The 53,867-nt window shown below is 38.8% G+C and overlaps 2 long non-coding RNA genes across 3 annotated transcripts; both read right to left on the bottom strand.

Annotated features, from left to right (window-relative positions):
• Window positions 1-26,443: 26,443 nt before the first annotated feature.
• On the bottom strand, window positions 26,444-37,497 carry LOC138752325 (uncharacterized). The gene is made up of 3 exons (XR_011350523.1): window positions 37,419-37,497; window positions 31,726-31,826; window positions 26,444-26,874 (listed from the first exon to the last, which is right to left on the bottom strand). It is a non-coding gene; the product is annotated as an uncharacterized lncRNA (long non-coding RNA).
• An 8,344-nt stretch (window positions 37,498-45,841) lies between these two features.
• Window positions 45,842-52,948, bottom strand: LOC138752324 (uncharacterized). Of its 2 annotated transcripts, none has more exons than XR_011350521.1 (3): window positions 52,745-52,948; window positions 52,309-52,419; window positions 45,842-46,132 (listed from the first exon to the last, which is right to left on the bottom strand). It is a non-coding gene; the product is annotated as an uncharacterized lncRNA (long non-coding RNA). The 2 variants fall into 2 exon arrangements; XR_011350522.1 differs by having other exon boundaries at window positions 52,319-52,419.
• Window positions 52,949-53,867: the final 919 nt, after the last annotated feature.

Raw genomic sequence — 53,867 nt, 5'->3', positions numbered from 1 at the left:
AAAAACCAACCAATAATTGAGTTTGTTGTTGAGGATTCTGATGGTGGAGGAGTAGCAGATGCTCCTGAACCTGGTGGTACGAGTCTTGTGGCGCCTATACATCTTTCCTCATGGTGGCAGCGAGAACAGAGTGTGTGCTGTTTTAGTGTGGATCCTTGATGATTCCTGCATTCCCTGTGGATGTTCTCTATGATGGGAAGGGGTTTGCCGGTGATGTCCTGGGCTGTGCCCACCATCTTTTGCTGAGCTTTAGGCTCGAGGGTATCAGTGTCCCCATTCCAGACCATGATGCAGTTGGTCAGAACACTTTCCACCACACATCTGTGGAAATTTGCCAGGGTTTCCGATGTCATACCAAAATTCTGGAAACTACTGATGTTGATGTTCTTTCTTTATGATGCCATTAGTGTGTTGGCTCCAGGAAATATCCTCCAATATAGTGACTCCCAAGAACTTAAATTTGCTCACCCTCTCCGCTACTGATTCCCCCAATGATCTCTGGATTGTATACCTCTGGTTTTCCCTGCCTGAAGTCAACAATCAGCTCCTTGCTTTTGTTGGGACATTGAGTGCAAGATCATTGTTGATGCATCGTTTGGCTAAGTTTTCAATCGCCATGGGATTGTCAGCAAATTTGTAGATGATGTTGTTGTACTGAGCCACACAGTCATAGATGTAAAGCAAATAGAGCAGGGGGGTAAGAATACAGCTGTGTGGTGGTCTTGTACTAATCGAGATGGTGGAGACAGTCTTACCAATCCTTACTTATTATGGTCTGGAGGTGAGGAAATCCGTGATCCAATTACACAGTGGGGTGTTTAGTCCCAGGTTTTGGAGTTTGCTGATCAATCTTGAGGGGATGATGGTGTTAAATGCCGAACTGAGTTGATAAAGAGCATCTTTGCTGTCCAGGTGTTCCAGGTCTTTGTGTAGAGCCAGTGAGATGGCATCCACCATTTGCTATGTGTCTTGGGTAAACTTGTACCTTTCACTTTGTTCGTTTTAGATTGGTCACAGTGTTTGAGCTACCGAAAGAAAATAGAGACACACATCGAGAGCAGTTCAGTCTACACAAATGTTTATTACAAATATAAAGCAGGTTTCAAACTACAATATGCAAGCCTGCCTAATCATACTTAACAACGCCTGGACTGGTCCCAACTGCCGAAGCGAGGCAATGACGGCACACTTGTAGTAGGCTGCCGGGGCGCCGGTAGCAGCTCCTTCACCTCCCCCGACCGGGACGTTGCTCGGACTCTAGCTGTTCTTCCTTCTTGACAAGGGATGTTCCCATCCCTCGGAGAGTCTAAACTTCAGCAGCAGGACCACAGACTTTTATACCCCAAAAACAATTAATCATGCACCCACTCCCTCTAACATTTGTCAGTCAAAATCAAAGCTGAGCATACTATTCTACAATTTAAAAGATTAATTATTATGGAGCAGGATGCTATGATATCCTGGTTTATCTCGTAGATACAAAGACTTATTGAAACTTCTAAGGCTTTAGCAATACCGTGCCATCCTGCATTTAGGGAAGAACAATTAATCATGCACCCACTCCCTCTAACATTTGTCAGTCAAAATCAAAGCTGAGCATACTATTCTACAATTTAAAAGATTGATTATTATGGAACCAGGATGCTATGATTTCCTGGTTTATCTTGTAGATACAAGGACTCATTAAAACTTCTTGAGCAAGACAGGTTGTGACCAATACGTCAATTTCAGAGTGTCGTATTTGACAACTGCTTTCCCTGGGCCTCACGGTGGAATTCCATTTCAAAGTGTATCTTCAGATAAATCCCCATGGCTGAGTTTAATTACATCTGCTAATTCTGAAAGTAAGGTGACCTGAGTGTGGCCCCAGTGTTGTCAGTTTCACATAAGCAAGGAAGCATCTGAGCACATGGTTTTAACCCTTCATTACACTATGATAGGCAATACTCAAACTAGGACAAGGATTTGGCAAGAGGTTAACACCACCATCTCGCAATACTCCTCCATGAATTTAGTGTGGGAATATTGTGAAGCTTCGGTGTAGTTATTTTGTACACTGATGACAACTACAATGTTTTGCAACACAATCCAAATAGATACATCAAGCAAAAATAACACCATATTTAAATCTGATGCCTCAAGAATGAGTTTTGTGCTGGGGGAATTGAGATAGAGTTCATTTAATAAGAGACCAGAAGTATAATATTTGATATTATTGAATCTCCATTTTAAATTACAGTCATGTAATACTCTACATCATTGTTCTTCCCATTCCACAAAAAAACTAACTGATTAAACCTATTGTAGCTTTTGTCAGCTTCCTCTTGTCCGTATTTCTACCACATGTCAAAATAGAAGAAATACTTGTATGAATATAATCAACTTTAATCCATATTCAAAATACTTTAACGTTGGATGGATAATGGTAGTGTGAATTCAGTAATATTAGTTTACATTTGAATTAATATTATACCTTTTCTTTCCTCAAAGTTGATCTAATTTTTTTAAAAAAAAGAAAATAATTTTACTGTGTTCCTTGTTTTTAAATAGGTAAGGATGACCCTCCTGTAATACACACCATGTTTTTTTTTAATATTTAGTTTTTAAACATACATGCATTCAAATATATTTCAGAATTCAAATGTTAAGTATCAGATGCATGATGATAATACCCCAACACTCCCCCCCACCCCCTACAAACCCAAGAAAATATGAAGATAGAAAAGAAAATACAAAATAAAGTAATAGAATAGAAAGATAAAAGAGAGAGAAAGAAAATTAACAATAAAAAGAGAAAGAAAAAAAATGGACTGTTGAAAATGTTGGAATCCATCTAATCTAAAATTCATATTCATTTTATCATTAATAGGATTCCGTGCAGGTCTTAGAGGTTAAGAAGAACAATTAGAAATCTAAAAAAAATTAAAATTCAATCCTTTTTTTGTAGATATGGGTGCCAAATTTGTAAAACTATATTTTTTCCTTAAATTATACATAATTTTCTCGAGGGGAACACAACTTTACATTTCTACATTCCATTGTTCCAAACATAAGTATAAATCAGATTTCCAAGCAACTGCAATACACTTTCTGGCCATTGATTTTAAACAAATCCTATCCGGTATTTAGTTAGTTTCAATTTAGGTCTCATCCCTACAATATTACCTAATAAGAACAATTTGGATTTAGTGGAAATTGGACTCCTGTAATTTGTTCTAAAAAAATTCCCTAATTCCAGCCATGGTTATCCAACTGCACGAAAACCAACAAGGTCGGGTCAGATACAGCAATGAGCTCTCTGAACCCTTCTCCATTAATGGCGTGAAGGCTGCGTTCTCGCACCAACCCTCTTCAATCTTCTTCAACATGATGCTGAAACAAGCCATGAAAGACCTCAACAATGAAGACACTGTTTACATCCGGTACCGCACGGATGGCAGTCTCTTCAATCTGAGGCTCCTGCAAGCTCACACCAAGACACAAGAGCAACTTGTCCGTGAACTACTCTTTGCAGACGATGCTGCTTTAGTTGCCCATTCAGAGCCAGCTCTTCTGCGCTTGACGTCCTGTTTTGCGGAAACTGCCAAAATATTTGGTCTGGAAGTCAGCCTGAAAAAAACTGAGGTCCTCCATCAGCCAGCTCCCCACCATTACGACCAGCCCTGCCCCATCTCCATTGGGCACACAAAACTCAAAACGGTCAACCAGTTTACCAGTTGCACCATTTCATCGGATGCAAGGATCGACAACAAGATAGATAACAGACTCGCCAAGGCAAATAGCGCCTTTGGAAGACTACACAAAAGAATCTCGAAAAACAACCAATTGAAAAACCTCACAAAGATTAGCGTATACAGAGCCGTTGTCATACCCACACTCCTGTTCGGCTCCGAATCATGGGTCCTCTATCGGCATCACCTACAGCTCCTAGAACGCTTCCACCAGCATTGTCTCTGCTCCATCCTCAACATTCATTGGAGCGACTTCATCTCCAACCTCGAAGTACTCGAGATGGCAGAGGTCGACAGCATAGAGTCCACGCTGCTGAAGATCCAACTGCGCTGGGTAGGTCACGTCTCCAGAATGGAGGACCATCGCCTTCCCAAGATCGTGTTATATGGCGAGCTCTCCACTGGCCACCGTGACAGAGGTGCACCAAAGAAGAGGTACAAGGACTGCCTAAAGAAATCTCTTGGTGCCTGCCACATTGACCACCGCCAGTGGGCTGATCTCGCCTCAAACCGTGCATCTTGGCAACTCACAGTTCAGTGGGCAGCAACCTCCTTTGAAGAAGACTGCAGAGCCCACCTCACTGATAAAAGACAAAGGAGGAAAAACCCAACACCCAACCCCAACTAACCAATTTTCCCTTGCAACTGCAGCAACTGTGTCTGCCTGTCCCGCATCGGACTTGTCAGCCACAAACGAGCCTGCAGCTGACGTGGACATTACCCCCCCATAAATCTTCGTCCGCGAAGCCAAGCCAAAGATGTTGAATTTTAAAAATAGCTCCCACCTCTTCACCACATCTAAAACACTGATCTGATAAATCTGATTTCAATTTATTTAATTTCTGTGGCATGAGGTATAGCTGGGGTATAAAATTGTATTGTACCTGTCTCTATCTTACACTTATCGTATTAGTCATGCAGTCTCGACATGAAACAGCCAAATTCTTCTCATCTCTTGTTACGTTTAAGTCTTGTCTCCCATCTTTGTCGAGACTTAGGGATCCCCACTTGAAGTAAATGATAAATTGACGAAATAAGTTTCTTTGCATTTCCCTTTCTTATTAAAGTCTCTATATCATTACACTTTAGCAAATATAATGTTGGACTCAACTTATCACTTAAATACACTCTGATTTTAAAATAGCAAAGTATCATTATTAAGAATACCATATTTATTCTTGTTCAAATGACATCAATTGCCCTTGTTCATAACTGTCTTCAATGTATCTTATCCCTTTACGAGACCAAATCTCAAAAATTTGATTATCGAATGAGTCTGTAATGAGTCAAAGGGGTTTTAAGAGATAAATTATGTATTAGTATTATGCCAAATTTTAATCAAATGTTTCAATAGAGGAGTTTCTCTTTCAGCAGGTAATAATTTTGCATCCCATTCATATATAAAGCTTCTGCTTTTCTCTTTCCTATTTTATCTAATTGTATTTTTACCCAAGCAGATTTTCCCCCTCTTCAAAAAAAGAAATTTTATTTGAGCTGCTCCTTTAATAATTTTTTAATTAGAGGGAGCTGTCAACCTTTCAATTCATATTTCTGTGTTAATTTTTCTATAGAGACTCTGGACATTTTAATGTTCTAATATTTATTTAATACCCAAAATAATTTTTGAGGTATTAATATAGGCAATGATTGAAAAAGATGTTGCATTCTGGGAAATATGTTCTTTTTTTTTACACAATGAATACACACCGTATTTAATAGGAGTATTAAACTGCTAACCCCTGCACTTTAGATGAGATAATCAGTTGCATTTCACTGGGATTAAAATATACATGTGTATATTTTAAAGAGTGTGACTAGTATAAGGAAAGCATATCATGGAAATTTCAAGTCCTACTTTATCTCTGTTTTGATTTTGATTCTCCTAACCCAGATAGTTATATATTTTTGGTTTTTTTGTGAAATAGAGTAAAAGATATTAAAAGAATCTCTCAAGCTGCAGTTTTCCAAAATGATGCAACAGTTACTCTGACAGTTTCCAAATCGTTAGAGAGAGATCTACCACTATTGTTTGCATAATGCAGAAAATTTATTAAACAACTGCAAAAAAAAATGTATTTGGATATTAATACAAGAAAGATCTGGTAATCCGAAACATCGAATCATCTGACACCAGATTATTCAAAATTGAGTCTGAATGAAGAATTCAGGGAGGTGATTGATGAGAGCAGTTATTATTAGAAGAAAAATAGTTGGTATTAGCTATTTTAGTTGACTTAAAAGGCAGATAAATCCCTAGGGCCTGTATCAGAGGCTCCTCTGGGTGCAACAAACTAGATTATTGAGGCCGTGATGGATTTATGTCTGTTGACAAGAAGCAAGAACAATGAAAGTAGCTCCTTAATTCAGGAAGTGCAGCAAGGCTAAGCCAGGTAACTACACACTTGTGTGAGTAACATAAGTGGAGGGAAAGTTATTGGACATTCAGGATTAATCTGCACTTTGAACGCCAGACATCAACAAAAAATTATTGGGATAAAGATCCTGTCCAATTTCACTGACTTTTTCCCCAGAGGTACAAAAATAAATTGATAACAGTAGAGTGGTTAGTGGACTGAAATTAGGCTTTTTACAAGGCCCCACAAAGGACACTCTTTCAAAAGGTTATAATCCTCCAGATCCAGGGCAAGTTGGTAGCATTGTCTTGGTCATGGGAGACAGTGACGATATAGGGTTGATTTTATCATTGGTAGCCTGTGACTTCTCGTGAACCCCTGGAATTGAAGCTGGGATCTTAATTGTTATATACATTAATGAATTGGACATGAATATAGGAGGTTTAATCAGTAATTTTGCAGATGACAAAAAAATCAGTGGTGTTGATTATGAGGCAGGTAGTCTTAGCATACAGCAAGATACTGATTAGTGGGTGAGGTGAGCGGAACTATAGTAAATGGCATTTAGTCTTGATAACTAGGCAGTGCTGTACATTGAAACCACTAAAGGTAGGACATAATCTTACCCATTCCATATCCTTTCATACCCCTCCCATCCATGTACCTGTGTTTAAAACCCTGACTTAAACTGGCGCAATTAGGTACCAAAGAAAGGGCTTGTACAAAGAAAGTCTTTAGTTGTTGGAATATGAATGAAACACAATGCACATCAGTCTTGAATATTCACAACCTCAAAGCATTTTATTCATCAATCATTATACTTCTCTTTTAACTAGCAAAGTTGTTGGAATTTTCATGTTAATAAAAGAACCCAATTAAGTTCCTCCCCCCCCCCCGGCCCCCAGAGAGTCTGATCCTCCTATTCAATTGTCAGAGCAATGAAACAAAAGCACAGAGGAAAGCGTTTTGGCCCATTGAACCCATCAGCTTTTTTTTTATCAAGAAACTCATCACGCTGTTCCACTCTCTTGTATCCATGTATGTTCTTCTGTTTCAGACACTTTCCAAGTTCACACTAAAATGGAGAAATGGCCTTGGCCTCCAGCATTCCTTGAAACACTTATTCAAAGTTCATTAACTTCCCCATGCCCACAGATTTCTTCTACCTCCTCTCAGTAACATTGACAAATTTATTTGAAATCCCACATCATCTTCCTAATCAGAGGAAGTAATCTTTCACAAAGAATAGCTTAATGGTTTAACAAATCAAGACACTGAATCAGTCTTAAAACATGAAAACAGACCATTTGGCCCAATGTCTACATTGGGTAGTCCCATTTGTCTGTGTTGGCCCATATCCCTCTAAACTTCTCCCATCCAGGTATATATTCAATTGTTCCTGTCTCCACCACTTCCTCAGGCAACTTATTCCATATACCCATCACCATCTGGTGAAAAAGGTGCAAGAAAAACTAAAAGGTTAGTGAGGCAGCTAATGAAAAAGCTATATGGAATGTTGGCCTTAACTGCTGGAAGAATGGAACTTAAATGCAAGCAGATACAGTTGCAACTGTACAGGGGGCTGGCGAGGCTGTACTTGGAGAATTGTGTGCAGTTCTGGCCTCCTCATTGCCAGTTTTACAGGCAGTGCAGAGGAGATTCACCAGGTTAATTCTGGAAATGAAAGGGTAAGTTTACAAGGAGAGATCAATAGCCTTAGACTATATATGGCAGTTCAGAAGGATGAGGGGGTGATCTTGCAGAGGCATATGAAACATAATATTCGAGATGGCCAATAATAACTTGGACATCAGCCAAGGCAAACCACTAGTGATGGGCAAATTTTCCCGCCAAGAATCCTTTCACTGCCTAAAAAGCAACCACAGTTCCGATAATTGTTATTTCAGAAGATTTAGATGTCATCTATGTAATAAAGAGGGGCATATCAGAGCCAAGTGTCTGAGAAACAAAGGTAAAAAGGATTAAAAAAGAAAGGACCAAAGTACAAAAAGGACCGAAGTAAGAACGGTGGAGGAGAAAGATAAAAGCCCCAGCACTGAAGAAAACAACTCGGAGGAAGACAAGACCATGGAAGTCATGTATGTTTGCAGATTAAAGAATTTTTAAAAATTGAATTCTATGTCAAGGTGAAAATCAACAATGAACCTCTTCGGATGGAGTTGGACACAGGGCAGCAGTTTTGATGATGCCACTTCACCACTAAAGAGGCTAACATGGTGTTAAAATGGTCACGGGGAGAAAGTTACAGTGTTTGAAAAATACAATGTAAAATATAAAGAACAAACACCAAAAAGATTACCCCTCTACATCATTGACACTAAGAGGCCAGCGTTGTTTGGAAGAAACTGGCCATCACACATTCAACTAGATTGGATGGAAATTGGACCGTAATGAACATGCCAAGCCAAAACTGGAGTCAGTTCTCAATAAGTACCAGACAGCATTTGAAAAAGGCCTGGGAAAAATCCAAGGAGTCCAGGTGAAATTACACCCAAGTTCTTTAAGCCCAGAATGGTACAGTTTTCAATACAAGGAAAAATTGAATTGGAACTTAACAGATTGGAAAACTAGGGAATACTGGAAAGAATTCAATACAGTGATTGGGCAGCTCCCATCGTGCCAGTGTGAAAAGCCAATGGAGAAATCTGAATTTGTGATGATTACAAAGTCACCGTAAACCAGGTTTTGCAGATACCTGAACATCCTATGCCCAAAGCGGAAAAAGAGGGGTAAGAAATTCACAAAGCTGCATTTATCACAAGCATACCAACAAATAAAATTGGATGAAGACTCAAAGAAATATGTGGCAATCAATACTCACTTGGGGTCATATGTAATATCAGCAGCCCTAGCAATATTTCAAGTAGACATGGACAAATTATTACATGGCATTAATGTAGGATGTTACCTTGATGACATTAATAATTAAAGGTTGAGGTGATTCTGAGCACCAATCCATCCTCGAAAAAGTCCTAACCCAATTGCAAGAAGCAAACATTTGTCTGTGCCAGGAGAAGTGTGTACATCCTGAAACATATTTAGGTTTTACAATTAACAGTGAAGGAGTCCAAATGGACACCATTGGTACCGAAGCTGTCTGCAGAGCACCCTACCTAATAAACCGAGCCGAATTCAAGCCATCACCTTTATTTATTGTTCGCATGGTGAAGATGAAATAGCATTTTTCCAGTCCCCAGAACATATTTACATAAATACAAGTTAGAAGTTAAACATATTAAAATATTAAGATGTATACAGTGACAGTCCATGTTACCCTATCCACAAATGCTCTTAGAGTTCAGGAATCTGATGGCTTGGGGGGGAAAAGCTGTTGCCCAATCTGGGCGTAAGGGCCCAAGTGCTGCAGTACCTCCTACCTGATGGCAGAAGGGAGATCATTTTACATGAGGGGTCTGTAGAGCCCTTCACAATGCCTTTCGCCTGCATTGAGTGTTACTCATTGCAATCGTTCCTGGATTTGGTAAACCATTTTCAGAAGCACATTCCAAATATGTCAATGCTGTGCAGCTCGCTAAACCAATCGTGTAGAAAAGACCAGAAATGGTGCTGGAATGAAGAGACTAGTAAAGTGGTGAATCACTTGAAAATGTGACAATGTTCTCATCCACTATGACCCAGAAAAAGAAGTGACCCTTGTCGTGGATGCTTCGCCAGTTGGATTAAGAGTGGTGTTGTCACAGGTAACGGAGAAATGGGAACAACCAGTCTTTGATGGCTTGTGAACGTAATTAGGCACAACTGGAAAAGGGGCTTGCCATAATATTTGGTGTCAAACAATTCCACCAATACTTATATGGTAGGAAGTGTAACTTAGTAACAGACAACAAACCAATGAGACGATCAAAAAGGGAAAAACGTCCTCCAGAATGACTGAAGGACTATGTGCAGTGTCTTGGTGGTTTATCATTTCTTACTTACTTTATAATGTAATTATAATTCTCGCCATTAGTAGAGGAGCATCACATAGTTACCAAACATAAGTGCTGCCCATATGTTATTTTCACAGAGCATTTATTTTGTGGGGGGAGGGGGGAGTGTTATGTATATACGCCTGCATGCATATGACATCGTCATGCCGGGTGTCATATATACTGTGTGCTGTGGGGAACCATATTAGATTTATATTAAAAAGTGAATGAAGCATCTCGGCTCCATGTGCAGTATATTTCTAAACCTAGAGTACATAACACTGAGGTGCGCCAGTGCTCAGCTTGACAGTGCACAGCATTCTGCTACCTGCCTGGACAGACGCTGATCTTTCAGTTAGGAAGTCCAGAATCCAGTTACAGAGAGGGATGTTGAGTCCCAGCAAGGACAGCTTCTCCTCCAACCTCAAAGGCATGATCGTATTAAATGCTGAGCTGAAATCATTGAACAGCAGCTTGGTGTACGAGGTGTTGTTCTCCAGGTGGGTCAGGGCAGAGTGTAGGGGCAAGGCTATAGCCTCATCAGTGGAACGGTTTCTCCTACAGGTGAATTGAAAAGGGTCCAGCATTTCTGGGTGGTGCATTTTGATATGCTCCATCACCAGATGCTCAAAGAATTTCATGGGACAATGGGCTGCTGCAGTGAGGTGTAGAAGATGTCTGTAAGAACCTCCATCAGTTGGTCTGCTCAGGTATCTTGTCTGATCCCACTGTCTAGTGTGGGTTCATTTTGGATAGGATTCTCCTCACTTTGGTCATGACTCTGCAGGGGGTCTGGTTCATCAGGAGGACACTGAACTTTCTTCAGCATCAGCCTGTTCTTCTCATCGAACTGTGCGTAGAACATGTTCAGTCTGTGCAGAAGGGAGGCATTGTTGTCTTTAACTCATCAAGTTCACTTGTGATCTGTAATGGCCTTGATCCCACATGCACCTTGTGTTGCCAGTATCACACATCTGTGCACACCCATGCTCTGCCTTCTGGATTGCACGTATAAAAGTAAGGAGATATTATTACAGCTATTTAAAACTTTGGTCAGGCTGCACGTGGAAGTCTGTGCAATTCTGATCAGCCCTTTACAGGAAGGAAGTGAAAGTTTTGGAAAAGGAATAGAAGAGGTTTACCAGGATGTTGCCTGGTTTAGATGATGAGTTATGAGGATTGTTTTCTCTGGAGCACAAGAAACTGAAGGTGACCCAATATAAATTTATAAAATCATGAGAAGCTTTAAAGGATAGAGAGTCAGAATCTTTTCTCCAAGACAAAAGCCTCACACTAAAGCATAAGCATTTAATGTGAAAGTGAAGAAATTTAAGGATGGAGTGAGGCAAATATTTTACACAGAATAGGCACCAGGAGTAATGTTAAAGACATAGATGTATGAACATGAAAGGATATCAACCAGGTACACGCAACCGATTTTAAGTTTGGACATCATGTTTGCACACATGTGTGGACCAGAGGACCTGTCCTGTTCTGTACAGGTCTATGGACCATATGGAATGAACCTTGAGGATGATGTCCTGGCAGAATCTTGAGAAAGGTGGTTAAGGCAGGAGATAGGTATTTAAAAATTAGGTGGCACAGTTGGCGTAGCAGTTAGCACAACACCTTTACAGCACCAGCGATTGGAACTGGGGTTTGAATCCCACACTGACTCTAAGGAGTTTGTACATTCTCCCTGTGTCTGTTCTCCCTGGGGGGTTTCTAGTTTCCTCAAAAAACATTCTGGGGTGTAGGTCAATTGGTGTAATTGGGTGGCATGGGTTCATGGCTGAAATGGCCTGTTACCATGCTCTATGTCTAAATTTAAAATAGGTATGTCTGGCGATGATATTGGAGAAATTAGAGGATTGACTGTTGAATATGGACCCTTGTGGGTGATAGATAAGGAAGTCTGTTCTGGGAGGCATGAATGGGGTTGAGAGCTGGTGCAGGTTTTTGAGAGCCAGGCAAATGAGGGGAGTTCAGATCCATGTTTGGAACTTATGAGGCTGGGAATAGTCAAAAGCATCAGCCAATAGTATCTGCTGTGACTTACACCCCATCTTCCTTTATCTACCAACTCAGAGAATTCTCAAAGGGCAACAGATGAACAGATGATTTACTTCAAAGGTAAATCAACCTCTGCTGATTTGCTGAGAATCTTCATCATTTTTCTTTTTGTTGTTCATTCTTCGAGTAATTCGACTGCTCAGATGGCTGCAGGTAACAAACATAGTCATCACTAACTGGTACCTCCCATCCATTCCAGACATCTATGAGAGGTGCTATCTCAGGAAGGCAGCCAACATCATAAAGGACCTGCATCACCCTGATAACTAACTCTTCTTGCTTTTATCGTCAAGTAAAAGGTACAGAGGCCTGAAGACCAACATCTCCAAGTACAAGAACAGTTTAGTTCTAACAGCTATCAGCTCCTGTTGCACTCACCATGGACTGCTCCAACACCATAAAAAAGCCTGTCTACACTATTTTTTCCTTGTACTATGGCAATTGCAAACATTTATTATATTTTATATTTGTTGTCTTTTTAATCACCTAAGCATAAATAAGATAATCAAAATCCATTTTCACCATGTCAAGAGGAAATAGGTTTAAGATGAGATGAACGAATTTTAAAGGAGATCTGAGGGATAAATTTTGTTTTTTTGAATCGAGAGAGGTTGACATATGGAACTTGCTGCCAGAGGAATCAGATACAATTATTGCATTTAAGAGGCACTTAGACGGACACTTAAATGGGTAAGACAAGGAAGGATACAGTCTAAATGTGGGTAGATGGGGAGTGGTTTAGATGGGGGGGAAAAAGTCATCATGGACTTGAATTAATGACCCCAATGCTGTGCTGTGGTCGATGACAGTAATGCAACTCACAATGTGCATTTGGAAAGATGACCACTGGAGGGCACTCATTGTACAGAGCATGACTTGAATCTTAAATAGACAGGCATTCCCTGCATTTTTATCAGTTGAAGAAGAATCTTTCTGTGTCATTGCTGGTAACATTGTCACTCTAATATGGAAAATCCTGGCAAGGGCACTTGCTGCCACGAGCCACGATTTGCAATCTCAAACTGTTTGATGGTGCTAGCAAATAACAAAAGAATAACACAGTTCAAGCAAATTTATTTTTGTTGGTGGCCAATCTATTTTTTACATCGAACAATGAAAAACAAATTATTAAATAACAGACATTTAGTACAGGAATGTTTTAAAATAAACTTTAAAGCAAAAAGCTACTTTTTTGCAGTTATTTTCCAAATATTTGTATATTGTGTTATAATATTTGGTATAATCAAGTTCAGGATCTGTTTAGCTTCAAAATAAGCCAGGAAGGTTGTGTGGACAAGGTAATCACTTTAAAGACAAGTCTGAGCACCATCTTCCTCTTGAAATATAAGGTGCACCGGCTGACAGTTAGTCTGCTGTACACCAGGCAGAAGGCCATATTACATTCTCTGCTATTTACATGACAATACAGGAATCTTGAACAATGATACTGCAGAAGATAGAAAAGTGGGGGGGGGGGGGTGGGGGGAGGGAGTGGCAAGATGGCGTAGAGGGCAGATGCGCAATCCTACTGATCCTGTTTTTTAAGCACCCGTCTTTAAACTTTATCTAAGTGAATAAAACTTGTGTTTTTATTTTTGGGAACATTACTGGTTCACAATGGTGACTAATGTTAAAAAAAATAAAGCTCAATTACAGAAGAAAGTGCCTTTTAAAAGTGCTGAAGAATTGAGGCTTACCTGTCCAGTTGAAGCCACAGGAACCTCCAAAGCACTGAGAACTCCTGCCAGGCTGAGTATTACACCGGCGCTGACTTTGTCTCCACAAGATGGCGTCAGCATGTTGACGAGCTCGGCTGGTGTTGATTTGCGCGCACGCGATGTCGGACGCGTGAGCGAGCCGGCTGAGAGAGGGGCCCTTGAGTCCGGGCTACCGTCGGGTGAACTGGGAATGTGCAGAATGGAGTTGGAAACTGCCTCTGCGCGGTCCCTGGCCTTGCCGGGCATGCGCGGTTCCTCCAGGGTCCATGAACTATTGGACCGTGTGTGGGCTGTCGGGTGTACAAACCCGCAGCCGCACCGGGAAGGGCCCGACAACGTTGGAAGAAGAAGAGGACTTACCTTTAATGAGCAGTTCACAGGAACAATTGGAGGTGGAGTCTAGAGAAGGTAGGCCTCAAGATGTGGAACTGGAATCTGGAATGGAGTCTGTACAGTTTTAGAAGGGATTGCTTATATGAACAATATATCTAAACAAATGACTCAAGGATTTTTGGAAGTGACAATTAAAATATCTAATATGTCTGAAGATAAGTCTACACTTAAGAGGGATGTCAATAAATGTATTAAAATTGGTGGATACAGTGCAAGAAAATTTTTTAAAAATTGAAACAGCCTTTTCTGAATGTAAGGTTCAAGTTGTACGTAATAAGGAAAAAAATAGAGAAAGTGGAAGATTTGTTTGTGGATTGGGGAATCCAGAAGAGTTACTGAAAAATATTGACTCATTGGAAAATCAAAGTCGGACAAATAATGTGAAAATTGTGGGTCTTCCAGAAGACATCCAATAAAATATTTTAAGAGTTGGATTCCCAAGGTGTTGGGTAAAGAGTTTTTCTCGGGAGGTCTAGTATTGGAGAGGGCACATAGAGCGTTATGAAAGAAACCGTTACAGGGACAACCACCACGAGCGGTCTTAGTTCGGTACCTGAACTATCAAGATAGAGAAAATGATACTACGGTTGGTGGTAGAGAAGGCCCGACAAAGTCAATCTCCAATGATGAGTCAAAATAATAGAGTATTTTAATGCAGATTTGAGTCAAGAAATTATTAGGCGATGACGGGAGTTTAATTCGGCTGAAGAAGTATTGTGGCGGAAGGGTTATAAATTTGCTTTTCGATATTCTGCTGTGTTAAGGGTCTTTAATGGTAACTTTCAATCTCAATTTTTTGAGAATGATCACGATGCATTAGTTTTTGCTAATTCATTACCGGATTTATAAGGACATGGAAGAGTTTCTCCATCATCACTCAAAAAGAGGGCAAATGGAAATGGAAATGGGCAGAATGGGAAAAATGGAAAAAATGGAAAGAAAGAGGTTTTAACACAAAGTCTTATTGAGATTGAAGATCTGGAACAATCATTGGGAATGAAGTCATTGGGTTGAATATATTTACAGTACTGAATTATATTAATGTGAATGATGTATTTCTGGCTGCGGGGGTGGATAGCATTGAAATCTTTGATTGTCATCTGCCACTAGTGGGGTTTACCACACCCAGTTTTCTAGGGTGTTACTACCTTTGGGTAGTGTTTCTTTTTTTTTGGGGGGGGGGAATTAAAATATTTTCTATATATATTTTCTTTTAAAAAATATTTAGGGGAGGGAGAGTGGTTTTCGTTCATTAGAAAGGGGGGGGGCGATATTTTGTAGTAAGTGACTAGATTGTTAGTTTGTAAGGATGTCTAGTTTAAAATTTGCAACTTTTAATCTTCAGGGTTTGAATAATCCGATTAAGCGAAAGCAAGTTTTGGCTTATATCAAGAAAATGAAAATTGATATTGCTTTTTCACAAGAAACACGTTGACTGAAAAAGAACATTTGAAATTAAAGAGAAATTGGGTTGGGCATGTATTTTTTTCTTCATTTAATTCTAAGGGGTGTAACAATTCTAATTCATAAGATTTTGTCATTTGAGTTGCATACTATGGAAGGGAATGCTGGAAGGGTTTTAAAGGTGAATTGTAAATTTTTTACTGAATTTTGGACTTTGCTTAATATTTATGCACCTAATGTGGATGGAGTGTTTTATTTCCGATGTTTTTTTGTTATTAAATCAAGCTAATGAAAATATTTTAGTTGGGGGAAATTTTAATTGTGTCTTGGATCCTTTGTTGGACAGATCCCCAAAAAAGTGTAAAGAAATCAAGGATGGCAATACAAATTGGGGCCTTGATGAAGGATTTAAATTTAGTGGATATTTGGAGAAGGGTTAATCTTACAGAGAAGAATTTTTCTTTTTATTTGTCTTGACATGATTCATTTTCTAGAATAGATTTTTTTTTTAGTATCGGCACATTTACAAGGAAGGGTATTACAGGTGGAATATAAAAGCAGGGTTATATCAGATCATTCTTTATTATTTTTTTCTTATACAAGTTCAGAAGTGGTACATTCATGTTATAGATGGAGATTTAATACAATGTTGTTGAAAAAAACAGAGTTTGTTATTTTTGTTAAACAACAGATTACTTTTTTCTTGTCTGAAAATATTAATTCAGTAAAAAATCATTTTGTGTTATGGGATGTGTTAAAAGCTTATTTAAGAGGACAGATTAATAGTTATACCACTAAAGTTAAGAAACAGTATATGGTTGAAAGCTTAGAATTAGAAAAGCAAATTGATGAATTGGAGAAGGAGTTTCAGAAGGAAGTGACAGAAGATTAAAAAAAAGTGGCTTTGACTAAATTGAAATTGCATTATATAATATCAATGAGATGGGTGAGAGGGCACATAAAGTACTTGCATGGCAGTTAAAGAAGGAATAGATTTCACGGGTTATTAATGCTGAAAAAATTATTCATCAGTCACCTATAAACCTCAGGAAATTAATGACCAATTCTATTCATTTTATAAAAAATTATTTACTTCTGAGGGGAAACAGGATAGTGGTTCTATTGATTATTTTTTTTATCTAAGTTAATGTTATCAGCATTAGAAGAGGAGGATGTTATGGATCTGGAAGCTCCATTTACAGAATTAGAGATTAAGGCGGCTATGTTGGAGATGCCCAATGGGAAGTCACCAGGTGATGATGGGTTTTCAGTGGAATTTTATAAAATTATTTATGAAGATTTATCCTCGGTGTTTGGGGAGGTATTACAATGTGACTGAACAGTATGAGTTACCAGAATCTTGTTCTAGTGCTTTAATTACTGTAATTCCAAAGAAAGATAGAGACCCCTGAAAGTGTCTTCGTATTGACCTAATTCTTTATTGAATGTTGATTATAAAGTAATAGCAAAAATGCTAGCAAATTGACTTGCTAAGTATTTACCTAAATTGATACATGTTGATCAAACAAGTTTTATTAAAAATAGAAATGCTTCAGATAATATTCTTCGATTGATTAGTTTGGTCAATGCACAACGACAGCAGCCCAACCACCCAATTGGTGGTTGCGCTTGATGCAGAAAAAGCCTTTGATAGGGTCAAATGGGATTTTTTATTTAAAGTACTGGAGAAGTTTAAATTTGGCCCTTTTTTTATTGGTTGGGTTAAAGCTTTATATATGAACCCGACTGCTAGGGTGATGACAAATGGTCAAGTTTCATCATTGTTTAAATTGACACGTTCAACTTGACAAGGTTGTCCATTGTCACCAGCCCTGTTTGCATTAGCTATTGAACTGTTAGCTCAAACAATAAGGCAGAATGAACAGATAAGAGGGATGAGAGTTATGGATGAAGAGTATAAGATTAATTTGTTTGCAGATGATGTTTTGATATATTTAACAAACCCAGAACAATCATTGCCACTTTTACGGGAATGTTTATTACATTATGGAACATTCTCTGGATATAAAATTAATTGGGATAAAAGTTAAATTTTACCTGTTGGAGAAGGAGATTATTCAGAGTATAAAAATATTATAAAATTGAAATAGTCTGATAAAATTAGATATTTAGGAATAATTATAAATACTGAGTATCAATCTTTATACAAGTTAAATTATGTTCCATTATTAAAAAAAGGTGAAAGCAGATCTAATTAAGTGGAAAGACCTTCTGTTAACTTTAATTGGTCGAGTTAATTGTATTAAGATGAATATTTTTCCTTGTTATTTAATATTTATTTCAATCAATACCATGTTCTCTTTCAAAGAGTTTCTTTCAGGATTTAAATAAAGTTATGAGAGAATTTTTATGAAAAGGTAAACTACCAGGGGTAGCATTAAATAAACTGACTTGCAAGTATGTGTTAGGTGGGCTTCAATTACCTCATTTTCAGAATTATTATGAAGCAGCCCAATTGAAATTTGTTAGTACATTGATGGATTTGGACCAGCCTGCAAGCTGGGCTAAAGTTGAGATGGCCTGTATTCTTGAAGTTGAGGTGTATCAATTTATATTTCAATGGAATGTAAATTTGTTGAGGGAATACAATATGCTGATATTAAAACATTTATTAAAATTATGGATTAAAAAAATAAGATTTTAGGATCAAAAGGTATATTGTCAATTTTAACTCCATTATATAATAATCAGCTTATTTCTTTTTCAATGTTTAATAGTTATTTAAAGAGTTGGGATTTTAAGAGTATAAAAACATTACAGGATTGTTTTGTAGAAGGTCAGTTTCTTTCTTTTACTCAATTGAAGGAGTGTTTTGATATTCTTTATTTGTTTATTATCAACCAATCTTTGGTGAAAAATATGTATGGTAGAGAGATGATTTCATCTGTATTGACAGAATTCAAGTCTTTGATTTCTTCTATACCAAAAAAAGGGTTATATTTCTGTTATGTATCAAGTATTACAATATGGATAAGTTGGAATGGGAGAAATCTAAGCTTAAATGGGAAAATGATTTAGCTTTTGCCTTTCCTGAAGACTATTGGTCAGATAGGTGTCATGATAATGTTACTAAATTGACGAATGTACGGTATGGAATGGTTAATTATAATTTTTTACATTAATTGTATTTAACACCAGAGAAATTGAAAAAATATTGTTTTAGTAATTCGTATTCTTTTTTTATATGTGGTGTATGTACTGGAACTTTTTTTACATGCTGTCTGGTCTTGTACGTATTTACAACCATTCTGGGTGGAAATTAAGTAAATTTTGGAAAAATTATATAATTTTAAGTTACCATTAGATCCATCTATTTTTTGAATGGATTATATGATTCCTTTAAGGGGATAAATTTCAAATTGCATTTATATATTTAGCATTGTCTGTAGCTCAAAAATGTGTAGCAAGTACATGGAAAGATAATATAGTGATTAATATAATGCGATGGCTGAATGAATTGAAAGCTTGTATTGTTATGGAAAAATTACGTATAATTTACATTACAATTATTCTTTTTTTGTTAAAAAGTGGTTACCATATTTGGAATATATGCATTTAGATATATTTTGATTTATTATATACTTTTAGTTTCTGTTTATATATTTTTAGCTCTCCTTAAGAGAGTTGGCTGATGGGGTGGGAAGGGGGTGATATTTAAATTTATTTTTTTTTTAGTTGTCTTGTTTTTTAAATTTTATTATTTTTTTTAATATATACTCATAAAATTTTCTTTATGGAATGTACTTTGTATTACTATTAATTATTCTTCAAATAAATAAAGTTTTTTAAAAAAAGATAGAAAAGTGAGGGAGAAGATCTGCTGATAGTGTGGGAGGAGTCTGGCATTGCCCCATTTGGCCAAATGGGTGAGTCCAACAATGTGACAGCACTGCTTAAATTAGAGGCAATCTATACAGAGTATCCTATTGGTACAAAGATATGACATCAAATTCCAAAACAAAGCAATGTCAAGAGAATTAGTAATTCAAGTACCTTTTCTCCCTTCAGCCTTCATGTGTACCTTGTGAATATTTTATCACCAAAATTGGAGATTACTCCAAGGAGTTCAAATCCAATATCCTTCTAGAAGCTGCCAACACATTAAAGGACATGCATCGCCCCGGCCACATGGTTGTCCCTCCCATTACCATCAGGCAGAAGATACAGAAGCTTGAAATATGAAGCTCCAGATTCAAAGACTTTCTTTCCTGCTGAATGGAGCTCTCATCAGTAATCAGTGACGTCAAACTAAGTGCAAGGTACAGTATAGTGTTTCTAGGACAATGCAATTTCTGCACATTGTCCTTGTAACACTATACCTTGCACTTAGTTTTATTAATCTTCTCTTCTTTGGCTTGGCTTCGCGGACGAAGATTTATGGAGGGGGTAAAAAGTCCACGTCAGCTGCAGGCTCGTTTGTGGCTGACAAGTCCGATGCGGGACTGGCAGACACGGTTGCAGCGGCTGCAGGGGAAAATTGGTTGGTTGGGGTTGGGTGTTGGGTTTTTCCTCCTTTGCCTTTTGTCAGTGAGGTGGGCTCTGCGGTCTTCTTCAAAGGAGGTTGCTGCACGCCAAACTGTGAGGCGCCAAGATACACGGTTTGAGGCGTTATCAGCCCACTGGCGGTGGTCAATGTGGCAGGCACCAAGAGATTTCTTTAGGCAGTCCTTGTACCTTTTCTTTGGTGCACCTCTGTCACGGTGGCCAGTGGAGAGCTCGCCATATAACACGATCTTGGGAAGGCGATGGTCCTCCATTCTGGAGACGTGACCCACCCAGCGCAGCTGGATCTTCAGCAGCGTGGACTCGATGCTGTCGACCTCTGCCATCTCGAGTACTTCGACGTTAGGGATGAAAGCGCTCCAATGGATGTTGAGGATGGAGCGGAGACAACGCTAGTGGAAGCGTTCTAGGAGCCGTAGGTGATGCCGGTAGAGGACCCATGATTCAGAGCCGAACAGGAGTGTAGGTATGACAACGGCTCTGTATACGCTTATCTTTGTGAGGTTTTTCAGTTGGTTGTTTTTCCAGACTCTTTTGTGTAGTCTTCCAAAGGCGCTATTTGCCTTGGCGAGTCTGTTGTCTATCTCATTGTTGATCCTTGCATCCGATGAAATGGTGCAGCCTTTTATTATTACACTACCTGCCATTCTCAAGTATGGATTGACTTGCCTGGATAATATGCACAACAAAGCTTTTCACTGCATTTTATACACATTAACAATTCAATCCAATATTTATTAAGGGAATAAATACCAGATGCTCCTCTACTTGCGACGGCTCATGATTTTTCGAAGTTACAATAGTACAATAGTGATACATGTTCTAACGAAAATACCTGTATGTAGTCACTTAAGTGCTGTAGTTTCACAATTTGCCGCCTGGTGGTGTTGGTGTGACCTGCATTATTGGTTGTCATGCAACAGTGATTGGATACTTTTGCTGACACTGCATGTCATGGTTAAAAATTATTTTTTTAGCGTGGAATAAAAGGTATTCATCATTTAATTACAAAAAAGGCTTCGTTTTAGATAAATTTTCCCAGCTGTAGACTATGGTAAGTGGTCTGAGCACGTTTAAGTTGGGCTAGCCTAAGATGAACAGTATTCTTTCAGTATTCAATAAATTACATGTGATAGTCATCACTTTATTTTAAAATAGGCTTTGTGTTAGATGATTTTGTGCTGAACAGCTGAAGTCAGGCTAGAGTATGATGTTTGGTAGGTGTGGCATTTTTTTTTCGACTTACCATTTTTTCCCACTTACAATGGGTTTATTGGAACGTGACCCCATCATAAGTCGATGGGCACCTGTAATTTGAAGATCAAATGAACAGCAGATGTTAGTGGCATTGTGAAGAAAGCATGTCAGTGCCTCTACTTCCTCAGGAGCTTGTGGAGATTAGGTAGGACATCAGAAACCCTGGCAAGTTTCTACAGATGTGTGGTGGAAAATGTGCTGACTGGCTGCATCATGGTCTGGTGTGGAGACCCTGAGTGGAAAACCCTGCAAAAGGACACAACCCAGGACATAGCAGGCAAAACATTCCCACTATCGAGAACATCTACAGGGAACGCTGCCATTGGAGAGCAGCAGCAATCAGCAAGAATCCACCCCACCCAGCACATGTTCTGTTCTCCTTGTTACCATTAGGAAAGAGGTATAGGTGCCACAAGGCTCGCACCACCAGGTTCAAGAACCATCAGACTACTCAACAACAAATTCAATCAGGGACTCATTTAAGGGCTTTTATTGTTGGACTTTATTTGTTTACATGTGTACATTAAGTACAGTTTTTTTTTGCTCTACCAATAAGTGATAATTCTGCCTCACCCACAGGAATAAGAATCTCATGGTTGTATGTGATGTCATGTATGTGCTCTGACAATAAATCTGAAATTTTAAATAAATCTAATATTAAAATCTGAAATAAAAACAAAAAAAATGCTGAAAGACTCAGAAATATGATTGCACGATGGAAACCTAAACCTTGCATATTTCCACCCTGGAACCCTTCACCAGAACTGAAAAAAGCAAGTCTTGGTGGCAAGAATATGGAGGAGGGTCAAGGGGGAAATGTCTTATTGAAATTAGTCTATTAAACATTATATATATATATATATATATGCGGGCAGCAGCCTCCTTTGAAGAAGACCGCAGAGCCCACCTCACTGACAAAAGGCAAAGGAGGAAAAACCCAACACCCAACCCCAACCAACCAATTTTCCCTTGCAACCGCTGCAATCGTGTCTGCCTGTCCCGCATCGGACTGGTCAGCCACAAACGAGCCTGCAGCTGACGTGGACTTTTTACCCCCTCCATAAATCTTCGTCCCCGAAGCCAAGCCAAAGAAGATATATATATATGCATATACAATTTTTAAAAATTTAACTATTCTACTCATTAGGAACATTTCATTCAAGAGAAACCATCAAAAAGTAAGATGAAGAAAGATAGTAGACTGAGTTTCTCAGATGCATCATTCAAAAGTAGCACATTATAGAAGTTTGTGCATTGATGAAGGGATGTCACGCTAAAATGTGAATTCTTTTTCTCTCTCTCCACAGATGCTGTATCCAAATTGAGTGCTGTGTTTCCCCACTTCAGAATAATAACTTCACTTGAAAAACTGTCTCATTGGCTTGAAAAACTCTTTAGGATATGCCCACAATATAAAGATTATAAGGTTTTTTTTTCTTCACCAATAAAACTACTATGGGCAAGAAAGCAATTCTTTCCTCTCTTGAATATTTTTTATTTGTTCTGAAGTTCTAGGTACTGCACACTTGCAAGGTCAATACCTCTTAAAACATTTCAGAATTTTGGCCTATTAATCAGGAAACAGCTTTATATTCAAATTTGAATGCAGCAGAATTTATAACACAGAAACATGGAGAGTCCTGAAATAATGCTGCTCCCGCATCCTTCTGACAGCTAGAGGTCATAGGAAGGAAGCGTTATTGAAAGGTCATTGGAGAGTTACTGCACTGCAGCACGCACAAGGCCTCGCCTTCTACAAAACCCTTGTGCTGAGGCACATTATGCCAGATCATTGAATATTTTTCTGTCTTACACATAAAGATAATCATCACATCAGAGACATATAATGTACAATTTGCAGCGAGACCTACACCATAAACTTTCTGTTCAGATTACCTACCTATATACAAGCAGAATCAGTTCATTCAGTTATTAGTATGAAATGAACACATCGACAAGAAAATCTAATTGTCCTCCAGGGGGCATTTGAAGTCTACATGAGCATTTTGCAATTAAGTATTAATGTTACCAGTGCTCTGTCAATAAGCAGATCAGGTACCTTCTGAGTATTTAATGATTAGAAACATACAATGAACAATAATGAAATATTACATTCCATAAATTAGTTATAACTTGGATGATCATTTGACAAAACTTATGCTTATAGATAATCCAAAACATAAAGAAAGTTTGATGGACGTGGCAATTTAGGCTCCATATGAAAGGTTCTTTCTAAATTAAATTGTTAATCTTTTCCTGAATTATATATTTAGAGTGCTTTATGAAGATCATATTTTAGCAGATGTATAAAATGTAATCAGAAAAGCTATGTAGAAATTCAGTATATACTAATTATTTAAAAGTCACTTCAAACAGATGTATTTTATTCTCAGGACTTAAACATCTTAAAATGGAAGTGACCCACCATCAAAAATAGAACAGCAGTTTTAACGACCTCTGAACTGGGTCCTTCAAGCTCTCACTACTATTCAAAAACCACGCAACAAACTTTCACAAGAGAACAACAAGAAGCTGGAGAGACTCAGCGGGTCAGACAGCACCAATGATTAGAAATAGTCAGTCAATGTTTTAGGTCCTTTCTTCCATTTCATCTTCCTTTACTCCCCTCAAATCCATTAATTTCTTTAGAACCTAAAAATGCATCAATCTGTGTCTTGAATATGTTAAGTGATTGAGCACTCAGAGTTCTCCTGACCAGAGAATGAATGACACAGGTTTGCAACACTTGAATGAAGAAACTTTTCATCTCAGCCTATATAGACAATCTCATCTTGTACTCTTGGTACTTGAGTTCTCTGCATAAGATATGACAACTTTCTCCAGTATTTTATACAATTCCATGAGATCACCACTCATTCTTACAAACCTTTTAAAAAATATATGGGTCAAGCTTCTCAATTGCTTGTCACAGGACAATCCCCACTCTCCTAGAAATCCAAACCCTTCCCTAACTCCCCCTCTTCGGTCAGAAAACACGACCTCACTATCCATACCCTTTGTAGAATTCTTACCTTTGAAACCCCAGTCTTCCCAAAGGAAAGCAACTAATTCCTTGCTGTTTTACATGTTTGCTTTCAGTGAACAAGGATATGCAAAACCTACAGAAAATGAACATTCTTTAAAAGATATCCTGCTTTTTTCTATAGCTGTAGCCAAAGTAGATAACCACATTATTTTCCATTTGCCAAGTTTCACCCACCCATTTAACCTATCTAACAAAGCCGTCCTGTGATCTTCCTATAGACACACCACCATGATTGAAAGGAGGCTTGGTTTTGAAACTGATTTTAGAGGCGGGTTGCTAATTAGGGGGAAAACAGATGGAGTTTTTAAATCAGAAGGTTTTTTTTCTCCTTTTATTCTCCTGTGCTGTATATTAATCGTTGCCAAAGAAGATTGAAGAGCCAATCTATTCAAATGTTCCTACTAATCCTACTGCTGAGTGGGCAAGCTGGTGCAATGAAGCAGACAACTGCAGCCCAGGCTGGGTTACAAACCAACTCGGAGAAAGCAGCTAGTCTCCACCTACAGGTTTCTTTCACAGTGTGAATAATGTAAAGAACTCACCTTAAGATAAACAACAGGTATGGAGCACTCCTCTTACTTCCTAACATAGTTACCTTACATTACAAGATATTATGAAGCATTAACTGAATTGTACTGTCAGATATAAACTTATCAAATAATGGGGTGATAGGTGAGGGATTAGAAAGTAATGAATTTTAAGGAAGAATCTGCAAAATGTTGAATTTGCTTCAAGACTTTGTTCCTCATCTTTCAATAACCGCATCCATTTATATCATTGGGATTCATTGGCAATTTACTGAAGTGTAATAATGATGAATACTTCTCAGAATCAAGCAGTCAAACAACAAACACTTGCTCAGCGGGTGGAGGCAGCAGGGCTACCAGCCCCCATCTTGACATCTTTCAACAGGAGCACAATTGAGAGTGTCCTTCGTGGTCTGGTAGCTGCAAAGCATCAGACCAAAGCCAATATAGAGGATCACCAAAATATCTTTGACCCACTACCACCAAGGAGGTCAATCAAAATCAGGACTGGGGAATAGTTTTTCCCCCCTCGCAGGCAGTAAGATTGATGAACAATAAAATCGAGTAGATCATCCAAAAATATTTATCTATATTGATTTAAATTATATCTACGTATATGCGATTATTATGCATAGGGTATTGTGTGTGTGTGTGTGTGTGTGTGTGTGTATCTGCACCATGGTCCTTAGAAATGCTGTTTTGTCGGGTTGCATGTAATAAACTTGAACTTTTGGTAGTATTTTCAAGGTCTATGAAGTGGACCTTAAGTAAATGATTTTAGCAGTCCAATGTAGTGTTTCATCCTCAGTTCATCATTTCCATGAAATGTTCCTGTTTTTGGCACAGGAGGGCAAAATAGTGTGGTGAGAAAGGAGAAAGGCAAAACAGAGAAATGGATAGGAAGAATGTTGGGCAGAGTAGAGGAAAGAGGGGCCGAGCAGGTGACAGAAAATGAAAGGAGATTATGGTGGTAACAAGAATAAATGGAGATGGAGATAGAAGGACTGACAAATAAAAAGAGGAAAGAGATGACAAAATTAGGAGTACAGAAGGAAAGGAGACAGAGAGAAATGGCACTAAAGATGCTGAGGGAAGAGAGAAAGAATGGAGAAAAACTAATTTAGGAGAAAGAAAGAGGATAGAAAGAATAACAGATGCATGAAGAAAGGAAGTAGCATCTAGAAAAGGAGGGGAAGGACAAGCACTTGAGAACAATCGAGAGAAGGCGTAGAGAAAGGGGGGTAAAGGAAAGCAGAAACCAGAAAAAGATACAAGGGACAGAAGAGAGATACAAACAAGAATTTGAAAGAGTAAGGCTGACAAAAAAAAGAAAGAAAAATAGGATGGAAGGAGAATGAAATGCAGAAAAAAAACTTAGGAAGGAAGGTGACTTTTATATTTATCAATAACAATATCTTTCATTAAAGATCTATTCAAAATTAAAATTAAACTTTTTAGCTTCACAAACCATTCAATCTCACTATTATTCTAATTCAAGATTTGTTGCTAAAGTTCAAAATTTCTAAAATTTATCTTGGAATCTTTTGTGCTGAGGAATTCCCACTTTCACTTTCTACACAACAGGGACATCATTAAAGTCCTTATTCTGAGCACATTCATATGGTCTCACAGCAACACCAGCAAAACTTCAATTTATTTGGCCTCTGATGCTCCATAGAGCCTTCTTAGCTATTCTTCTCACGAACCTTAATGGGTGGAAGCTCCATGGTAACCGTCACATGTGGCTTCTGTCCCACTTTGCCTAGTCTCCATTTAGCAAAGTGACAAGGAAATCAATGCTCCCTTGAAATCCCTGCAATTGCTGGTAACTTGTGAAAAACAAAAAGTCATTATGTTGAGCCCGGAGCTGTGTAACTGAACATTGTGGGAACCATGCCTGAAAAATACAAAGGACAGCAGTAAACATTCATGAAGAAGCCTTCCAACAACAATTTAGAATATTTTTGTATGTACATATTAAATTATTTCAACTGACTTTTAGAGATGCATATTCTACAACTTTTCAAAATAATTAAGAAAAAGCAAGCAAAAAGCCTCTGCAAATGCGTATTTTTTTCTTTGTGGACTAAGCATTAACCTTTAAGATTTGTATTACTGAAAGGACTGTGCATTTTAATTTAAATCCTACTCGATTGCCTTTCCCTAAACAAAGTTCTGTTGACTCCAAACTAATTCTAAATCCTTATTTAGATTGTTGCCAAAAGCTTGTTTGGTGCTTACTAAAACAGCAGGTGACTAAAAATTTGAAATCTAATCAATTTTTTCGTCTTTGGGCCAAAAAAAGGGCACAAGGTGCATCTCATCTCCAGGCCTGCTTAATCCTGGGGCTGATGTGGGTGGGAGTCAGGGTGGGGAGGGGATAAGGAGGAATGACAAAGAACCTCTCATGGTTTATTTCTCCTTCCAGAGTATTTTTGAAATAACCTTTGTACAAATCCTATTGATGTTTACAACCAAGTGACTTGATTTTAATACTCATTGTTTAAAGTGCCATTTCTGCAGTCAGACAGTCATCAGGCTACTAACATAACATTAAAGCTTTAAAAGAGAGTCTACAGTCAGTTTAACTACTGTGTTAGCAAGGTAATGATGCAGAGAGCCTTAGATAGCAGCATTTAATTTTGAGCAAAAACTGAATTATATGTTTATACTCTGAAGCCAAGGAGACTTTTCCAGTTAGCTTTTGCCAGTCTAAGTTTCCCTCCAAGTTGGAAAAGTAAGGATGTTGACTAAGAAATCTGCTGAGAGTTGGTTGATGGGAAAGAACCAAAACAGAATTTTTCTAACTCTCATGTAGCCTAAATATTGTATTACTTTTTCTGATGGCAGTTCTGTTTCTTTAGTCTGAAATCATCCACAATGCTTCAAGATGGATATAGATTATAGTCTGTTTGGATCATTTTGTAGTCGACATTTTGTCTTTGGAAAAGGCAAGGCAATCTGCTTGCTGGAATGCATTCCCTGTGACAGAGGGCACAGTGTCATTCGAATGCTGGCATGATATCATCGTTCCATAGCTTATCTCTTGTTCCTGTTGGAGAAACCTGTGCTATGTATCACCATAGCAACACGATTTTTTCCATGATTTTATTGCTTTACAATTTTAATGATTAAAGTTGATCTGTATTTTTCATATGTTATTAAATTTATGAATGATATAGTTATACGAACAAGATCCAACAGTTAATAGAGGATTTATCTTGTATTAACGTTTGCATTGCTGTTTACATTTTTACCAACAGAGAATTCCATGTTTCAAATACACGAAGTCCACAAGTGTTCACGTAGATTAATCATGATGTTATATTTTGCTTGACTTCAGTATAGAAATATAGTAATCCAATCGAGTATAATTGTTTAGGCTGAACTGCTCAATAAACTCACATTTTCCGAGGAAAATCTTAACTCAAAATCAAGCATCATTCAATACATCTGCTCTCTTTATATAGATACCTATAATTACATTTTATCCTTTTTGGGCACTGTTGCAAGCACAAGGAGAAAGTGTCATCCATGTTAATAAATTGAAAAGCTTTTCACAAAATGCTATGAAAACTCAACTGACTCGCTAATTTCCTTCAGAGAAGGAAACCAAACCTTAACTTACAAATGACTCCACTCCCACACTACGTGGTTGACCTTGAATGCCCTCTGAAGTTGCTTACAATGCCATAGTCACAAAAAAAAGGCTGACCTTTGAGTCATTACGAATTAATTATACTGTAAATGCAGCCTTGCTCATGCAGAATACATATTTTTAAATTCCATAAAAGAGTTTGTATCAGCTGAAGGTCCCTCAAATTAAATTTATCTTTACATCACAAAGTATGTGTCACTTCCACTGAAATCCATGAGGAGTCCATTAAAAATAAACATGTTAGAATTTGTGCCTATACGATATTAAATTGCAAGTGCAAAAAGGCTTCTTGGCAATTAGCAGATTTTGCTATTGCTAAATTAGACTGGTGCTTTCACGAAACATGAAATTGCAAATCAGACAAGAACAGATTGGCAACCATTATCCTCAGGTTTGATTTTCATTTGCATCGACTACTGATCCATCATAACTTGAATTTAACCCACCTCCCCTCCTCACCCCTTCAATATCCAGATGGGAACTTGAATAGCAAGGAAGGGAATTCAACTTTGCCTCCATGCTTATAATGGCAAACTGTTCTGAAATTTTTGCCTTCAATTTCTTTGTAAAATATTTTTAACAATATTTCTTTTTCAAGTTTTAAGTTTATCGGCAATGACAAAAAGTTCACGTGTTTCTAAAATGAGATAAGATTCAAACAGTACAATATCTTGTACAATGCTCTATAAATCATAAAAGATCACTGGATTTAAGAATCAGAGGTCACTGTTCATTTTTTCCTCCCTTGTCATTTGATTGTAGTTATTTTACCATTTATGAATCGAGTAGCTAGAAGATAAGTTAAGCATTTCTCATTGAAATTTTGCAATGAAAATATGATCAAGTTAGTACTGTACAAGTTAGTATTGCCAAGCTTTGTCAGCCCTTTACATAGAACACCACAATGCAGTAGAGGCCCTTTGGCCCTTGATGTTGTACCAACCCATATATTCCTCAATTAAAAAGTACTAAACCCTCCCTATCCCATATTTCTTCCATCCATGTGCCTATCTAGGAGTTTCATAAATTCCCCTAATGTTTCAGACTCCACCATCATCCCTGATAAGGCATTCCAGACACCCACAACTCTCTGTGTATATAAAAAAAAACTTACCCCTGATGTCTCCCCTAAACTTCCCTCCCTTTACTTTGTACAGATGTCCTCTGGTGTTTGCTATTCCAGCTCTGGGGAAAAAAAAGGTGCTGGCTGACTACACTATCTATGCCTCCCTTAATCTTGTAGACCTCTATTAAGTCTCCTCTCATCCTTCTACAAAGAGAAAATTCCTGGCTCTGGTAACCATATAACCATATAACCACTTACAGCACAGAACAGGCCAGTTCGGCCCTACTAGTCAATGCCGTAGCAAATTCCCCACCCTCCTAGTCCCACTGACCAGCACCCGGTCCATACCCCTCTAGTCCCCTCCTATCCATGTAATGATCCAGTCTTTCCTTAAATGTAACCAATGATCCCGCCTCGACCACCTTGCCTTATAAAATTTATTTTCCAATCCAAGCAACATCCTGGTAAATATCCTCTGCCCCCTGGTCCATAGATTCCACATCCTTCCTATAATGGAGTGACCAGAACTAAACATGATACTCCAAGTATGGACTCACCAGAGATTTGTAGAGTTGCAACATGACCTCTTGACTTGAACTTAATTCCCCTTTTAATGAAGCCCATCATCCAATAGGCCTTCTTAACCAACCTATCAACCTGTGTGACGATCTTGAGAGATGTATGGATTTGGCCCCAAAGGTCCCTCTGTTTATCCACACTCTTTAGTTACTGATATTAACCCTGTACTCAGTCTTCTGATTTGTCCTTCCAAAATTTATTACCTCACATTTATCCAGATTAAACTTTATCTGCCACTTTTCCACCCTACTCTGCATCCCATCTATATCCTTTTGTAACCTACAATAGCCTTCAGCACCATCCACAACTCCTCCAACCTTTGCATCATCCACAAACTTACTGACCCATCCTTCCACCTCTTCATCCAGGTCATTTATAAAGATCACAAAGAGCAGGGGTCCCAGAACAGATCCTTGCAGAACTCCACTAGTCACTGACCTCCAGGTTAATTACTTTCCTTCCACCACTGTTCTCTGCTTTCTACAAGCAAGCCAATTTTTTTTTTATTCACACAGCCAAGGTTCCATGGATCTCATGCCTCATGGCTTTCCGAACAAGTTTCTCATGGGAACCTTGTCAAATGCCTTAGCAAAATCCATCTACTGCCCTACCCTTATCAATTTCTTTTGTTACCTCCTCAAAAACCTCAATTAGGTTCATGAGGCATGACCTACCCTTCCCAAAGCCATGCTGACTAACCTTGAGTAGACTGTACTTCTCCAAATGTTCATAAATCTTATCCTTAAGAATCTTCTGTTTGCACTCCACTAACACAAGGCGCACCCATCTATAATTCCCAGAATTCTCCCCATTACCTTTTTTTAAGCAAGGGGACTACATTTCTCATTCTCCAATCCTCTGGCATCTCCCCGTGGCCAAAGAGGACTCAAAGATCCTGGCCACTGCCCCAGTTATGTCTTCCCTCACTTTCCACAGCAACCTAGGGTATATCGTGTCCACTCTGGGTACTTATCAATCTTAGTTAAACCATTGAACAGTGCACTGTGAAACCAGAGGAGGTTCAATGTTTTCAGCAGACTATCACAATTGTAAACTAAAATTTCAAACCATGAAAGGCGAATGGGATGGAGGCTCCTATCAGCTAGTTCCCAAGCACAAAAATCATTGGTTTCTTCACAACTGTTGACATTAACGTCCTTTGAACCTGGGGGGGGGTTCATCTTTTCAAGCCCTTGTATGAATTCAGTGGTGTAAGTGGTTCTCTACCATTATACATCATCTACAAAATGTGCGACGATTATTTGCTTAGGATTTCTGACATCATTCTCAACCCCATAATCTCTATAAACGAGGGCACCATTTTCAAGGCATAGGGCTCACTACCATCTACTGGATCCCCTCCAAATGACCAAATATCTCTCTATTCCTTCATTGCAGAAAAACCTGCAAGCCACTACACTAGAGCAGTGTGGAGTACCGCTCACCAGAAAGCCCTCCAGTAGATCAGGCAAATGGCAGATCAGCCCCTTCTCGGGTATTTAGGCTTGGGCAATAAGTGCTGGTCTTCTCAGAGATTCCAAAAATCCTGAAAAATGAATAAAAAACATAAAATTAGAGAAACAATCTACTTCTATACCATTGCTCATGCTAATATTTCATTTTTAAATTCAGTGCTTTGCTGCAACCTGGATTTCCATCGTACAACAAGAACTTCTCACTCAGCATTACAGCTGCTTCTATAACATCAGTCATATCCAAGGACTGCTGCCAGAAATGTTGTTAATGAATGCTGCATGGTCATTTCCTGCAGTTTGTACTGCAATCACTGATTGCAGTACAAACTCATCCTTCAACAACTGATCTGCCCACAAAGCTGCTGCTTAAATATTCATCGACTTAGAAATATGAATGAAAACCATGGGACATTTTGCTAGTAGGTACATCTACATAAAAATACAAAGTATGACAAGTCAAACAAGCAGAAATCCCTCAGAATCAGAATTTATTGCCATGAACATGTCAGAAAATTCATCGTTTTGTGACTGCACTACAGGTATGAAATACATTTAAAAAAATAAGTGCGTAAGAAGGGGGGGGAGTGGTTTATTGTCCATTCAGAAATCTGGTGGCTGGCGGGGGTGGGGGTGGGGGGGGGGAAGAAGCTGGTTTTGTTCGTCTCCTGTACCTCCTTCCTGATGGTAGCAGTGAGAAAAAGGCATGGCCTGGGTGGTGAGGGCCCTTGAGGATACAGGCTGCTTTCTTGAGACACCACCTCTTGCAAATGTCCTTAATGGTGAAGACAGATACGCATGGATGGCATTGGCCAAGTTTACAGCTCTCTGTAGTCTTTTCCAGCACCTCCGTACCAGATAGTGATGCAACCACTCAGAATGCTCTCCACAGTGCACCTGTAGAAATTTGCAAGAGACCTTGGTGACTTTAGCTGACATTTTCATCAAAAAGGGCAAAAAACAAATTGTAATTTCACGTCGCATTCAGATTTGTGTCTTTCCTGTGCAGAGGTGGAGCAGATTGTACTCAAATTAAAAGAGAGTGGTGAAACTATACTTACAGTCCTACTGTGCAATAATATTGAAAGTGTGAAAATGTTAGCAAGTTGAAGAACCCCAGTCTTATGATGAAATGATGGGGATGAGGGAGGGAAGGTGAAGAACCAGCAATCATGCAGTGATACCTATGAAAACCAATACCTTCACTAATATTTCTGCAGCGACTGCTTTAAGTTTATGGGTTTGTCCTTGCGTAATTACTCAATCACAATAACCTTGAACGAGAGAGTGCTGCACTGACATTTTCAGACATTAAAATCCCATCAACTCTCAGCTGGATACAGAAGATCCCATGGCACTGTTGTAAAGAGGAAGGCAATTATTGCCAGTGTCCAAAGCAATGTTTATCCCTTAACCAACATTCCTAATCATATCATGTTGGCAGATATCCTAAATCGGTGCCTCTTAGAAAACAGTCTGTATTATCATTTTCTGGAACATAAAACAGTTTTACCTGTACTTACATCTGGAAATGGGAGTTGGAAAAAGATTCCATATTAATTCTGTCTCAAATTTTGTGAATTTTCCAAGGATGAATTTCCATAACCAGAATGGCTGTACATTTACTTAAATAGTGACAAAACTTCATAACCTACTGAATTAGCTGTAAAATGATCATTGATATCTTGATATCATTGGGGTTGCTATACAAATGCAAACTTTTTCCCCCAGAGTCAAATCTTTGAAGGTTTTCTGGCAATATTTCATAGACATTGGTTCTTTTCAAGGTATTTTCTTTTCTGTGCAGAGGCATTTTTTTTTTGTGCCACAATATTAAATGTTGAGAAAGCAGCTACTTTTCAGCATTTATTTCTGCATAGAACATGTTGCAATATCTTGTGGAACTGCAGTTAACACTTCCAACATTATGAGGGTCAGGGTGAATAGAAACAAGTTTCTACAAGTGTCAGCTGTGGAACACATGACTGAATGGTTCATAAATGAATCAAGGCCTCTTTATAACATGTGGTATTCTGGATAATGAAGCAATCATAGTTTTCTTTCAAAATGTTTGTAATTGTTTTGGATTTGTTTTTAAGAATACAGACCATACTTAATACAATATTTATTTCAGTTGTTACCCATTCATGTACTAGAATTATTTTTTCGGGGTTTGAATAAAATTATATGAGAATTCATTTGGAAAGGTAAGGTGTCAAGAGTTGGCCTTGAAAAATTAACATGGAAATTTGATCAGGGAGGACTAAGATTACAGAATTTAAAAAATTATTATAAAGCAGTTCAATTGAGATTTCTGTCTTCCTGTAATCAAATGGGTGAGAAAACAGTTTGGGTTCAGATTGAAATGAATAAAATTGGGGAAACTATCCCAGAATAAATTTTGGATAAATGGAACTGTTTAAAGGAAATATGCAAGTACCAATTTTAAAATATATTTTGAAAATATGGAGAGAGGGATTATAAATGATCAATTACCAAAAATTTTGTTAAAACAAAATCAACTTATCCTTTCACTTTGAATAATTCTTTATTTGATAATTGGTATAGTAAACGTATACAGAGAATAAAAGTTTTTTTTTAGGATCTTTCTTTTTAACAATTAAAAGATAAATATAATACAAAATAATACAATCTTTGCATATTATCAATTAAAATCATACTTAAAAAAGAAATCAGGAACAGATTTGAGACTCCCAGAACAAAGTCGATCAAAATAATGATGGGAGAGAGATTTAAATAAACAAATTCAAGAGGAGATATGGTCAAAATTGTGTCAAGAGAGTGTTACAAATACAGTTAATGCTAGATATCAAATGGTTCAATATAATGTTCTTAATCAATTATACTATCTTTTTTTTTAATTATACTATCTTCTTTGGCTTGGCTTCGCGGACGAAGATTTATGGAGGGGGTAAATGTCCACGTCAGCTGCAGGCTCGTTTGTGGCTGACAAGTCTTTTCAAGGTATTTTCTTTTCTGTGCAGAGGCATTTTTTTTTGTGCCACAATATTAAATGTTGAGAAAGTAGCTACTTTTCAGCATTTTCAGCATACTATACTCCACATAAATTAAATGGACTTAATTCTAATTATTCGGATAAGTGTTTTCGATGTACCAAGGAAACAGGGACTTTTTTTTTACATTTGGTATAGTCCTGTGAAAAAGTGGAAAGATTTTGGAATGATTTGAGCGTATTGCTAGGACAAATTATGAAGATAAAAATACAAAAAGATCCAAGAATACTTTTTATTTGGGAATATATATGAAAAAGATATAAAATTGAAATTGGACAAATATCAGGAAAAAAATTTAAATACAGCAGTAGCGACTGCAAAGAAATGTATAGCGGTAACGTGGAAAATGGAAAATGTGATACCGTTAGCAGATGGCATATTGAAATGAAAAATTGTATACCTTTAGAAAAAAATTACATATAGTTTAAGGAATCGAGTTGTAAAGTTTTATAAAATTTGGAAACTATATATGGATTTTATGAATAAAATTCTATCCACCTTCTCCACCCCTCTCAATTAGAAGCTACAAAAATAATCAGTGAATATTATATAGGATAATAATATTATATTGGTAGAAGTAGGTGTTCTTTTCTTTTTCTTCCTTTTCTTCTTTCTTTTGGAAGGGAGGAGGATTGGGGAGAAATTTTTTAAAATTGTATAATTTTGTATAACTTGCAATAATTAATGCATTATTGAATTATTATTTTTTGTATTGATACAAATGATAAATAAAAATTTTAAAAATACAAACCATACCTTTTTTTAAAGATAAAGGGATGTGACAATACCGCAACATGCTTCACAGGTTTCCTCAACTAGCTATTTTTCCACTTATCCACCATTTTCCCTCATTTGAAATTAAATTTTGCTCATTTCTTTTAATTTAATTCTTCAAAGAAAGTGACTTTTCAGCAAGTATTTTTACTCTAAGGGTATTTGATTAATTACAAGCACAAGAGGCAAAAGTAAAATTACCATCCTTTTTTTTGAATATTTTATTTAAAATGATCATCCTTGTATTTGTTAAAAATTATTATACATGTCCAAAGGTTAAGTTTTAACTAAACCTAAAGAAAATAAATCCTAACATTCAAGTTTCTCGGAGAAGAAATTTAAAAAGTATAAAAAGGATATTAGATTTAACTGCTTATAAATTGATGAATTAAGTATGAAAGAATAATAAAACCACGTGAATTGGTGCTGGGATTGATTGGAATAGGCAGCTGAGTGTTAGTTGAGGCCACCATCTGTTTAAAAATGTTACATAGAATTGCAAATGAACCCGGATTGTTTCCATCATGCCAGAAATCGTCTGTTGTAAAAGTTCTCACCCATGAACACTAAGTACCGCTATCACCCACAGATTATGCACACTATAACTTAAAAAAAACCTTTTAAATGTAACTGGAAAGTAACAAGGTCACAGCTATCAGTTTGAATCAAATTGAGTTGGCACTTAAACATAATATAAACAATAGATGAGGATTATCAATCTATATAAAAGAGAAGGGACAGAGAAAAAAACCATGACCCTCAAAAAGAACCCAGCCTTTGGTCAAAAAACTTTAAAATAGAAAGTTCATTCCAAGGGCATCAGTGTATTTTATAATGCTTGTAAATATTTATTTAAGATCTTCATTTTTTGTTATTTGCATTTTATTACAAAGTCCTTAATACTAAAGTCAAATATGTTTCTTACAATTAAGATCGAATTCTATTTTTATTTTCTTGTAATTTTATACAAGATCAAGTCAAAAGTATCAATGCGCCAAGACTCCTGGAATGGTGATAGCATTGAATGTTTCAAAAACTATGATACTGCAATGCCAAAGAGTCTAAAATTCAAAAGAATTTAATTAGCTGTAAACTTATTTGAGATTAGTGGAATCTGTGAAAGGCACTACAGAAATCCAAATCTCTCTCTTCATTACAGACGACCTCCCTCCCCCCATCGACCCTCCACGTTACTGCTGTTTAGGGGGGGTAACAGTAGAATTCATAAATCACAACACAAGAAATTGAAATACAGAATAAAATATGCTGTTACAGAACTTATATGGAAAATAAATAAAGACCATTTTTACCCAACTCACATTTCTCAACAAACGTACAGATGACAAGGTTGACAGATATGCAAAATTATCATATCGACCATTTTCTAGAAATGAAATCAGTTGTAAGGCAGAGATTGGCTGTACTGCCAATTTTAAAAGTAGTCAGATTTCTTAAACCTTTCATTAAACACAAGTGTAAAATGCATTTGAAACATTTCTATTTGATTGATCTGAATCCACAAAGAAGTTTACTAAAAATAATAGAAAATTGTGTGTATGATTCACTGCATCTTTACAACAGAAAATAACCTTTGTTGTCACCTTTAGATGACAGCCAAGGATTCCACAGCATGAGCTTCCATTGTTCACCAACTTAATAGAGGCACCCAGTAGAGAAATGCAACTTCCCAGTCAGTGAAAGAGGGAAACTTTAGAAGCAAGTCAATCTGTGACACTTTTACAGAGAATAGTTTTCACTGAACAAAAAAAGAGCTGCATTTAGCTGCTTTTCCACTTACAGACAGAGAACCCAAAATCTAAATTTCAAGGATTTAAAAGGAAAGAGAAATTAACTTACAGAATGGAACAGAGGGGGTTAGTGCTCCATCTCCTTTTGTATTTGGTATTACTGTGGAATCTTTATGCCATTCTTTGACCTTTCAGTGCAAGCAAACGGAGAAGAACAATAAATGAGCATTTTAAAGAAAAATAAATTAGTTAGCGTAACAACTGGGTATTCCTCCAGGATCAGGAGTACAGAAGAGAAAAGGTTAAAGTTTTAACCAACCGCTTTCAGTGAGTTAAGTGATCACAACAGAGGAATTGCCATCTAGACCCACATTGATGGGAAATAACAGTACTGTGCTGCTTCTAACCATTATCTGGAAACCCCTGCTGGAAATGTGTCTGTGGGGAGCCTAAATGATGACAGGACTGGATCAATGTGTTACCTCCTGCCAAAACACATGATAAAAAGTCACACATGGATAAAAGTAAGACAACAGAAGGAAGCCAGTGTCCATGGAAACATTCCCCAGCACAGCATCCATGCCTTCAGGCCAGCATAATGGCAGAAGAAAACTGATGGAAAAAAAAGAGCTGATGCTTTATTTGAAAATCTAACAGGCAAACGAGGACCATTATTCACCCTGCTCTTTATCTTGTATTAAAGGTGCAATTTCAGGACATTATGGAGTAGCTAAACCCTAGTAAAATAAAAAGGTGGTGAAAACCTAAAATTAAATTCAAAACTAATGACACTAAGTCCCAAAACAAAATTCATGTTGATTAAGAAATCTATAAAAGAATATTAAATACCAAATTCACTTAATATCTCTACACAAATGATTAGCAAAGGCAGGTTAATAATAACTTTCTTTAAAAATATGAACTATCCCTATCAATGTTAATAAATTAATCCATAAGCGCGGACATCTCTCACTGGTGTTAGATTGGCCACTACAATACAAATGTATCAATGGAAATTTATGTTTTTCTAAGCAAACTAATCTGACACATGTCTGCTGTTGATTAAGGAGGTCGTTATGACTTCTAAAAAGTCACGCATCAGTTATTTTACACAAGCTGTGTGACATTGCAACACCAAATATAGGTCACTACAATTGCACAGTAAAATATTCAATGGTCTACAAGATTAAATCTGGCTTTTAACTTCCAATAAATATTTTTTCAACTTTTCTTTTAAGGGGGAAATGCTATTTATGAACATTTTTAGCAGGGGGACAACATTTATAGTTTTTCCCTAAATGCTACTTAAATTAAGGAGCATATTGGTGGATTTGGAGTCACAAATAGGCCAGTCCAGGGAAGGTAGCAGACTTCAAACTTTGAACCTAATAGGTTTTTAATAACAAAACAAGCCTTTTTTCAAAAATTGTTGTCATGTTGCTGTGTATTGTGACTTCAAAATGAAAAGCTTTTTATTTCATCTGATACAGATTTATGCTTTGGGTGATATAGCAATGCAGAAGGTACGAGCCCAGAGGACCCCAAAACCCAGCAGCAATAGATATTCACCAAGACAAACGGTTATTTAAACAAAAGTTGCTTTAAATTATCTTTAAACATGAAAACAGAATCACATTTTAACTTATCACTATTGACTTAACTAACCTTTCAGAAAAGTTCTTTGATTCACAGTTCAATCTCACTTCTCATTCCTCCAAGTTTACTGGCTGCAGGCAATTCTTATACTGTGCACAGAATTTAACATTTTATGAAGTTCACCAGGCTTTGGTGCTTGAAAGGCAAATGGTTACTGCTCAGGAAGGTTCTTGTTGGTTTTCAGAGAGAGATTTAAAAGACAATGTCCTCCTCTATGCCATAAGAGAATATGTGAATACTTACCACTGGTTACCAATTACTAAAGACAATAAGGGACATTCACTGATCTGTAAAATAATTTTCATTCAGATGATGTGCATATTTAAAAAATATTGCACATTTCTTTATCCAGTTTACATCTAAAAATATTGATAGTTGTTTAATTGCTTGCATTACTTTCTCAGTCAGACATATTCTAAGAAGCTTGGCTACATGCCAGGTCCCAACATGCAGCAGCTATCATTTCAAAGAATTAATGCACATAGTAATTTAAGTGAAAAGCTCTACAAAATACAGGTCCTTCTTGGACAAAAAAACATTTCCCCAGAAGAGGCCTAGTTCCAAAATGAATTTTCAGGTTGCAAATACCTAATGTTATTTAACTTACGAGTTAGTTCCCTTGTTACCATAGTAACTTGTATCACCAGCGCAATTTACAAATGCGTACATGCACAATTCAACTGTGAAGGTGACCTGCAGAAAGCATGGTTAGTTTACTAAATTTATAATTTGCAATTAGAAGATTTAAGCACAGAACTGGGTCAAACAAATGTAGTACAAATTACAGTAGATTCTTGCAAAAATCAGTTCCAATTAGCAATATGGCTTTTGAATGGATTATTGATCCTCTTCTTTTCTTTCTTTCTTCTTTGGCTTGGCTTCGCGGACGAAGATTTATGGAGGGGGTAAAAAAGTCCACGTCAGCTGCAGGCTCGTTTGTGGCTGACCAGTCCGATGCGGGACAGGCAGACACGATTGCAGCGGTTGCAAGGGAAAATTGGTTGGTTGGGGTTGGGTGTTGGGTTTTTCCTCCTTTGCCTTTTGTCAGTGAGGTGGGCTCTGCGGTCTTCTTCAAAGGAGGCTGCTGCCCGCCAAACTGTGAGGCGCCAAGATGCACGGTTTGAGGCGTTATCAGCCCACTGGCGGTGGTCAACGTGGCAGGCACCAAGAGATTTCTTTAGGCAGTCCTTGTACCTTTTCTTTGGTGCACCTCTGTCACGGTGGCCAGTGGAGAGCTCGCCATATAATACGATCTTGGGATCGTATTGGGATCCTCTTAATATCTTGAAAAATACCGTCACACACAAATACAAAGCAGCAACCCCGTCACAAAGAATTCATCAAGAATCTTCGCAGATTTGGGACCATCTATGGCCCTGCCCGTTTGTAGTGACTTGGAGATTCTAATTCAAAAGGGAATACTCACAAGTTCATCTCTATGATGCATCTCCTATTCCAAAGTGAGGGCCCAAAACTGGGCTTACACAAGTCAAGGGAAAGGTAGAAACAAATTTGGGCACAACAATCTATGATTGGTGCTGAATGTGCTTCAGATGTTATGTGCAGATTGGAACCTTTATCCACTCAACCTGGCTGTGTACAAAGGTGAGATCCTTCTGGGAGGACTTGAGGGATGTTCTGAAAAAAATTACAAAGGTGGATTTTCCACAGGATCTGGAATTGTACTTTCTGGGAAACATTATGAACGTGAGTTTTAAACTGTTTAGATACCAAATTCAGTTTGTGAAGGTTCCATATCGGTAGCCAGGAAGTGTATAGTGGTCACATGGATGTCCGACTCCCAACTAAACATGACATGATGGAATATGGAGTTGTATTCCCTTGGAGAAAATCACATACAATTTAAGGAGAAAATATGACACATTTGTTAGCATATCGCAACCTTAGGGATATAGTTACACCCCTTCTAAATAGAAGAAAGGTAAAAATCCGTACAGGTAGTCCTCGATTTCCAACCTATGCGAGCTACATCCACCCGCACGTATGACCAAATTAAAATAAAATCTTTATTAAAACTACTGTACAAATACATATATTGTATTAAAAATACTGTATACAGTGGTCACCACTCCCAGCTGCAACCCGAAGTCCCCATTCTCCGTCAGCAGCCCGAAATCCCTTTTCCCAGTGGCAGCCCAAGGTCTCCATTCCCCGACTTATGACCAACCCAAGTTACAACCAATCCATTACGGTTGTAAGTCGGGGACTAGTTGTATTAATAGTGGAATGATTGAGGTAAATGAAGTGGGTCGTGGCGGAGGTGATACGCTCTTGTTTCGCATCTTTTTAATTTTACTTTATGTTACTTTGGGTTTATATTTGGTTCCTTTAAGTGTTTGTGACTCGAGAATTTTGGTTCTTTATGTTTGTTTAATGTAAATAATCTTTTCCTTGTGGCATTAAGGTATGGGGGGGGGAAGGGAGAAGGGTGGACGGGTTGAAAAATGGACTCTGAATGTAATATATCATTGTTGAGAAAGATTGTATTGTTGTTTTGGATTTGTGAGAATCTTATAAAATCAAAAATAAAATATTCAAAAAACAGAATCTTTGCAGATAAATCTCTGATGGTTTTTCCTCATATTTGATTTGATTCTCAATGACAGAATTACAAAGAACATGAACTTCAGTTTCAAAATATCCCTATTTAATTTGCAAGTAAACTTATTTGCAAAATAAAATTCAGATATCACTACTTTACAAATCCACAAAGTACATACAGTGTAAGTAATCTTTGGCTTGGCTTCGCGGACGAAGATTTATGGAGGGGGTAAAAGTCCACGTCAGCTGCAGGCTCGTTTGTGGCTGACAAGTCTGATGCGGGACAGGCAGACACGGTTGCAGCGGCTGCAGGGGAAAATTGGTTGGTTGGGGTTGGGTGTTGGGTTTTTCCTCCTTTGCCTTTTGTCAGTGAGGTGGGCTCTGCGGTCTTCTTCAAAGGAGGTTGCTGCCCGCCAAACTGTGAGGCGCCAAGATGCACGGTTTGAGGCGATATCAGCCCACTGGCGGTGGTCAATGTGGCAGGCACCAAGAGATTTCTTTAGGCAGTCCTTGTACCTTTTCTTTGGTGCACCTCTGTCACGGTGGCCAGTGGAGAGCTCGCCATATAACACGATCTTGGGAAGGCGATGGTCCTCCATTCTGGAGACGTGACCCATCCAGCGCAGCTGGATCTTCAGCAGCGTGGACTCGATGCTGTCGACCTCTGCCATCTCGAGTACTTCGACGTTAGGGATGAAAGCGCTCCAATGGATGTTGAGGATGGAGTGGAGACAACGCTGGTGGAAGCGTTCTAGGAGCCGTAGGTGATGCCGGCAGAGGACCCATGATTCGGAGCCGAACAGGAGTGTGGGTATGACAACGGCTCTGTATACGCTTATCTTTGTGAGGTTTTTCAGTTGGTTGTTTTTCCAGACTCTTTTGTGTAGTCTTCCAAAGGCACTATTTGCCTTGGCAAGTCTGTTGTCTATCTCATTGTCGATCCTTGCATCTGATGAAATGGTGCAGCCGAGATAGGTAAACTGGTTGACCGTTTTGAGTTTTGTGTGCCCGATGGAGATGTGGGGGGGCTGGTAGTCATGGTGGGGAGCTGGCTGATGGAGGACCTCAGTTTTCTTCAGGCTGACTTCCAGGCCAAACATTTTGGCAGTTTCCGCAAAGCAGAAAAAAAAAATCTCATCATGGAATTCAATGAACCAATAGTTCTAAAAGCTATGGCAGCACTAAAAATGCCAAAAACAGAAATCTTTCAGATTCTACAAATACTATAATACAATCCACAATTTATTGTAATAAGATGATAAATGCACCCTGCTGGACTTTGACATGAACTCACCTCCCCGAGTGTGTTCATGTTTTCTTACAAGATCTCATACTAGTGCAATATTTTTTTTCATCTGGTTAAGGGCCATCTCGAATGAGCCCATTTACAATGATAAACATTTGTTGGAAATGTACAATTTTTATAATATTTTTGGAAAGTAACTATTTTTTGCTTGCATTTAAAATAATTTTAAGTAATTAATGTTAAGAAATAGAAAATGCTTTTGGTCTCTACTTGTGGTCAAGTTTGGTAACCAACGCGACTCCTCCTGCATTCAACTTGATTCTAAATTTGTGGTTTCTGCATTGGAAGAAAATGTCCAAATAAATAGTCTTTCCTTAACACTGGAAAAGGGAAATCCTAGAAATAGTTGGGCTGGAAAAGAATGGTTTTACACCTTAAGAAAACTGATCCAATTAAAATTTAAATTCCTTATGAAATGATTGTCGATTATGCCAAGCATTCAGCACTCCACATATAAATGGTTTGAATTTTACCCTGTTTTTTTTTTAAAAGTAAAATTCTCAATTTAATTTTAATGGTGTTAGAAATAGATGTACCTTCACAGAAATTGCTCGAGACAAAAATTGAGAACAAAGAACATTTATTAAACAACAATGCAAAGTTGGGTGCTTCCCCTTACCCTGGGAATACACACATACACTGGGGCTCACCCAACTTTTATACAGTGAATTTCAGTACAGGAATACCCTCCCCCTTACATTCTTCTGCCTGCTGGAGAGGTTTGGCATTAGGTCATCCTGCCTACCTACGTGCTGTTTCTGTGCACTTGGAGGACCAGGGGGTATCCTGTCGGTGTCTTCTCTTTCTTTTTTAAACCCAATCATTTTTAAATTTAATATCAATGGGATAGAATGAATCAAGAGACAAGATGTCTGTCCAGTGGCAAGCGTCGAAGGCACTTCCTGAAACGGAGGCTCTGAAACCACAGGGAGGTTCTGGCCGGAATGGGGCCCGGCTTCCCCTGGAAGGAGGAGAGGAGAGGCAGGGATAATGTGGGGGAAGGGGTGGGGAGAGGAGGGGGTAGGGATGCCTTGCTCCATTCACCTCCCATTTCCTCTACACCGTACCCCTCCTCATTCCCCTGCCTATTCCCCTCCCCATCACCTCCCCATTTCCCGTGCCCCGCTCGCCTCCCCCGGTCCCCTCCCCAACCTAACCCTAACCCCTAACAAACCTTAACCTTAACACCACCGATACCCCTAACCACTACCCCACGTCCCCAACCCTAACTCTATTTCCACCCTGTCCCCTAACCCTATCCCTATGCTGTCCCCTAAACCCAACCCTAATCCTACCCACCTTCCCCTAACCCACACCCTACCTCTACCTGATACTCTTACCCCCTTCCCCAAACCTAACACAAGCCCACTTCCCCGAACTCTAAAACTAACCCTAAACCTCGACCTAACCCGAGCCCACATCTCCTAACCCTAAACTTAACTGTACCTCTACCCGTCCCTGACACTTATCTTAATTCTACCCACCTTCCCCAACCATAACCTAAACCATACCCCTATCCTCTACACCTACCCCCTTCTCCTAACCCTACTCCATACCCGCACCCCCTACCACTACCCCATTACCTACCCCTAACCTCTCACTACCCCCTTTATCCTACCCCCTTCCCCTATCCCTCCTTCCCCTAAGTTAGGGGTAGGAAGGGAAGGGGAGGAGGGGAAGGGGAAAGGGGGAAGGGGAAAGGGGGAAGGGGAGGAGGGGAAGGGGAGGAGGGGAAGGGGAGGAGGGGAAGGGGAGGAGGGGAAGGGGAGGAGGGGAAGGGGAGGAGGGGAAGGGGAGGGGGAAAGGAGAAGGGAAGGGGAGGTGAAGGGAGGAGGGCTGAGGTTAGGGCATAAGTGTGAGGGTAGGTGAAGGGGAAGGTGAGCGGGAGGGGGTTGGAAAGGAGGAGAGGTAGGGGAGAAATGGGGGGGAAGTGGGTGAAGAGATATGGAAGAGGTGGGGAATGGAGTTGGCAGGCCCAGAGGGAGAAGAAGGGGAGTGGTTCAGGCCATCATGATGTTGTCCGTCCTCTGTTCAGCTGGGATGCAATGTTCTTCTGGACTCGTGTCTTGTCTCTGAGATCGCTCCTTCTCCTGGGTTTGGTTCAACGGGACTTCAGTCTGTTTCATTATTCTTTCAGACCCTCGTTTTGTGCTTTCTGCTTTGCCCAGCTGATTTGCCAAATGGGCATCCAACCTCTGTCTTCTCAGCTTGACCCAACGTCTCCTCTGTAAACTTGGGTGGATGTCTCTTTATTTGGTAGCGCTGCCACAGCGGATGCTACAAGGTGATAACTTCTTACTTGCTGCAACCAAACAGGTCTGCAAGATACACCAACCTTGTGTGGACGTCTCTTTATTTGGTAGTGCTGGCGCAGCGGATGCTACAAAGCGATAACTTCTTACTTGCTGCAACCAAACAGGTCTGCAAGATACACCAACCCCGTCGGTGCAGGCCGATCCTGGGTTCGGCCCGGTGGGCTGCGGGTCGCCCGCTTTCCCTGGACCGCGCGGCTGAGGAAGGTCCTGGCGCCATCACCAACTTCTTCCCATTTGCGCTCGCAGAGAAGCGTCGGACCCCGAGCAGACGACGCCGCCACAAACGTCCCCTGTCGGTGTCTTCTCATGTCATTATCCTCATTGTCCTTATTCACAACCTTGCCCTTGTCCCCATTCACACCTTTCCGACTCTCAGAGCTACAGTCTCTTCATATGCAGAGTTCGCTAATCCTGTCTAGGGTTTACTAATTTAATATACATAACTTGATAAATCTGTGTAAGGCTTACTAATTATATATATAGAACTTGGTACTTCTGTCTAGGGCTAGGAGACCCTTATCTTACTCAGACTGATTCTGCTTCCTGCATTCTAATATCCATGTCTCACCCTGTTTGTACTGGCTTCATTCATTTACCCATGTATCAATTTTAGTTTCTTCATGTTCATATTTGTATATCAGTTTTACTCATCTCTCACAATGGGAATAGCATTTATTTTGCATTTGTTGTTGCAATGCACCATAATGGGAACACTTCCCATAAATACCTTTTGAAGTCTGTGGCTGGTTGCATTATAATTACATTCTAGTCAGGCAGCTTGTTTCCTGGGCTTCAATTTGTGAGGTACATGAGGAATGTAATCAATGAAGAATGTAATCAATGTACATGTAATCAATGTACATGTAATCAATGTACATTTCCAATGATGAATGATTAATCGGTTGAAGCTTTGTCTAGAAAGGAAAATCGGTCCAAGTACTGTGCAACTATGTTGCATTCATGACTGTGTTTGATCTTGAAAATCTGAGTTAAAGGAAGGAGAATTGTTATTCAGCACAAAGCATATGACACTTCTGCTCGTTACCAAGATAATTACATATATTGTTCAACAATATAAACATTAAATGCCTTCAAAACAAGATAAATTTAAAACTCAACCTGTCAATGCCAACAAATCACTTTTCCGGATTATAAAAAAAAAATTAAAATTGGCCTTTGTTAAATATTGTTCTTATGTTATATTTAAAATTACACACAGTAATAGTTGTAAAAATAGGCTTCTAACACTAAAGTTGGAGTAGATCCAGCTGAGGGGAAGTGAGTACAAATATCAGATTAGCAATAGTCTGGGAAATGGGCCTACTTTTCTGTGGTGCTAAATAATGCAGCACAAAAAAAAAATTGGTTCTATCTAGTTCATTCATTCCCTCCAAGTAAAATGAAATTGAATGCACAACAAGTGCTGGAAACATTCAACAGTCTGGGCAACATCTGTGGAGTGAGAGGTAGTGTTAAACATTAGGTTTCACGCCAGATTAAAGTTGTCTTAAATTGGGGAGAAGGGGTGAAGGGGATGCCTGTGAAAATGTGGGGTCTTTACACGTTTTGTTTAGAGAACTTCCTCATAGAAAGAGTAATGTGGGCCATCCTGTTTAATACATTAGGGAAAATTAATTGAGGTTCACTACTGTCACGAGCCTGTGTCAGTTCTGACATGAATCAGTACATGGTGCGTTCATTGGTCGCAGTCTGAGAAACAACTCAAGAGGAGCCTATTTGGCTAATTGTTTTTTGGCCTGGGTCTTCAGCAGAACTACATCAAACTAATCCCACTGATGTGTACTCTCTCGCAAAGCCCTGCAACTTCCTTCAAACGTTACCAAATGTAACATTTAAACAGTGCAGTTATTTTGTAATCAGATGATAATTTTAAAGGTTTAGAATGTAAATCCTGTTAGTTCCAAAGAACCGCATAAACACAGAATAGCTCTGGCATAGAAAGTGGTCATTCAACCCATATAATCTGTACTAGCTCCACGCAAGAGCAATCCACCAGGCCCCTTTTCATTGTGCAACTTCTTTTTCTTCAAAAATTATCCAGCTGCCTTTTAACACCACAATTGTAATCTATTTCCAAGAACTGACAGTACAATTCCAGACCCTAATCACTCACAACATTAAAATGTCTTTGCTCATGTAATGTTTGGGTTCTTTTGCCAATCATCTTCATTCCCTATCGTCTGGTTCTTGGTCCTATCTGCCAATGACAATATTTCCTCACTATCTACTCTCTTGATGTAAAGAACATCTCCTTCTGTTTTAAGAACAATCCCGGTTTCTTTTGTCTAGCCACACAGCCTAAGCCACAACCCCCAATATCTTGAATAGTTTTGGTAAGTTTATACTGTGTCTGGTTCTTGGTACCCTCTCAACCATTCTCCATTTGTGATAGACCAATGTTTTTTTTTTGGGACACACAGCATGTTATCAGGCCATTTCAGCCCACGAGTCTGTGCCGCCCAATTGACCTACATCCCTGGTACATTTTTGAACAGTGGGAGGAAACTGGAGCCCCCAGGGAAAACCCACGTAGACACAGGGAGACAGTGTGGGATTCAAACCCCAGTCCCAAATGCTGGCGCTGTATAATAGTGTTGCAAGAACCACTATGCTAATAATGTCACCCTATTTAAAAAATGGTTCATCATGACTTCTTTGATTTTCTACTTTAGAAAACCCAAGATGCTGTATCCTTTTTTGACCACTTGTAACCTGCCATCTTCAAAAAACTGCAAGTCTCTACCCTCGAACTCCCCAATCTTGAATCCATTTTAAAAATGCACCCTCCGTTCGTGTTGCCCCTTCTCATTTTTGCAATCAAAATATAACTACATTTCTCAGCATTACATTCCATGTGCTATTTCTACTGACTTTCTAATGTTTGCCTGATGTCTATACCAACATTTGTTAGCCCAGAGATGAAATACTGCGTGTAGTTTCAGTTGGGAATGATGCCATTGCACCAAGGATAGTTCAGAGGACATTCACAAGGATAGAGAGACAGGACAGATAAGGCTGGTTTTCTTTGGAGGAGAGAAGGTGGGGCATTCCCAACTGACAAATACAATATTATGAGGGGCATGGATAAGATAGATGATGAGAATTTTCTTCCCACATATTAGGGGCGTCCTGTGTCCATGACCATAGGACTAAGGTAGGACAGAAGACACAAGGAACACACTGCCAGAGTGGCTGGTGGAGGCATGTACTTATACAACATTTAGGAAGAATTTAGATGATCCTTTGAAATGAATGGTAAAGGAGACAACAGGGCAAGGGCAGGAAAATGAAGTTGGTGTAGACAGATAAAGAAACACAAAATCAGCTGATGCTGGACTTATTGCAAACAACAGGAAGCGGGAGGGCCTTGGCAGGAAGATCTCCCACCTTCTGTTCAATACCTTATTACCTCTTGGTCCATCCTGAGCTTCTTTGCCCACCTGTCTTCCACCCCTCAACTCTTTCTCCCCCCCCCCCCCCCCCCCCCACCCCACCAATATACATCACTCATTCTTTCTTTAGTTTTAATAAGGTTCCCGACCCAAATAGTTGACTGACCATCGAGGCTGCCTGACCCATTGAGCCTCTCCAGGTTCTCTTTGTTTAGGAAGTTGACACCCAGCACTGACAGCATGGACTGAGTGGCCTGGTTATGTGGTTGGTGACTCCTTGAGAAACCGATGTACAAGTCAAAAGAGAGCTCAGTGAAAGAAAACTGGTTTAAGAAAAGGCAAGATAAACAAGAGGTTAAAAAAATGATAGGGTAAGACTGATGGTTGGAAAAATAACATGGTTGGGAGGTTATGCTGAAGTTGTACAAGACATTGGTGAGGCCAGATTTGGAGTATTATGTGATGTTTTGGACACCAACTTATAGAATCAGAATTAGGTTTATTGTCATGAACATGCATCAAGAAATGTGTTGTTTTGCATTACAGGTGCAAAATTGCTTCAAATTACGATTCCATAAATGCAAGATTTAAAAAAATAAATAATTAGTGAAAAAAAAAAGGAAAAAATGAAGTGGGGTCTTTGGGTTCATTGTCCATTCAAAGATCTTATGGCAGAGGGGAAGAAGCTGTTTTTGTAATGTTGGGTGTGTGTCTTCAGGCTCCAGTACCTCCTTCCTGATGGTAGTAGTGTGAGAGGGCATGGGCTGCATGGTAAGGGTCCTTGAAGATAGAACTGGTTTCTTAAGGCTCCAGCTCTTGTAGATGTCCTTAATGGAGTGAAGATTAATACCCATGATGGCACTGGCAGAATTTACAAACCCCTGCAGCCTTCTCCTGTCCTGTGCATTGGCACCTCTGTACCAGACAGTACTCTCCACAGTACCAGACAGTACTCTCCACAGTACACCTGCAAGAGTCTTTGGTGACATACGAAATATAACCACTGATGTGTCTTCTTCATTAATGCATCGACATGATGGCCCCAGGTCAGATCTTCAAATTCCTCTGAACCAGACAGTACTCTCCACAGTACACCTGCAAGAGTCTTTGGTGACATACGAAATATAACCACTGATGTGTCTTCTTCATTAATGCATCGACATGATGGCTCAAGGACAGATCTTCAAATTCCTCCGTACCAGACAGTACTCTCCACAGTACACCTGCAAGAGTCTTTGGTGACATACGAAATATAACTGCTGATGTGCCTTCTTCATTAATGCATCGACATGATGGCCCCAGGACAGTTCTTCAAATTCCTGGGTGTCAACATCTCTGGAGTTCCTTACCCTGTCCATTGCTGACCCCTTAATGAGGACTGGTTCGTGTACTCCTGGTTTCCCTTTCCTGAGGTCCACAATCAGTGACTTAGTTTAGCTTATGTTGAGTGCAAGGTGGTTGTGATGCCACTCAACCAACTGATCCATCTCACTCCTCATTGCCGACTGTGATTCTGCGGATAACTGTGTGCATTTCTTCTGGGTGCTCCAGCTTCCTACCATATTCCAAAGATGTACGGGGTAAGTGTGTTAATTTGGTCATATGGGTGCAATTAGACAGCAAGGTTCATGGGCCAGAAGGACCTGCTTCCTTGCAGAACTTCTAAATTAAAATTAAATGATTGAAGAGAGAAATATTTTCTAGATTATTGCTACCCTCTTCCTAAAGAAGCTGAAGTATTTTTCAAATTCATGTTCCAATGTCAATTAGCTGGAATGAGAATTAAAGCTGTGTGGAATATGTGCATTTTGACATTATGTTGTTAAAGGTTGCACCCGAGGTGAAGGCCAGACTAAACAGTTAGAAACCAAAAGCTAGGAAAGAGGAGACAACCTCCATTTTTATTCTGCCTGGCCCTTCTCCCTTTGTGTCCATCTGCTATTCCCACTTGACATTTTGGCCAGATTAAAGCCTTCATTGCACTTAAATCAATGTCTTGCCACTGAGCAGAGGTCAAAGTGCAATTATGCTGTGCAAGGCTTTCCATTTGATACGATAATGAAATTGATACTAAATGTGAAGCATTTGACTTTCATACCATTGGAAGAGAATACAACAGGCAATTGTTATAAAACAATTAAAAAAATCTCCAGAGTTAATCAATCAGCATTTTATAGAACACTGCAGCACAGAAAACAGACCATTTGGCCCTTCTAGTCTGTGCCGAAACATCATTCTGCTTGTCCCACTGACCTCTACCCATTCCATCACCCTCCAGACCTCTCCCATCCAATTTATTCCTAAAATTTAAGAATGAACCCATATTTGCCATGTCAGATGGCAGCTTGTTCCAAACTCCCACCATTCTTTGAGTGAAGAAGTTCCCCCAGAACCTTTCCCCTTTCACTCTAAAGCCATGTCCTCTTGTATTTATCTCTCCTAATCTAAGTGGAAAGAGCCTACTCACAGTTACTCTGTCTATACCCCTCATAATTTTGTAAACCTCTATCCAATCTCCCCTCATTCTTCTATGTTCCATGGAATAAAGTCCTAACCTATTTAATCTTTCCCTGCAACCAAGTCTCACTAATAACAATAATGTCCTAATCCCACATGTCAATCCACGCCTTAAGCTCATCTGCTTTTCTGACAATAAATTCTCCTTGCATTGAAATGCCGAGAACACTTCTATCATGTACAAACCTTTGATTACTGTCAGTTTTCACATGACCTTTATCCTCCTCCACCTCACTCTGGTTCCCATCCCTCTGCCAATCTAGTTTAAACCCCTCGAACAACACAAGCAAGCCTACTCATAAGGATGCTAGACCCCTCCAGTTCAGGTGCAAACCATCCCGTCAGAACAGGTCCCACTTTCCCCTGGAACACAGCTCAATTGTCCAGAAACATGAAGCCCTCCCTCCTTCCCTCTTTTAGTTGCATTAACTTCCTATTTCTAGCCTCACTAGCACGAGGTATGGGTTGCACTCCAGAGATCAAGGTTTTATTCTGATTGGATGAGACCATTATAATACAAGAAATCGTGAAGTCTTTTTCATTCTTTCTTAATTAAAAAAAATCTATAAACAATGCTGGATTAAAATTTCAGAATTGAATGGGTAAGGGAAATATAAAAGGATTGGCAGTCCAATCTTTGTTTCCAGAATAGCTTGCCTCTCTAAAATTCTCAAAATGCACTCGCTGCTTCATTTTTGAATCAAAGAAAAATTTGCTTCCTGAAAACCATTTAAGTTTAAACCTCCATGAATCTGGGCTCATCATTATTGATATTAATTGCTAATATTTATAAGATTTTCATTGCTTTTCCTTTTATTCATTAAAAACAACACTTTTGGAACAAGTTAGACAGAGACAAATAATAACTACGTTAGAACATAGAACATAACAGGAGCAGGAATAAGCCATTTGGCCCATCCAGCTTGCTCAATAGATCACAGCTGATCTGATGATAGGCTCATCTCCACCTACTTGCCTTTTCTTCATATCCCTTAATTCCTCTACTATGCAAAAATCTATCCAATCTGATCTTAAATATGTTTACTGAGGTGGCCTCTACTGCTTCCATGGCAGTGACATGATCTGGAAGTGGAAATCTAGCATCTCACATGAAGGTAAAAGACACCAAATTGTGGATACCAAGGTTTTTTCCCCCCAAAAAAGTTATTTTCATGACTTCTTTGTAGTTAACACAAAATAAAGACTATTCAATAGTTAGGCTAATCCTACCTGCACTTACTATGAAGAATTAAATCACTCCATTTTGTCTTTCCATATATCCCTAATATTTATTCATTTAGACTCCCTCTCAAGACTCTGTGTTTCACTGAATCTTCGCTCCTGCCAAAACAAAACCTGTAATTAATTCCTTACATTTTGCTTTTCATGCATAATCTTCTGTAGATCTTATGTAGCTTTTCCCATTTTCTAGGTATATGGACTCTCTCCAACATTCATTTTGGTCTTTCTTTGCACTAAGTTTCTGTATCAATCACTTGTGTCAAATGTATCTACATTCATACCCTCCTCTCAACTTTAATAATTCCAGATAGCTATCCCGTGTCTCACTGTCCCTATTTACATTCTTAAAGGGTTTTGCTGACTTTCCTAAGTTGTAACACAAATACAGAAAACATCTAAGTTTACATCGTATTTACAGGCTTACTTGGACATTTCAGTATTCACAGGGACACTCCAGTGGTGCTTTGTAGATTATAGAACATGTCCTATCCAATGCCTCAACACTAATATTTAATTGTTTTCTTGAGGGAAAACTTTTCATTTTTGTGAACATCACAGTTACTTATCCAGGAAGATATGGTACAACAGTCAAAAAGGCAGTCTTCAGCCTCTAGCCAAGGTGTTCAGAACAAATCCGACCGCTTAAATCTTGTCAGCAAAGAGCAGGTCAAATTCATTGTGACAAATGATCTTGTCATCAGTCCAATCCCAGTCAAAGTAATAAAAGCCATCATTACCAATGCTATCACCATTAACCAACTCATTGATGGTCACTTTAGACATTGCCAAAGTCACTAGTACCTGATCTCACCATAAATGTGATCATTTAAAGGGAGGGTAAGAGTGACCATTTGATAAGCACATGACAAAGTGTGGTGTTAATTAACAAAAGCAAAATTAAACTCTATGGGGATCAAGGCAAAAGCTCTCCGCTGGCTAGAATCATAGGCTCTTAGTATGCATAGGCTTTTAGTATGCTGGCCTTTATCAATCATTGCATGGAATATAGGAGTTGGGAGGTGATGTTGAGATTGTATAAGACGTTGGTGCGGCCTAATTTGGAGTTCTGTGTGCAGTTCTGGTCGCCTAATTATAGGAAGGATATAAACAGAGTGGAGAGAGTGCAGAGAAGGTTTACCAGAATGTTACCTGGGTTTAAGCATCTAGAGTATAGGGAGAGATTGGACAGATTAGGTCTTTATTCTTTGGAGCGTAGAAGGTTGAGAGGGGATTTGATAGAAGTATTTAAGATTATGAAAGGGATAGACAGAGTGGATGTGGATAGACTATTTCCGTTAAGAGGAGGAAAGATTAAAACAAGAGGACATGAGTTAAGAATTAAGGGGCAGAGGTTTAGAGGTAACATGAGGGGGAACTTCTTTACTCAGAGAGTGGTAGCCGTGTGGAATGATCTTCCGGGAGAAATAGTGGCGGCGTAGTCAATTGTATTATTTAAGAAAAGGTTGGACAGGTATATGGATGAGAAGAAGATGGAGGGTTATGGGCATTGTGCAGGGAGGTGGGACTAGAAAGGGGTGTTTGGTTCG

This window comes from Narcine bancroftii, chromosome 2, assembly GCF_036971445.1.
Source record: "Narcine bancroftii isolate sNarBan1 chromosome 2, sNarBan1.hap1, whole genome shotgun sequence".
Classification (NCBI taxonomy): domain Eukaryota; kingdom Metazoa; phylum Chordata; class Chondrichthyes; order Torpediniformes; family Narcinidae; genus Narcine; species Narcine bancroftii.
Note: the sequence above shows the minus strand (reverse complement) of the source record. Positions and strands in the feature narration are given on the sequence as shown.